Here is a 72,089-nt window from a genome sequence, read left to right as displayed (position 1 = left end):
GTTCGTCTGCAACCCCAGAAATAAGGGTCCCTAGAAATGGTGAGAAAGAGAAATAGCAGAGGACAAAACCAGCCGGGAACTTGGTCCAGCAATTGTATGCCCAAACCCACATCTATATAGCCAATTTTATAAGGGGAGGGGCTTAGCTTAGTGTTAGAGCATCTGCTATGTGTGCAATAGGTCTCAGGTTCAATCCCTGACATCTCCAGGTAGGGATGTCCCAGTCTGAAATCCTGGAAGGATGCCTATGAAGTTTTATTTCTCTCTTTCTATTTTTATTTATCCCATTATTACATTTATATCCTGTTTTTTCCTTCAGGAGCTCAAGGCAGTGTACATGGTTCTTCCTTCCCTCACTCCTCATTTTTTCCTCACAACAACCTTGTGAGGTTGGTTAGGCTGAGAGTTAGTGACTGGCCCAAAGTCACCAGTAAGCTTCATGGCTGAGTGGTCTCTCAGGTCTTCTGATTATTCTTTCTCTATGTCTAAAAGCCTACTTTGGCTTATTAAGAGGATTTTCCCCAGTGTTCCATTCACTACAGTTTTGAAAGTGGTTGTTAAAATCAGTGCAGTTTTGAAAGGTTCAGTCCATCATCTTGAATCAAAATGGCATCGAATTGTATCCAAACATAAATGAAAACCTGCTCCGTGATCTCAGGAACCATCATGTAAAGTTTGGTTACGAGAGGCATCCAAATGCATAGCGAACAAGACAGACAAGCAATATATATAGTAGCAGTTTATTTATATGCTGTCTTTGAGGGCATAACCCACCCTAGGCTGCTTAGAAACACAATAAAAACACTGTAAATACAACAAACTAAAATGATTAAAACTAACAAAGGCAGCAACATTAGCAACTGCTAAAAAGGCAAGTTACAGAGACTAATAAAACAATTAAACAGAGTTATATTTTGTAACATAGCTAAAGCCTTATTCAAGAAAAGGCAATTCACACAAGATACATGTTTTCTTCTTTAAAAAAAATCCCTTTCAAAAATCCACACCATAGAGGCCAAGTGCATCTCTGAGGGGAGCTTCGTTAGCTTAATTAACACTTGTAAAGATGAAACCATTGTCTCAGTTCAGGCCTAAACTAACAGAATCAAACTTCCCATGGTGTTCTAATTGAGCAATTGCATGTTGGAGTTCATTTATTAAAGAATGGAAAGTTCAAATGTCCTAGCAAAAGTAATAGTGGTAGTACTAGTAAGTATCAACAGTAGGGATGGGGGGGGAAATTTGGTTCAGTTTGCATTTTAAGCTGAATTTATCAAATTTGCACTTTCCAAAACAATATGAGAACCAAAACACAGCTATCCTTCAAAATTTGCACTTACTCAAAGTGTGCAATGCAGTATGCCAACCAAAGTTTACAAACATGCATATATTAGGGGGAAGTGTGTATAAAACTGAATGCATTAGTGAAAATCACATACAAAAATGAATTATATTAGTAGAAATTGCTTGCAAACCTGCATACAAAAATGTGTTTCTTAGGAGAAATTCACACCAAAATGCTGAAGGACTTTCATGAGGATTTAAAAATAAATCGCAAATTGTTGCTGAAATGCAGAGAACTGAATTGAGACTGGAAAAATGACAAATTGACAGAACTGAAATTGACAGATCCTTCCATTCCTAATCAGCAATGTTAATAATACTAGAGGTAATGGGATACTAACTAGAATAAGTCATTCTGTGAGTACTTGCTGCAGTTTTGTGTGTGTGAGAGAGAGCATTGCAGTAGTAAAATCTATGCCCCAAGAGAATCCTCCTCTCTCTCTGTAAATCAGGGAAGGAGACCTATGGCTCCCCAGAATTGGACTCCAATTCCTATTAGTCCCAGCCAGCATGGCTAATGGTAAAGAATGATGAGGACTGTAGTCAAGCAAACATCTGGAGGGCCAGAGCTTCCCCATCCCCGCTGCAAGTGAAATATCCCAAAGAAAAGCTAGTTTGAGAACCACAAATGCCTTGAACCCTGACTTCTTGAAGTCTGGTCCAGGGCTCCTATAAACAACAGCTCCAAGCTATTAGGTGCTGATCAAAAGCGCTGCTCTGAATATATTGCAGACAATGCATCATGCTGTTGTGTGATCACTGGAGCAAATCATCAAAAATAAAATGCAGAAGTACTCAAAGCAGCTTAATAAAGCTCAAATTGGTTCTGTCTTGTGGAAATGCTCTTCAGAAAAACACATACAGGTGTATTTTGTTCAGATGGGAACAGATAACTCAGTGCTTATGACAGGTATATCTTGTTGCCATATGGCTGTCAAACTGTGAACCATTAGATTAAGCCAACCAGCTACAATTACTAGGAATGAGGAGGAAATGCTTCCCTCTGACTACATACATGAGGGTCCTGGGGAGGGGGGAGGTTAAAGCCACTAATTATCTTGAAATCATTTTTTCATGTCTTTACCTGCCAAAGACATATCCACTTTCAAACTCTTCAGAAATGACCAGCACCCCAAATGTATTTCCCGTGATTAGAAAATGAGCCATTATTTGCTAAAAGTCTTCTGTCTATCAGAGGAAAAACATTTCAAGGCACCTTGTTCTTTGGGACTACGTTAGCTCCCGTGGATTGCTTGCAGAATGGATACTGGCTTCTGTGGTGTCTGCTGATCCCTTGTGTACTCAATTCAGGCTCTATACAGGTGCTGCTGACAAGTTTATTGAACGGGGCTGTACAGAGCTCCTAACACAGGAATGCAGCAGGTTTCTCCTAGAGTGTTCACTTTTGATTGGCTGAAAAAAGAAGAAATGCATCACCAAAGAAGAAGACAAAACACAGCAGTCTCATATGTTAATTTATATGCATTGAGTAGGGCAGTACAAGCCCCCCCCTGGAAATTCAGGGCCTGATCCAGTGTTTTAGAGTGACCCTGATCTGATACAAAATGCCATCCCAACCTGGATCTGGGTCTGGAACAGAATCAAGGGTGTTGCACAGTCTTTAATTTGGATTTAAAACACTAAGTAGACAAGTGGTCTGGAAGGGGAGGAAAGGAGACACACATATGTGCATGTGTGCATATCCTTCTCACCCCCTTTCCTCACCTCCCAACCCCCCCTTTTGACCACCTCAGATTGCTCTGGGTGGTCCCGATGTGACCTAGGGTGATCCAGGGCTGCTTCAACCCACTGTGGCTAAATCCTGGGTCGACCCAAATTGACTCAATTTGGTTTGTGAGCTGGGATTCAGCCAGAGCCAGGGCACAGCTCATATGTAAGTTTAGAAATAATGACTTTGATTTAAATAGAAAGGCAGTGCATCTCACCACAGTGAGGAAGACTGTCACTCGGTGAGCAGTCTGCCTGCTCAGTGTGTTGATAAGCCCCTCCTGTTCTCCCTGCTTAGGGTTCTTTAAACCTTTACTGCAGGGGTTTCTCAACTTTGGAATACCTTGTTGGATGAGAGATGCCTGGCCCCAGCATTTAAAGCTTCTTAGCACAAGGTGAAACCCTTCACATTTCACCTACATTTGATACATTTTTTCTGTATTCTGTTCTTTAGCTTTTGAAGTGTGGGGAGGGATATTTGCCTCTCGTTTTGTTTATTTATTGATCTTAAATTGTATTAATTTATTTGCTAGTCATTTCCCTTAAAACATCTTAAAGTGATTTCACAAGAAAAACAATAGCACAATTTCATATATAAAACAACTGATTTTTTTTAAAAAAAATAATTTCATATGAAGAAACATTTTTTTAAAAAAATGTAAAAAACTACATCAAATCAAAAAAAGATACAGACTGGGATAAAAAGTTCTACTTAAAAGGCTTGTTTATTCATTAATTATTACATTTACATCCCGTTTTTTCCTCCAAGGAGCTCAAAGTGTTATACATGGTTCTCCTATCCCTCCATTTTATCCTCACAACAACCCTGTGAGGTAGATTAGGCTGAGAGACTGATTGACCCAAGGTCACCCAGTGAGCTTCATGGTTGAGTCAGGATTTGAACCCTGATCTTCCAGGTCCTTCTTGTTGTAGAAAAAAGAAGGTCTTCAATAGATGCCAGAAAGACAATAGAGATGGCATCTGTCTGATATGTAATGGGAGGAAGGGACAGCTCCTTGAAAGTATGGACTAAAACCCAGAGCAGATTCCACTACCACAGTGACATGGAGCCACCAGCCACCACTGGCTGCCTATAAAGCAAAAATACACCCACACATGTGCCCATAGGTATGGGAGTGGAGGCAGGGTTGGATTTTTTTATATGTATTTAAACTGGCCAACCAAATGTTAGTATTTGCTGTCTTACATATACAGTAACACCTCAGTTAATGAATCCTCCAGGAGTGAAGGTGAACCTGACCAGCTTTGCTTTGCTTTGGATAAACTTCCAAGCCTGTGCCTTTGCTTTAAGATGAAACTGACCAGCCTGTGCCTTTGCTTTAAGATGAAACTGACCAGACTGTGCCTTTGCTTTAAGATGAAACTGACCAGCCTGTGCCTTTGCTTTGCTGTCAATGAACTGATAAGCCTGTGCCTTTGCTTTGCTAGAGTGAAACTGATAAGCCTGTGTGTTTGCTTTGCATTAAAGAGATCTCTTGCTTTCTCCCAGGAATGGGGAGTGAAGGATCCAATAGGATTCAGAGGAGAGGGAGAGGGAGAGGGTGTGGGTGCCAGTTAGGCACCCTTTAAAGCCCCTGTTGAAGCTGCCACACCATCTATGAGCAGGTGTAGGAACCTATCCCTATTCGATCTATGTTATTCCTACCTCTGGTATCAAAGTTTCTGTTAAAGAAGTAACGTCCAGGAACGTATCTACTTTGTTAACTGAGGTATTACTGTATTTAATATTATCAAACACAGCTGGTATAGCACAGTGGGGAGGAGAGCCTGGCTGGGAGTCCAGAGTCCGTGAGTTCAAATCCCCGCTCATGTCTCTGGGTGTAAAGGGCCAGCTAAAGATCCCCCCCCACAGTGAGTGGCTCAAGGATTACATGCCCTGCCACCTGTGCAGCCGTGGGCAAGCTGCATAGTCCCAAGGAGCCCAGTTGCCCCCCAGCTGGCAGTTGCGGACAAGGAAGGGGCTGGCTTGTACAGCTGTGGCAAGCTGAGCAGGCCCTAGCCAGCTGTGGAGGACTAGCCTCCGAGGGAGGCAATGGTAAAGCCCCTCTGAATACCGCTTACCATGAAAACCCTATTCATAGGGTCGCCATAAGGATCAACTTGAAGGCAGTCCATTTCCATTTACCTGAGGGTGAAGGGATGATGGTAGAGATAAAAAAGGATTTAGAAAGAAAGAAATTCTTCTTAGCTCCAGGCTTTTGAGGTGTTTATAGCAAGAATGGCAGAAATTGGCCTCAGCTCCTAAAAAAAAAAATTAAAAACAAATCTAGATCTTCCAGGGAAGGGTGTGTATCCTGTTTTCATTACACTTAGCATGGGGAAATATTTTGGATCTCTAGTCTGTTTTACTCACAAAGTTGACTTAAAGCAGATGGATCTGTCAAAAATCACTCACACAGGTGAGCCAAATTGAGCTGATTGGCTGCTAAGTGTTAACAGCTGTTTGGTAAGGCAACTAAGGAAATTGTTGCAGAGATCATGGCCTGCTAAAAGATGAGATCTGAATGAAAACATCAGGGGGAAAAGCAGAACTTATCTGTGATGTGATTCCATGGGCCTTGAGAACAGGGGCAGCCATCGTGGTGCATTCCAGATCCCCATCAACCCTAGTCAGCATGGCCAATGGTCTGGAATGTTGGGAGTTGTAATCCAAAACATTTGTAGGGCACCATGTTGGTTACCCCTGCTGTAGAACATATGGCTTCTGGGCAGGTTGAGATAACAGACAATTCTTCACCAGTTTCAGCTTATCTTCACACCCACTGCAGACAGCCCACCGACTGCAAGTTGGTTGCTGAAAGAGGTCTTTTCAGCATTTACCCTTTAGCAAACAGTGCTGGAGGGGAAATGGTTGGAATCAGGCAGGTGTGTCCCAGGATCTCTTACTGTCAGTAGGGTGTGCATCTCAAGAACAGACAAGCCCTGCTAGATCAGACCAAAGGCCTATCTAGTTCAGTAATCTGCTTCTACAGTATGTCTCTGGGCAGCCCACAAACAGGACATGAGCACAATAACCCTCTCCCACATTCCTCAGCAACAAGTATTCAAAAACATGCTGCTTCTGATATTGAGATAACATATAGCCACCATGACTGGTAGCCATTGATAGCCTTATCTCTCATGAGTAAAACTGAACAAACAAGTGAACGAAACAGGGTCCCTTGGGTCCAGCTTTCAGCCATTACAAATGTTTCTGCCATAAATAAAAAATGGCTTCATTTTTGTTATCTCTTTCGAGTTGTACCCCTTCATAATTCATTTCAGAGTGAGGTGGGGGTTAACTTTCTCTAGCTGTAGCAGCTGATGTTGTTGGGCACCGTCCCAGAATGCCACAGATCATCCTGTTGTTCTGGGGCATTCCAGAAAGGGGGGAAGGTGGCTGCCAATGAGAGCCAATCAGTTCAACTTTTAGTGAATTCTGGGTAAATAAAATGGCAGCTGCCAGGAGTTAGCCACTGAAGTCAACTCTGCTGCTACTGCTGCTATTACTAGTGACAAAAAAGTAAATGAAAGGACTTAAGGCACTGCCTTGCCCCATATATCCCTGCCTGTCAACTGGGCTCCTCAGATGGGTCACTACAGAGAGTATCGTATGCCCCAGAGTTATGCATATCCTATACTAGAAACCAGGCATTTAGTGTTGCAGCTGTAGCCCTCTCGAATCAGTTACCAGCTGAAATTAGACAAGTGCCTAGCATTTTAATATTTGGGCAGCTCCTGAAGGTATTTTTGTTTAAGAAGGCTTACCCTGTAGTGTGACCCAAGTCATTTTTCTAGAATATTAATTATCCAATTGCAGAAATGGTTTTATTGCTTTTCGTTTATTGAGTCTGAAGACATGATTCACTAGAAAAGACAATCATGTTGGGAAAAACAAAAGGCGGTAGAAAAATGCCAAACAAGAGATGGATTGATTCCATAAAAGAAGCCACAGACCTGAACTTATAAGATCTGAACAGGGTGATTCACAACAGATGCTATTGGAGGTTGCTGATTTATAGGGTCACCATAACTAGTAATTGACTTGAGGGCACATAACAACAAATCTTTTATGTCTTTTTTATCTTATTGTACACCACTTTTGGTAGCTTTTGATTGTGAAAAGGTTTAGAAATCTGAAAATAAGTATTTTTTTTTAAAAAAGGTAAAATAATAACAAATGTGATTTTAAGTCATCAATAACGTAAACAAATGTGATTTTAATAACAAAGCAACCCCCTTCTCCACCCCTAATTGTCAAGACACTCAAATAGGTTGGTGATACAAAAGAATAGCCTAATGGCCTCCTGCAGTGGTGAGATGCCCAAAAGGAACAAATGGAACAAGTTGGTGAATTTTATAACAGGGGGTGCCATGAGATTGGCTGTTTCAGATCACCTGATTCCCAGGGCTAGGAAGATTGTGCACTAGGGCATTGTATCCCGGCTTTAAACTGCTTGCAGCTCCCTCCTACTGGCTGAGCAGAGGGATTCCAATTTGAGGCTCCTGCTGCCAGATAGCTGAAGAGGATGCTGGCACTGAAGAGGATGTTTTGCTTGCACATTGTTCTAGCATTGGCAGCTGTAGCAGAGTCTCCCTAAAGCTATCAGAAAACCATGTCAGGCTCCAGAATTTTTTGTAGGGGCTCAGGTAACCTCCTGGGGGGTTTTTTTTGTTTTGTTTTCTGCATCCAGCCTTGAACTTTATTAAGTGGTGCCTGGCAGGACACAATTAATGGTTGGTGAGCTGTGTTTAGCTTGATGAGTCACAAATTGTCAGGCTTTCTGTTAAGGAAAACTTGTCAAATCCTTTCTGGGGAGGACCAGAAGATGGGACTCAAAGAGGTACTAATAGTAATTGTACTACTACTAGTAGTAGTAGTAATCACCACCACCACAATACTACTATGTTGCATTTGAGTGTTGAAAGTGCTTAGGAAAGTGCTTAATAAAATAGGAAGCTGCGTTATACCTAGTGAGGCCATTGGTCACTCTAAGGGAAGAGCCAGAGTTTAATGTTAGAGCACCTGCCTTGTATGCATGAGGTTCCAGATTCAATCCCTGTGGCATATTCAGTTAGGGCTAGGAGATGATCCTGTCTGATGTCCTGAAAAGTTGCTGTCAAGTGTTCTTCAAACTTGGGTCCCCAGATGTTGAAGGACTACAACTCCCATCATCCCTGGCTATTGACCATGCTGTCTGGGAATGATGGGAGTTGTAGTCCAACAACTGAGGACCCAAGGTTGAAGAACAGTGGAATACTGAGTAGATGGACCAATGGTCTGATCCAGTACAAGGCAGCTTTCTATGTTTATTTATTATTATTTTTACATTTATACCCCCCTTTCTTTGTTCATGAATCCCAAGGCAGCTTACATATGGTTTCCAGGTGGTCTCCTTGGTCTGTGTTGGTCCACCTAGCTCAGTATTGTCTGCCCTGACTGGCAGCAGCTCTCTAGGGTTTCCGGCAGGAGTCTACCCCAGCCCTACCTGGAGATGCCAGGGATTGAACATGGAACTTTCTGCATGCAAAGCAGGTTCTCTACCACAGACCTATGGGTCTTTCCCTGAACACAGGAAGCTCCACTTGCTAAGCTATTTATTTATTTATTTATTTATTTATTTATTTATATCCCGCCCTTCTCCCAGCAGGAGCCTAGGGCAGCACTGGTCCATCTAGCATGGCATTGTCTCAACTGACCAGCAGCAGATCCCCAGGGTTTCACACAAGGATCTCTCCCTGTCCTATCTGAAGATTTTGGGGACTGAGCCAAGGGCATTCTGCATGCAAAGCAGATGCAGCTATGGTCCTTCCCATATTATATAGCCAGGAGAATGGCTATATACTATAGTCAGCATGGATTCCTGACATTCCGCAATGTTAAAATGAAAATACCCCCATGCCATTCTGATGCTTCCCATAAACTCATTTTCTTATAAACCTTATAGTTCTGAACTCAGAAACACTTGCTTAACAACCCTCTAAATTTTCATAAAATTTGACAAACAGTCAGAGAGAATTGAGAGTTCAAAATGTAAAAAGAGAGAGAGAGAAACACAGACCCCTTTTGGACTTTTTTCTGTCAGAGTTCTCACAATCTGTTGAAATTAATTAAAAATCAGCCATGTTCACAGAGTACCTATTACTGACCTTGCCCCATACTCTGACTTTCATCTTCTGCAGTTTAAACATTTAAAAAAGGCCTGGCTGATTTTTAATTAATTTAAGAAATTTAGCATTGAACTGAATGATACTAAATTCTTCCAAGCTACACAGGAACTGGATTGGACTGTAAAAGACCAACCCAAATGGTGTTTGCATTTTTACAAATTTGTATGGTAGCACAATATCTCAGAGAGGAGGTCAGGTCTCCTGCTCCCCTGGTGCATGCACCATAGCTGCCCAATTTCCCTGCTTTTTAACATTTGATAGAAGTATTTGTTGGCTATAGGTACGTTCTTAAACCACAAGGTTTTTTGCCTGTTAGTGAATATTATTTCACATACATTATTTCAATAATCCTTTGCAGTCTTGTTTTCAGCATTGAAATGACAAGGGAAGGAAGTACCTAATCATTTCACTGCATGCCCCTTCTCCATTCTACATTTTCATCCAGCCATATCCTTCTACTCCACAGTTTGCCAGGTTCCTATCCAACCCAGACCCTGGAGAGTCCTCTTTGGAGGAAGGGGCTTGGGCCCTGCAGAGAACCTCGCTCCGAATAGAGGAGCCCACAGTTATTCAAAGGCACCCTGAAAAGCCTCATCTCAGGGATACCTTGCCTGGGCCACCAAAGAATGCCTCTAATCCCATTCTGAGTTCTGCCTAGATTCTTGATTATTCCCCATCATTCCCTGCTCAGGAGCAAAAGCAGCAGTGGACCTGACAGGAAGCCCAGTGTCTCCAGTGCTGTGCCTGTTTAGCTGCCAAATGGCTCTATCTCAAAGGGTCTATGTGGAAAGAACCTATAGGTTTCAGAACCTTGGACAGCTCCTTGAATGTCCAGACCAAGGCTGTGAGCACACTAGTCATCTACAGCAAAGCAGTTCCATTGGCTACACCTGGAAGGGCAACGGGTTGATCTGCTAATCAATTGCAAAATCTTCTTAAAGCTGAATTTAAAAAACAACACTTGAGCTGATCCTACCAGGCTTAACAGTAAAAAGTGGTGCGGTTTGACTAATGTTGTGTGCCCATTTTCAGAAAAGAGAGGTGGAGACGCACTGGAACAAACAGACCAGAGAGTGTGTCTCTACCCAAAAACGCAGAGTGGATTCACTGCCCCGCTGACATTGGAGGCACCAGTCTCCATTGCTTAGGAGGAAGGGGAAGATCCAGCTGCAAACAATAATCCAGCAGAGGGACTGGCAGTGACACCATAATTCTCTCAGTCTTCTCTGGACCAACAGCTCCCTTTTGAGTTCATTAATCTTGAGGTCCAACTTCAGCCTTTGGTTCCAGGTACATGTTTACCCTGGCAAACCTTCTTGAAACTTGGCAAGAAGAAGAAGGGGGGGACAAAATGGGGTGGATCCAGGCTTCTGTTTTATGTATAGTTGGGCTCAATGCAACCAAAGGAACTTAATGTGAAGAGATACTACTTTAAGTCTGTTGATTTCAGTGGGTCTGTGCTAGGGATGGGTGAACCTGTCATTTTCAGTTTCTTTAATTGTCTAATTTTTCCAGTCTTAAGTTCACGTGATTTTTTTAAAAAAAGACCTCATGAAAATTCAGCAGCATTTAAATGTAAATTTCTCCTAATTTCCACGTCTCTGTATGCAATTTTACCTAACATACACATTTTTGCAAACCAATTTTGCCTGATAGAATGCATTTCTGTATGGTCTTATTTAGGGCTGTGCTCCTATTCAGAGGTTCTTGAGTGTCAGACAAGTCGGGTTCAGACAGCCACGGATTGCTATGGCTTGGGTTGGATGACCCAGAGCAATCTGTGGCTGTCAGGGGGCAGGGCATCAGGCAAGAAAGAGAGCCAGGCAGGGCAGGAAAATCCCACAAAAAGGCCAAGATCTACTTCAGCTCACAGGCTGTGTCTTCTGGGAGAAGGCAGGTTCAGCTTCCTGCCTGCCTGATGCGTCCCCCCCCCCAGATCAAAGCCACTGGGCAGATAGGGGGTTGTGCACAGCCCTCGTATTTTCACAAATCCATGCATTTTAATACACACCTTAGTATCATACATGCAGTTCTGTACACATTACTTGGTTGGAGAACTGCATTGTAAAATTTGGAAAAGTGCGAATTTGACCATGTGCGAATTTTGAAGGATGACCTCATTTTAGTTATATTGTTTCAGAAAGTGAGAATTAGGGAGGTTTGCCTTTAAATGTGAACTGAATCAAATTGCCCCCAGCCCCCCATCTCCAGTGGTACCCATGCCACACTAAGCATGAGGAAGTCTGCTTCCATTGCAATGATTTGGAACAGAGAAGCACCAGGCAGAGAAAGGGGTTTAGTACCCCTTCCTCCTGACATTGCTCCTCAACAGCATTTCTTCCGTGAGCCATTTTTCCCTTGAAGAAATACTCATCAGGCTGGTTGTTATGTGTCCATGTGTGTAATGTATAAAAGCTCCTTTTGCAGAAAGAGTGAAATATAAGTGGCTATGTATTTTCAACTGCGTTCCCCTACTCCTGATCAGATGGTGTTCTTCCTTTTCTCTGGCTTTTCTTAATTCCGTTCCTTAACCTTTAAAAAATAAAACTGACCTTTTTAGTTTAAGTTCTGGTAAACTGAGATTTTTTTAACAGACAAAATAAACAACATTTGCATTTAATTTAATTTAATTTGCAGTGTTTGAAAATGGTAACTTTTAAAAAAAAACACACACACAATATCCATTACAGAATCTGAAATACTGATTCTACTACATTTCAAAGGTAGGATTTTTCTCCCAGGACATTTTGTATAACTTACGGATATCAATTGGAGGCTGTTTTGAAGCAGGTCAAAGCAGAGGAATGGGTTATGAAGCAGCTATAAAACATGAGGTGTATAGTGGAAAATCAGCTGTGTGAACTGCAGGTGGGAAGCCAAAAAGCAACGATGTCATCCTCAGCACATTATCAGTCAATTTTGCTCCCCATAATATATGGACTTCAATCCATTGTACCAAGAGAACTCCCTTTACTTCAATCTAAGCACTTCCATCTGAAACAATTACATTTTTCCTTGGTCCAACATGCTAAAGATCAACTGGCGTCATTCCTTGGGAGATCCAATGGGGGGAAAAGTCAGTTTGCAATACCTAGGGTAGCTGACATGATGCCCTCCAGATGTTGTAGAGTACAAACCCATCAACCCAAGCCAGATTGCTCAGTGGTCAGGGATGATGGGAGTTGTAGTTCGACAATATCTGGAAGGTAACACATTGGCTTCCCCTGGTTTATCCAGTAGCATACCCTCTCCAGATTTATCAGCAGTAGTATAATGGCAAATTCAGAAGTGTAGGGTCCCTTCATAATAGTCATTGCCATGCCCCCTCATAATTCCCCCCTTGTAAGATTATAGAATAATCTGGCCCGTGTTGAATACTGCTTTCTGCTCCTCTGCCACTGTCACTAATTGACTGTCCTTTCTCACTGTCAGAGATATTGGTTGAATTACTGAATGCAGTGTCAAAATCTTAGAAAAAGAGCCCATTCAGACTTGTTTTTATTATCATCATGCTGTAAGGTAAGGAACTTCCTTTGCTGAGTTTCCCTTCTTGGCTTCCATACTAACAGAACAATCCAACTCATGGGAAGCCAGTGGAAGGGGTACTGGCAGAGGAGGAACTGGCAGAAAAGTCCATAGCATCCAATTGCCATTCAGGAGCCTCTGGGCCACCTGAACACAGGCTCAGCCTAGTGCTTGTTGCAGGAACCGGAAATTAGAAGCTGGTTGTCACAAATACCCCTACTACAGAGTAAGCACTCCCCATAGCCTTCCATTGTCATTATCTTCTTAGACCGATCTTTTTCTTAGTGTAACTTTGGCCTTGATCAGGACATCCAGGAGCACTCCAAGTGGGACTTGGATGTTGCATAAGTCCCCTCCTCAGCCCCTCCTCTGACACACACCTGGAACACCCCTTTTTGGGGCCTTCCACCAGCACCTCTTCCCCAATGGATCCCCAGCTGAGTTGGCAAGGTCCCAGCTCTGCCATTTCTGAGCTGGGGTGAGGGGCTTGTGTTGGCAGAGCCGGGACCTTGCCGGTGGAGCCAGGAGTCCACAATATCCAAGTCCCCTCAGCCGGTGTAAATACAAGTTGCACCCTAAGACTCAGAGCAATTGCATTTGGGCAGAGCTTATGAACTTTAGGAGGAAACTTAAGCACTGAAATTCCTGATCCTGACTTTTGGTGTTGGCTGTATAACACACACACACATTCATACATTCTTAGGCATATTCATTTGCATTTCACCTTATCATGCGTGACACACATATTTAAAAGCTGAAACACCATTTCTCTCTCCCTCTCACACACACTTATTCCCCAATTCCTTTGAATGCATTTTTTCTCTCATTTCCTCTTCCTCCCCTCCTCCTGGCTCTGGGCTGGGAAAAAAACACACATCATCCCCCTCGCCTCCCTTTTTTGCTTCTGGGTTGAGAATGAGGTCCTTGTTAACAAACAAACAAACTGGAGGACATGCAGCAGAGATACAGGCAGAGAGACAGAGCTTGGAAAAGTTCCTTTTTTGAACTACAACTCCCATCAGCCCAATCCAGTGGCCATGCTGGCTGGGACTGATGGGAGTTGTAGTTCAAAAAAGGAACTTTTCCAGGCTCTGCAGAGAGAGAGCACCCTCCTTCAGCCCAACTTTTCCCCTCCCCTTCCTTCCTTTTCCACTTCCCCGCATCTCCCGTCATCCTGGCTTTGTCCACACTTCCCCTCTGCAAACTCTGCCACTCGCTTGCTCTCCATAGTCATCTCTGCACTCTTCAGTCTTTCCTGTGTGTGCCTTCTCCCACAACAAGACACCTATAGGAGACAATCAGCATGAAAGGGGGATGTGTGTATTAGCTGCTAAGAAGAGTCTTCTCTGTGGCCGACTCACCTTTCACTCTGATTGGCTGCAATCAGCAGGAAAGGACAAGGACACATGCTGGAAGACAATTTCCAGAGTAGTTTCAATCCCTTTCCCCAATGAACTCTGGGAACGTTAGCTCTGTGAGGAATAAGGGTCTCCTGTCTGCACCCTTAGCAAACTACAGTTCCCAGGATTCTTTGGGAGAAGCCATGACCATGTAGAGTGGTATAATACTGCTTGAAATGTAAGGTTCAGATCTGGCGCATATGATTGATAACAAAAGAAACAAAAGATCGATACTGTGTGTGCATGCATCTGTTTCCAATACTATCTGTTTACATATTAGTGTGCAGTACAAATTTGTAAACATGTACATTTGAAACTTTCGAAGGAAATGATCCCAGCTTTTCTCCTTTATTGAAACAGCATGTCTGAAGTGGTTGAACCACACATGTAAATAGCTTTAATACTAGACAGGTTTCAAACAGTGTGCGTGTACCTATTTGCCTGTTTCATATTGTCATCCAATCCAGGTTTGTTTATATCATTCCGATACAAATTATCATCTAATTGCAGACCAAACTCAAGGAGATTAAATATATATATATGAAGGAACACATATCAAAGCAACAACCCCACCACCATTTTCAAGCTGTGCCTTCGGTTTCTTTTAAATTTTTACCGTAAACATGACTAAATTCTGGCGAAACCAGCTGGGAAACTGAACTTGGATACAAATGCATTCTCTAATTTTGGCTCCTGGAGGATCAAAACGTAATGCATTTCAAAGGGGTTGTAAAATCACTGTACTTCAAATACTGTCAAATCCATTCACCCAGTTTGGTAAATGTAAGCAGACATAGCTGGAGTGGGAGAGAGCAGACTTTTGCAATGACGTCTCTTGTGCAAAGCTGGAATATTTATAATGGGGTAAGATTTAATGCCATTGCAAGTGTCAGGGTTCTGGAAGGATGTTGAAGATAGCTCAGCTGAAGCTCTGGGCGGGGATGAGCAGAGAATGTACCCACCCAAATTATCGTTCTTCATGTACAGCCTGTGCAATGATAAGTATTCTTAAATGGTGCTGTGATCCCACCATAAAAGTGCAGACATTGCTAGTGGTCACAGGATTCAGTATCATGCAAACATAAGTTTCTAGTCCTTAGGGCTCTGACTCCCCATCAGCATTATACATTTTAAACAGTATGATACCACTTTAAAAAGTCGTGGCTTCTCCCCCCCCGAGAATCCTGGGAACTGTAGTTTATTAAGGGTGCTGAAAGTTATTAGGATACCTTATTCCCTTTGCAGAGCAACAGTTACCAGAATAGTTTAGTAATCAATTCCTCTTCCCAGCAAACTTTGTGAACTGCAGCTCTGTGATGGGAATAAGGGTTTCCTTACAACTCTCAGCACCTTCAGTTGGTGTTGAGGAGGGAGTTGCTGTTTACTCCTCTGCTTTTACTTTTTAAAAAAAAAAAGGTTTTATACAATCACATTGCTTTTTAATGTCCGATTTTTTAAAATTTATGAATGGCTTCCTATGAAGCATCTCAAAGTGATTTCACAATCAAATAAAGACACACCCATGCATATATAAACAGCTTGGAACCTGTTTACTTGCAGGACCACCTTACTCCGTATGTGCTCACTTGAGCCCTTTGATCTGCAGCACTGTTGCAGGTGTCATGTAATATCCGTTCTGCACTTGTAAGAAATAGTTCTTTTCATGTAGCAGCAACTGCTCTTTGGAACTCCCTGCCTATTGACATCAGGCAGGAGCCTTTGCTGTATTCCTTTCAGTGCCTGCTTAAAACCTTTTTGTTTAGGCAAGTCTATCCAGATGCATAGATGCTGATCTGTGTAACTTTTTTGTTTTAGTCTCTTGTGGTTTAAATTGTTTTAAAAATGTTTTTACTTCCTTGCTTTTAACTGTTTTATCAATATTAATGTATTGTGTAAATTGCTTAGAGGGTTTTTTTTACAATCAAGTGGTGCATAAATTTTATAAATGTATACATACATATAAATGGTAAAAACAATTGCATATAGAAAAATAATTAAAACAATAGAATACATAATTTAAATCCAATGCAGATACTGACTGGGATAAAAAAATCTCCACTTAAAAGGCTTGCTGAAAAGTCAGTAAAGGCGGCACCTGTCTGATATGTAACAGAAGGAAATGTGAAAGGGTTGATGCCACCATACGAAAGGCCCATTGAAATGAATGAACATGACGGACAGAGCAATCCAATTCAAGGGAAGCTGGCGGAAAGGGTGCTGGTGGAGGAGGAGCTGGCGGGAAAGTCTGTGGCAGCCACTTGGGAGCCTCTGGGCCGGTGGAATGCAAGCTCAGCCAGGAGCTGCGTGTGGGGACCAGACAGTAAAAGCTAGCTCTTGAGAATACCCCTACTGGGGAGTAAGCACTCCCCATAGACTTCCACTGTAATTATTTTCTTAGATTGACCTTTTTCTCAGTGTAAATGTGGCCTGGATTGGGACCCACAGGAGCTCTCCAAATGGGAGTTGGATGTTGCATAAGTCCTGCCTCTTGGCCTCTTATCTGACACCTCCCCAGAACACCCGTTTCTGGGCCTTATGCTGGCTTTTGCCAGCCCAGCTTACGCCAGGCTGGGCTTCCCCAGTGGACCCGCAGTTCAGCTGGCAGGGTCCCGGCTCTACCACAGCTGAGGTGGGGGGGAGGGGCCGGCAGAGTCCGGTGGAATCCAGCTGAGCTGGGGCCCTGCCACGTCAGCTGGGGGTCTACCATATCCAACTCTCCTCAGCCGGGTGTAAATACACGTTGGATTGCACCGTACATTAGGTCTACTGTAAGTAAAATTTTGCTGAATAGAGACGATGTAGATGTACTGCCCTCAAGTCGATTCTGACTTATGGCGATCCTATGAATGGGGTTTTCATGAGGCCAAGAGGCAGTGACTGGCCCAAGGTCACCCAGTGAGCTTCATGGCTATGTGGGAATTCAAACCCTGGTCTCCCAGGTCGTTGTCTTACACTTCAACCACTACACCACACTGGCTGAATATCACCCGATTCCTGCATTGTGCAGAATGGACGTCCTGATGAGATGGTATCTGCAGGATGACCTATCCTGCAGAGCAGAGTCATCAGTTGGGTATACAAGGGATGAGACAATCTTTTAGGTATCCTGGTTCCAAGCTCTATAGGGATTTGTGGAACAGTACCAACATCTTGAATGTAGTGTGGTAGCTAATAGGCATGTACTTGACAGTTTGTATTTGTAAGGCTCTTTTTATTTGTTTTATTTATTTCTTATTAAATTTATGCTCTCCCCTTCCTTCCAAAGGGAACCCAGGGCTGCAAACAAGTGAAAAAACACCAAAAAAAGTATTTTTTTAAAAAAAAATCTTAGAAACAAAAAGTATTTAAAAACACATCCTAAAAATAATCTTTAAAAGCATCTTAATTACAATACAGATACTGGACATACTGGGATAAGGTCTCTACTTAAAAGGCTTGTTAAAAGAGGAAGGCCTTCAGTAGGCACCAAAAAGATAACAGAGATGGTGCATGTCTAATATTTGGAAAAAATGGACTGCCTTCAAGTCAATTCCGACTTATGGCTACCCTATGAATAGGGTTTTCATGGTAAGTGGTATTCAGAGGGCTTTACCATTCCTCTGAGGCTAGTCCTCCCCAGCTGGCTAGGGCCTGCTGGGGGGGGGGCAACTGGGCTTCTTGAAACTATGCAGCTTGCCCGCGGCTGCACAGGTGGCAGGGCACGTAACCCCTGAGCCACTCACTGTGGGGGGGATCTTTAGCTGGCCCTTTACACCCAGAGACATGAGCGGGGATTTGAACTCTCAGACTCTGGACTCCCAGCCAGGCTCTCCTCCCCACTGTGCTATACCAGCTGAATATCTAATATTTAAGGGGAGAGAATTCCAAAGGATCGGTGCCACAACACTAAAGGTCCACTTCCTATGTTGTGCAGAACAGACCTCCTGATGAGATAGTATCTGCAAGACTCCCTCACTTGCAGAGAGCAGTGATAGCCTGGGTATATGAATAACACCTAAAGAGGGCTTGAGTCATAGTGACAAGGGTGTGTCCAAGGCTACCCCCTCCCATGATTTTTTTTAAAACTAAGCGCAGAGCTTGGAAAAGTTACTTTTTTGAACTACAACTCCCATCAGCCCAATCCAGTGGCCATGCTGGTTGGGGCTGATGGGAGTTGTAGTTCAAAAAAGCAACTTTTCCAAGCTCTGAACTAAGGTTATGACAAGGTGGGATGAAAATATACACTTTTTAAAAAAGAGGCATGTGTCCAAATCCCATGGGAGTCCCATGCAAGGGGGGGTGGCCTTGGGCACAACCTTATAACTATAACTCAAGCCCTCTTTAGATGTTACCTCCAACAAGAGGGCAAACACAAAGTGCTGCACCTTTAGCCACTCCCCAATGATGTGTAGTTCCTCCCACCTACCCACCCATATCCCCTGCCATCACAGTATTGGGCCATAACTTCTGAAGCAGGAGCCTTCTCTATGCATGGAGGGGTCTCTGCATGACTGATTGATTGATTTAACAATTTTTTTATTACTGCCTGAATGTAAAGACCTCTAAGCAATTAGATTGATTTACAGCCCTCGGCAATCAGGGTAAATGCTGGTCCTTTAGGGTGAGTGAAGCACTGCCTCACCAAGCTCAGCCTGCCCTCAGCCTCCTTACTTACATCCAGTTCAAGGTGTTGCCTTTGTAGAACTCAGTAGGGAGGTGGATGGGGACAAAACCAGGCCTGTGGAGTCGGTACGCCAAACCTTCGACTCCGACTCCGACTCCTCTATTTTTCTACTGTCTAACTCCGACTCCACCCAAAATTGCTTCCAACTCCACAGCCCTGGAAAGGGCTGTAAATGTCTTTTTAAATTGGAAGCTCTCATAGGAGCATTTTTATCGCTGCCTGAATATGCGCTGATCTTGGCATCACAGCATTTGTCTTCATCTGGGTCCTGTGTCATACACTGACACACAAAATGTTTTCCGTCTTGAGTTATGGTGAAATGCTCAACTACAGCTGACTTCATGGGAAGCTTTTTTGACATTTTGAATTTATATTTTAAAAAATTTGTCAATCAAAATTTATTTTGAAGCTGGAGTTGGAGTCGGTACATTTCTATTGACTCCAACTCCAACTCCACCCAAAATTGCTTCCGACTCCACGACTCTGACTCTGACTCCACAGCCCTGGACAAAACCAGAATTACTTGGTTTCACCTGCCATTGGCTCTGGCTCCACCTACTGTTGGCCTCTCTTTCACTCTACCAGTCCCAATGGGCACCAGCCTCCGCTGGCAATCAGGGCTCTAAATCAGAGTGGCATCATATGATGTCAGGTGTGGGACAGTTGGGTGTAGTTTTGGGGAATTAGTACCCCTGCCAGGCCTAATTAGGTCTGCATTGGAGGTTCCCCACGTCTGTACTAGTTTCACAGCCTAGCCCACAAAAGCAGAGCCTCCAACTGACTGACTATGTGTGTTCACAGAACGCATTGTCCTTTCATGGAATTCACTGTCACTTGTAGTGATAGCCACTTGATGACATTTGTAAAAACGGTAAAACATATGCAGGGAGGATGGATCTATTAATGGCTATTAGTCAGGGCAGGTGGATCCTGCAACAAAATGTTGCAGCATGGAGAACTTTGGTGTTTCTTTCAGTCAGTTGTGTCCTCCTTCATGATATTCATTCCATCTTCCCCCTCAGGGATCATAGCTCAGTGGTAGACTACAGACTTGGCATGCAGAAAGCCCCAGGTTAAGTACCTGGCATCACCAGGTAGCGTACTCTCCGGAGCCCCTGGAAAGCCAAGGCCAGTGAATGTAGGCAACATTGAGCTAGATGGACCAAAGGTTTAGGTGTAGTATAAGACATCTTTCTATGCTTCCTCCCACTCTGTTTTCCATAAATCCCCCAAAGGTTAGCATTCCATAACCACTGAGCATGTGGGGTCCTCACTGGGCTGGTTTTGGTCCCTCCGCCCTTGGGGCTTTTAATCTAAAGACTAAGTTGTACTTCTGAAAATCTTGACGTTTCCAAGCCAGTTGATACCACCCTCTTGTGTTGCGGTTTGGCTAAGCCAGAATTGTCACTCATGTCTGAATGTTGGAGATAAAGGGAATGATGGCTATATGGATCCTCCCCAGTCTTCAGAAGGTTGGAAGTACAACAGCAGGAACCATTCAGTCAGTAACTTAAGGGGTTGATACTGTTATTGATCTGGCTGACAGCAGACTTTGATTGGCTAGAGGTTCTACTCAATTGGGAGCTAGCTGTCAGAGAGGAAGACAGTTGAGATTTGACAACTGGTGGAGTTAGAGGGAAGCGTAGTTCAGAAGCGATTTTCCTCCTGAGCAGGCCTGACCTAAGGAAGACAAACTGTTTTATTTCTCCTCCTATCATATCATGTTCTTGTTCTGTTTCCCTCAGTAAAATATGATCAATTTTTTTTCTCTCTGGACTCCATCTGCTTTATTCCAGGCACTCTGCTAACACAGTAGTATGCCGCTGAATCTAATTGTCTGTGCAGCAACCACTGCAGAGGGCTATAGTCTTCAAGAACAGGTGTGGACCTCCCAGAAGCATATGGTTCACCGCTGTGGGAAACAGGAAGCTTGACTAGATGGACTTTTGGTCTGATCCAGCCAGATTCCTCTTATGTCCTTAGGAACTGCAGAGTTTCCCGATTCCCTTCCGGCTGATGTCATAGGATAAGCTTTAGGTTCTTCCTTCCGTGGCAGAATGTGCTGTGCCAACCCACAAAGGTAGGGATGGAATGACTGGTCAATTTTTGTTCTGTCAGTTTCTCATTTTTCTAAGCTTAACATCAGTTCTGCAGCAATTTGTGATTTTTTTTTTTAAAAAAAATCCCCATGCACGTTCTTCAGCATTTTAGTGCGAATATCTCCTAACTGACACATTTTTATATGCAGTTTTGATTAACGAACACATTTTGTCAAGCAATTTCTCCTACCATAATGCATTTTTGTATGTTATTTTCACTAATATATTCATTTTATGCACCCTTTCCCCTATTATATGCATTTTCATAAATATTATTGGTTGGCGAACTGCACTGCAACATTTGGATAAGTGAGAATTCTGGAGGTTGGCTGTGTTTCGGTTCTCATACTATTTTGGAAAGTGCGAATTTAATAGATTCAGCTTTAAATGTGAGCTGCATCGAATTTCTTCCCCATCCCTACACAGAAGTACTCCTTCTAAATGTTCTGCATGTCAGGTAGACAGAAGGGGCTGAGCAGGGCCCCAAGAAGTGATCTTAAGATGGGGTATGAGTGTGTCAAGGTGATCCAATATTAAATGAAAAATTACCAATTGCTTCCACTAATTCTCAGAGCATGCTGGTATTTGGCTCTTCGTTAACCCATTGCTCCATATATACAGAAAATGCATCACAACATTTAACTGACAATATTGAATGACCTTTGATTATCATTTTGTGCATCTTCCCAGGGAGCACCCACCGTAAGTGCCCCATCAGTTCCCCACACACTTCTTATCCAACAGGGCTGGCAAGGGGGCAAACTGGTGAGGAAAGCCAATTTAGCAGCTGGAAGGATTTGGGTGGGCATACATGGCAGGGATTTGGAAGCTGAAGGGGGGCAGCTGATGGAGGAAGAACCTATTTTAAAAACATTTTAAAAGTGCATTGTACATTTTTTCCTACCATATTCTTGCTATAAACATTTAAGAACAGAAAACTTGAAAAGGTGCAGGAACAATTTCTAATCTTCCTAATTTTGGAGCCCAGCCCTGTGCATCTTTACTGGGAGCTTACATCCAAGTAAGTGTGTGTTGAATAATAATAATAATAATAATAATAATAATTTGTTGTTGTTGTTGTTGTTGTTGTTAAATATTGTACTAGCAAGGGTGCATGGCACTTTACTGGCTGCAAGGCTACAGGTCTAATTGGGATAGGATAGGTAAGTTTCCCACAGGATGCAGGGATGGCCACCAACTTGGATGGCTTTAAAAGAAAACTAGACCAAGTCATGGAGGATAAGGCTATCAATGGCTACTCATCCTGATGGCTATGTTCTCCCTCCACAGTCAGAGACAGCATGCCTCTGAATGTCAGTTATTGGAAACCACAGGAGGGGAAAGTGCTCTTGCACTCAGGTCTTCCTTGTGGGCTTTGCATAGGTAAGACTTTCCTCTTCTCCCAGGCATTTTAGCATGTGTTTTTAAACTGCTTTTTTAAAAATGTGTTTTTAAATTTGTATATTTGTTTTTAATGTTTTTAATTGTAAACCGCCCAGAGAGCTTCAGTTATGGGACGGTATACAAATGCAATAAATAAATAGATAAATAAATCTGGTTGGCCACTGTGAGAACAGGATGCTGGACTAGACAGATCTTTCATCTGGCTGAGCAGGGCTCTTCTTATGTTCTTAATTATTAGATGGTTCGAGTGGAATGGACATTTTGGCGAAGGCAATTATAGGGGTGGTCTCTGGCCATCTGCTTAAAAGCAAATTTGGTCCTCCAACTTATTCAATCTGGAGTGTTAGTTTGGGATGTAGGAAAGTCTGGTTCAAATCCCTCCTCAACTACGAAGTGTTCAGAGTACCCTAATTCACACAGAGCACTGCTCTGTGCTTTTTATGCGAACAGTGAAGTATAGTGCACATGGCTGGGTTGACTTCTGTTTTTTATTCTTTTAAGGAGGGAGGATCCCCTTACTTTGTTTCTGTCTGCTCCGGGTTTGTTGATATTTTCATTACAAAATTAAATTCCTGCAGAGGCAAGATCCAGCTCCCAGCAGCCTTGCACCACTGGCTAGAGAAAGAAAGGAAGGTAGTGAGAAGCAGCTGAAAGACCCAAGTCTGGGGAAATGGTGGTAAGGCAAAGATAAGGAATCTCAGGCCCCAAAACCAAATGCAGTCCTCCAGGCCTCTCTAACTGGCCTGCAGGACTCTTCCTGACCACATCTTTTCCCAGGCCACTCTTCTTAGAGGCCCTGCTCCATGCCCTCTTTGATTGTTTTCACATGGCTGGAATGTGTCCTTGAACTACTGAATAATGTCTCTTCCATGTCTGGATGGAGAAGTGTATTTGGGGGCGAGGGGTTATATGTAGATAGGCAGAGCTTGGAAAAGTTACTTTTTTGAACTACAGCAATGGTGCTGGCTGGGGCTGATGGGAGTTGTAGTTCAAAAAAGTAACTTTTCCAAGCTCTGTAGATAGGGCCCTCTGGCTTTTGAATGGCTGAAATGTAGATTGATGTATAAAGGTTAGAGTCAAGCCTGTTGTCAGTGGAGGCTGGTGGTTCCGATGTCAGTGGGGCAGTGAATCTGCTCTGGGTTTTAGTTTGAACTTTCAAGGAGCTGTCCACGGTGCTCATTTTTCAGCCTGAATGCAGCATTCCCTCATGGACAACCTTTTGAGGTCCACATGTCTTTAATAGTTGTATACTGGAGGGAATTTCAGCTGGAATAGATTAAAGGCACAGAGGCTCCATCTTCTTAGCTATAATACAAACAAAATCAGTGTCATGCTTAACCATCGCTGATTTGCTCAATGGAAAAACAACAACTGGAAAACCAGGGAGAAAGGAATGGAATGCCCTCCTTGAGCCTCTTATAGCAGATAGAAGGACAACATAGCTGGAACCCTAAACAGGAGTGCTCCAATTAGGAGGCGAGGATACACCTTCTTGACAGTGGAGGCTGGTGGGTCTGATGTCAGTGGGGCAGTGAATCCACTCCAGGTTTTAGTCCAAACTGTCAGGGAGCTGTTCAAGGTGCTTTCAGTTCAGACTAAAACTCAGAGCAGATTCAGTGCCCCACTAGTGTTGGAGCCACAAGTCTCAACTGCCTGTTGTCCAACCTCCTTTTCCTGTTGGCCCCGCTACCTACCATTGGCATGTGGATCTCAGAAGATTGTCCATGAGGGAATGCTGCTTCCAGGCTGAAAAATGTTCCCTGCCACTGCTGTGACTCAAGTGATCAAAGCTTGAGCTTGGGGCTCAAGTTGTGACATTACGTACAAGATTGGCCCTTTCATGCCTCTTTTTGTTTACTGAACAATAACTACGGGAAGACCCTGATCAGGAGGACAGAGTGGAAGGAAAGGGGATTAACTCTTTGCCTCTGCCACAGTGCTGATCTGGGGACACACACATGCATGCACCCTCAGACCGCAGCTTCTGTTTGCTCCAGGAGGATGAATAGGTGCATCATTCTAGCTCAGCCTTTCCCAACCTTTGGGTCCCCAGATGTTGCTGGAGCAGGGAGTTGGACTCGATGGCCTTTTAGGCCCCTTCCAACTCTACTATTCTATGATTCTATTATTCTATGAACATCTGGAGACCCAAAGGTTGGGAAAAGCTGATCTAGGTCATTACTGACTGACAGGGGCTGTCTACACTTCCAGACCAGGGTCTATCCCAGCCCTACATGAAGATCCTAAGACTTTCTGGCTGCAAAGCATGTGCTCTTCCCCCAAGCACTGACCTTCCATTCACACCAATGGCAAGTCCCCTTCCCCAGTAAATAGCTGCCATGCTCTTGCCATGATGGAGGTCAACCTGTGTTTGGGCTGTACCACTTCTTGCCTCAGGAGTGCAAAGGAATGGAGGAGAAATTGGATTCAGCTCACGTTTGAAGGCAAACCTACCTAATTTGTACTTCCTGATACAATATGTGAACTGAAATGCAGACATGCAGCTCCCCAGGCAAGAAATGGGTACAAAGATGCATATACCAGGGCACAGTGTGCATATATGTAAATACACATATTGGTGAAGACAACATACAAAAATGCATTATATTAGGGGGAAATGCTTTGCAGAAATGTGTATATTAGGCAACATAGCATACAAAAATGCTTGGAGAAATCCACAGTGAAATGCTGATCAATTTTCATGAGGACTTTTTGGAAAAAAAGTGGAAATGTGTACAATTTAACTTTAGACTGGAAGAATGGACAATGCAGAGAAACCAATACAGACTGATTTGCCCATCCTGGGGGGTGGGGGCTCACATGACTGAATGCTCCTCCATTCAGGATAGCTCCCTCCATGTAGAAAAGTAAATAACCAAAAAAGGGGTCTGGCCTTGAATTTCCCCTAGCATGCTAATTTTCTATGTGCAAGGCACTTTTTGGAACGTATAGATGGAGAAATGCATTCATGTGACTTCCCCTGCCTGAAATCTGAAGTGGTACAACCCAAACACAGACTGACCATCTAGAAACAGGCCTAGGACACTTTACATTGAAGATGCTAATGAACAGTTCATAGCAATGGAGGGCAGAGAGTGGGACAATGCGCGTAAGTGCTTTACTCAGTGAAGAATGATCAGAGGCAGGGGTAAAGAGACCCTGAAGCATCAGTCCTTTAAAAGACCTGTGAAATCAATTTGAGTATGCAAAGATATTCTCAAAGTAACCTTTGAAGGAATGAGGAAGGCACAGAGTCTCATGAAAATAACCTTCAGATCACTTTACATATCTGTAATCTCATGATGCTAAAATTCTGCTGCAAAGTGCAAATATTAAAAAGGTCCAACTTAAATTTTTACCCAGGCCCTTAAAACGACTGAGTAAAAGAACTGCTCTCTCTCTCTCTCTCTTTCTCTCTCTCTCTCTCTCTCTCTCACACACACACACACATACACAAGTTTCCTATTTCAATGCCTTCCATATTCTATGTAGATATTACAAGGACAGATGGGCCCTTGACATCTCATCAGTATGGCAGCTTGGGCAGAGCTAGGTCAAAATGTCTCAAAATGCTTATTTTGGGGGGGAAGGTGAGCAGAGGAATTCTCTGAGAGATTTATTTCCCAAGCTACCCCCCACAAAAGAGAAAGCCATTTTGTCAAATATTCTCCACCTCTCCCTGTCCCAGCAGCTATCTCCCCTCGTCCTGGAATGTCACTGCATTGCTATATCAGGGGCCCGGCGGAGGATCCAAAATGGTGGCTGGGCTCAACACAGACGCTCTGTCTCATTCTTGGTGAGTCTCCCTCCCCAAGAAACCTTTGGAGAATTTTGCCCTTCCAGAAAATATTCAGCAAAATGCTCCCCAAAACACACACATACATACACACACACTTTCACTGCTAGCGAATAACGTGGAGAATTTCAAGACACCAATGTTTTGCTCAGTTCACCACATTATGAAGTGCCCCATAGTCCACAGTCAACAATCCACCAGCTGGAAGTTGTGTGAGGGTCGGCCAGGCCATGGCTTTCAAGCTGTTCAGAGTCCCATTAGAGGCAGTGGTTAATAGCAGAAGGCCAGGGAGAGTGGTTGCACCTGCTCTCTCGGAGAGGGGATGGCATGCCATCATTTCCTTTGAAATGTCCCGCTGCGTTCATCAACCTGGATGGCATTGAAAAGTTATAACCGTAAAAACCATATGGGGGATGTAAGGCACAATTAAGGGCTTCCCTGGTAATGGGACTTGATGGGAAAATGTTTCCAGATGCATGCAAGCCATATAGCATATGAGCAGCAGAACTGGGCCCTGGGGGGCTTGGTCCGTTTAAGTCTTCCGCTTTGCCACTTTTGACGTTGGTTATGCTCAAGGAAGACAGTGTGGGCATCTCCACCATAAAGTGAGGCAAAAGGGGAGGGCTGGCGGCATTTCCCAGCTTGGGGTGGCTTGGAAACATCAGCGCAGGCTGTCTTAAAAAGCTGGTAGGGCAAATCTTGTAGCAGATGGGGAGACCAAGGGGGTGGAGGTAAGATTCTGGGCACGACATTCCGAGGTTGTTTGTTGACAGGTGGAGTGTTGGAGGTGAGCAAGGAGGGGACAGGAGGGAGCTGAGAGGAGACAGGGTCCCCCCAGTTGGTGTCACAGGGGAAGAGCCAGGACTTCCACCTATAATAAGGCAAGCAAAATCATGTCATTAAGGGATAGCACAGAAAAGACACCCCCTTTCTCTCTCTCTCTCTCTTTGGGCAGTTCCAGATAGTTGCTATTTTCCAGTGGGATTCAATCACATGCTGGAAAATTCAGTCTGCACAGTTATTGGGAGCTCTTGCACAACAAACCCAATCCCCCCCCCCAAGATCAGACTTTTTGCAATAAGGAAAGTGATAGGAGAATGTACTGGGAAGTGTAGAACACCTCCTTTGATGCAACATTACCCAGCCTCTGGAGAAACAAATTGGAATAGCGATGGCTGCTGGCTCCATGTCAGTGGGGCAGTGGAATGCACTCTGAACAGCTAGTTGAAAATTTGGAATAAAACCTGGAGTGGATCCCACTGCCCCACTGACATGGAGCCACCAGCTGCCCCTGAATCGGAATGATTCAGTGAACAATCGGAATGAATGCTCATTAAATAGCTACTGTTGTCCAATCTCCCTGCAAACAGATCAGAATGAATGCTCAATAAACAGATCTTCTGGAAGCCCTCTCTCATAAAGTACAGGGAATCCAACGTTGGGAACTTCTGCAGCAACTGACAGGAACTTCCAGCTCTCTCCTCAGCTGCTCCATATTATAAGCTGACAGGGCAATAGGTTGGAGTTTCCCAACCAGCCTTAGGAAACTTCAGAGCTGGGGCTGAATGTGGCCCTCCAGGACTATGTATTTGGCTGTTAGAAAGTAGCCTCCAGAATAGAGGCTCATCTGTTGCTCCTCCCACTTTTGCTTCTGGCCCTGCCCACCGCTGGCTCTGGAAGGTCGTCCATGAGAGACTGTAGCCATCAGGCTGAAAAAATGTCCTCCCCCTGCCCTAGACTCAACGGAGCCTGATCCATTTGGTCAAATGGGGCATTGCCCCACCAGGCTGCCTTCTTACTTGCAATCGCTCCAAGGGGTAGCAGTTTCCTCCTCCTTAGTTTCAATGTTGCCCTTGTAGAACTCAGCAGGGAGGAGGATGGAGACAAAACTAGAATTAGTTGTCTCTGCCTGTCATTGGCTCTGACTCCAGCTACTGTGGCCCTCCCCGTCGTCTGTCCTACAAGTACCAAATGACACCAGCCCCCACACTCCCTACACTGTAAAAAGGTCCAAGGTACTCTAGTGACACCACCCAGGTCAGCCATTGGCTCTCCGCAACATGAAGAGCTACAGAGACTTCCTGTTCAGGCTAGGACTTTTCCTTTCTCTTTGACCTCCTGGCTCTTGGGTGGATGGAGCACTCTGTTTCTGATCCATGTCAATTTTGCATGTGTTCATTCATAAGCCTGTTCTCTCCTGTTTCTGCATTAGGGCTTGACACTGTGTTTCATCACATGCAAAATAACCCACATTTCATTTTTATAGGCTTTCTAAGAAGGATGTTTACTCACAGGCAGTGTTTGATGTTTTTTCAAAACCATTTTACCTGCTTTTACCTGCTTTATTTTTATTGTTGTATACTGTAGTCTATTGCTGTGGTACTATTGTGATGCTTAGCAGCCTATAAATATTCCTCATAAATGAATAAATAATCTCATTTTTTTATAAAATCTCAAACATGCATATATAATCTTATATGGTTTTGATCTTGTTTTAATCTTATCAAAAAGGCACATTTAAATATTGCATCACATTGCTAACTACATTTTATTCTACAATACAAATTTTGAAATGCATCTTGGAATATATATAAAGTCTGCCTCTAAAATATTGATATTTATAAATATTTCCTTTCAAGATATCAATATCTCATAATATTGATATTTCCTTTCAAAATACAGGTATTAATATTAATAATTTTTGCAAGGGAAAAATGCAGAGCACAGAGGAAGGAGTTTCCCACTGCCAAACCACTTGGTTTATACTTTGGAGAGAAAGAAGGATGGGCTGAAGTGTCCCATCCATCCTCCTTTGGCCTGCTCACTTGCCTGCATGCCATTCCTGATTGCCTAAGAATGGGAGAGAAATCTGATTCAATTCACATTTAAAGCACATCTATCAAATTTGCACTTCCCAAAACAATAGAACTAAAACACAGCTATTGTTCAAAATCTGCACTTATCTGAATTTTGTGATGTAGTTCTCCAACCAAGCAAGGTTTACAAAAATGCATAGATTGGGGTAAATGTGCATAAAAATAAATGTATTAGTGAAAATAACATACAGGAATGAAGTATATTAATGGAAACAGCTTGGAAAAAGGTGTACATTAATCAAAACTGCGTACAAAATTACATTTAATGCTAGGAGTGTGTTTTACCATTTATGATCCTGTAGATTTCAAGTGCTTTAATGCCACCAGTATTGTTTGTTTGTTACATTTTTACCCTGCCCTTCCCCCAAGGAGTACAGAGTGGCTTAACAATATTCTCTGCTCCTACCCCTTATCCTCTAAACACAACAACCCAGTGAGGTAGGTTAGACTGAGATTGTGTGACTGGTCCAAGGCCACCCAGTGAAGTTACAGGAAGCCAGATTTTGATTGAATATCACGAAAGCAGGACAACAGAGGAACCAATTACCTAGGGAGATGGCAAGCTCTCCAACAGTGGAGGTGTTCAAGAGGCAGCTGGACAGCCATCTGGCGTCTGCTTTAACTTGGATTCCTGCATTGAACTGAGGGTTGTATTTGATGGCCTTAAAGGCCCTTTCCAACTCTACTATTCTATAATTCTATGACTGCAGTGAACATCTTTCAATTAAACATGAATAAAAATGTAAATGATTTATCGTGTACATCCCCATCGCAATCTTTTCTGACTAACCTGTGTTTAAGGCTGGTGCACTAATCACTTCCATGGTTAAAAAACAATAATAGATACCTTTTTACTCAGGACAGAGGAACTGCATGGTGTAAAATAAAAGTAGCATTGCAAAAATTCATCTCCAAAGGTATTGGAAAACTATTATCCTAAGGGAAATGACGATATGTGCAACGGGTTTGAGAAATGTTTATATGTTTTATATTTTTATAGGTTCTTAATGATGTGTACTTGTTTTTATCTGGAAGCTGCCTTGAGTTCCAGTTTGGAAAAAGGGCGGGGTATAAATACAGATAATAATAATAATAATAATAATAATAATAATAATAATAATAATAATAATAAATGCAATTTGACAGATCCATAGAAATTCCACTAAGAACTCTTTGCTGCAACTGGTTCATGGTGTCAATTTTTGAGGGAGAGGGAGAGTGCTGTGATAAGTTCTTTGACCTGCCTTATTTGACTCTTTTACCATGTTAAAAAAAAAAAATTCCATTATGCCATTCCCACACTCTTTGGAGCGGGTTTAATGTGGAATGAATGTTCCTTGCAATCAAGAGTGTGTAATTATCTCCCCAGAATGTAAATCTTGGTATTTATCCAGGCTGAAAGCTTTGGGCAATTTAATTGATAGATTAATGAGCTAAAGCTAATAAAAATTTGCCTTTGATTAATCAGTCAGGCTCAGAAGAAACCAAAGACCGAGGATTGTCAAAGGGCAAACTGCCCGCAGGCCCCAAAGATGCAACAGCTCTCTCTTTGCTGGGTTGATGAAAAAGAAATGTTGAAATAGCATGCCCCTCCTGCTTGGCATCCCCAAACCAGCAAATATTTTAGCTTTCAGAATGAAATTATTATGGCTTTCCATCTCGTAAGGATCACATATAACTAAAAGTGGTGTTGATCCACTGAGCTTATGTAGCAGCATAGAAACTAAAGTCTCATTGGACAGAGCAAGAAATGGCCAGCTCTATCATGAATGAGGCAATCTCCTCAGGTGGCAGCTGCTGGGGAGCAGAAGTGGCAGCACCCCCACACTAGTCCTGAGCCCCTGGTCATTCCTCTTTGCTGATGATCAGAGGTCTCTTGGCCACACATGTCATGCACCATACAGGAACATATACTGAGTCAGATCATTGTTCCATCAGTTCACCATGGATGGAACCTGAGATCTTCATGAAAGGCAGATGCTCTATGGTCCTTCCCAAAATTAGCCTGCTATCCTCAGGTATAGTGGAGGATGCAATCCTGTTGCCAGCACTGAAATAAGATTCATCTGCCAGTCCACTCAGCTTCTGTACACAGAATAGGTGGTGGGGCACCATCTCATCCTTTGCCTCAGGTGTCTTGGGCTGGTTCTGTAGTGAGACTTACTTCCATGTAAACAGCCCTGAGATTAGGCTAAATAAGGTTGAGCTGTGAACCAGAAAAATCCTTGGTTCAACTCTTGCCTATACCACAAAGTCATTAGGTCAGGGTTGAAGGGCATGTAGCCCTTTAGAAGAAGCTGGACTACAACTCTCATCATCCCTGCTCATTGGCCATGCTAGCTGGGGCTGATGGGAGCAGGAGTCTAATAATATCTGGAGGTCCATCGTCATCTCACCCCAGTATTAGGTGGGTCTTAAGCAAGTCACTCTCAGTCAGCCCCTCATGGGGATAATCAGACCCATGCCCAGGCAGCTGTTGGCATCCCAGTGTCCTCATAAGACCCATCATACTGGTACCTGACTACCCTCACCAGTCCCAGGGAGGATAAGGGCTGGTGGCTATCACTGCATTTTCCCCAACAGCCTGGACTTTGCATCTGTCTAGGGCTTTGTGGGAGAAAAAAATTACTTCCATGGTTTTATGGTGGCTACCAAACCAAGGCAATGTCCATGGCTCTGTGGGGGAAACAAAATGGCAACTGCAGACTACAAGCCAGAGGAGCTCTGCTTCTCCTCCAAGCAATTAAAAATGAAAAGTCCACTGCTCTGCCATGCTGCAAGGTAAGATGCATAAACACCCGCCTCTGTGAACCTTTTGTAGGGGGGTTGTTTAATAATGCCATAGAGTTGTAACTCTAGCCCAGAAGACTAAAAAACCCCACCAAATTTGCATGGATCGTAAACAGGAGGTGGATCATCAAACCTAGTGTCTTTACTCCAAGTGTCGAGGCCAAAGCTTCTAAAGCATTGATTGAGTTGTAGTTGTGGAAGGACGTAGCACTGTTGCTAGAGTTCAACGTAATGATCTCAAAACCAGATGAGGATTCAGTACTCACCCTGACTTTCTGCACCAAATGACTTAAAATCCAGTGTAAGTGAGGGTCTCCATGGATATGATTCCAGAAGTCCATCCAATACTCCTCTGCAAAGCAAAATCCTGGACATTAGACTAGTGCTTGCATGGGAATATGTACTGAAGGCTGGTTCAGATACTGACAAATGTGATGATATAAAGCATGCAAGGCAGAGGGGCCAAACTGACCTGCTCACAACTGCACATAAGAAATAAGATGTGAACAGAGGTGTAGTTGTCCAGGATCAGGGGGTCATAGACCCCTTACTCTTTTTGGGAGCAGGGTCCCAGCAGAGTCCCTGTGTATAAGCCAACTGGCATGAAAGGGGACCATATTTGCCACTGAGAAGAGTCTTCTCCCTTGCCCTTGTTTCCTCGTCCTTTCATGCTGATTGGAGCCAATCAGAATGGAAGGAGGTGAGACAGTCACTGAGAAGACTCTTCTTAGGAGCTAACACACACCTCCCCTTTCATGCTGATTGACTCCTAGAGTAAGGGAAGAATGAGCTTCATGGCAAAGTACCTTGGTCTCCCAACTCCTAGTGCCACACTTGCTTTCATTTCAGAATTTTTAATATAAAAATATTTCTGGCAACTTTTAGTCCCCAGAAAGAGAGATTGAGAAGGGGTGTGTGCCTATGCACACAGCACTTTTATTCTGGTTCTATAATTCTGTAATTGCAGAAGAAACAGAATCCTGGGGGCATGGCTATGAGAGGGTATGGTGTGCCTATCATCAAGGGACCCTGCACTTCTGAATTAGCCATTACACTACTGCATGTGAACAATTATGGAAGCAATCTAATTTCCACCCTCCTTTTTTGGTGCACAGAATTTAGGCAAAGCATCCACCTAGGCCACACTTTATTTCTTGCATGTGGTCCTAGGAGGACAGGGCCCACACCACAACACATGTAGGACAGCCTTTCCCAAAGTATGGGTCCCTAGATGTCACTGTGCTACAATTCCCATCATTCCTGACCGTTGGCCATGCTGGCTGGGGCTGATGGGAGTTGTAGTACAACAATTCCTGGGGACCCAAAGGTTGGGAAAGGCTGATCAGGGTTGTTGCCAAGACTGTCAATGTCTGAAACTATCCACTACTATACACCAAATGTGGATTTACGTTTGACTGGCCTCAGTTCTGGCAATCCACATGCAAGTTTCCGCACTAAGATTGACCTCTCCTCATGCTAGGGGTGGTTGAGAAATTCAATTCAGTTAGCGTTTCAAGTTGAGTCTATCAAATTTACTCTTTCCAAAATACACCCATTCTTCAAAATTCGCACTTATTCGAATTTGCCAGTGCAGTTCACCAACCAACCAAATTATGTTTACAAAAATGCATTTGTTAGGGGAAAGTGTACATAAAAATGAATATATAGTTAAAACTAACATACAGAAATGCATTATATGATGAGAAATGGCTTGTCAAAATGTGTACATTAGTCAAAGCTGCCTACAAAAAATGTGTTTATTAGGAGAAATTTGCAGTAAAATGCTGGAGAATTTTCATGAGGATTTAAAAAAAAAATCAAAAATTGCCGCAGAAGTGTGGAGATTAGAAAAAAATGAGAAACAGAGAAAACTGAAATGGATAGATCTTTCCATCCCTATCTCATGCGCACCAGTGGTGGAGAAGCCTCATCATCCAGCAAATTTGATGAAAAGAAACAAGAGAACTTTTTGGTGCTGAACAAATAAACAAGGCATTGAGAGATTGCCCACACATAGCAAAATGTGGATTTATAAACTGAAAATTGTTGATGCTTGGCAGACCACTTAGGGATTTTTCTGCTGGTTGTAGCAATTGTAATGTGCTGTGCTAGATGCTGCATGATTTTTAAATTGTATTTTATTGCTTGTTTTCTTTCTTATATTGTATTCTGTTGTATTACAATCTTCATGCCATAGAATTAAAATGGTAACGCAATAAAATACAGTATAAAATAAAATAAGCAATAAAAATACCCTTAAAATCACTATGAATATTCAATGCAGGCATGCCACAGACCACCTGAATGAAGCTCGTGGACCACAGTTTGAGAACCCCTGAACTAGTTTGTCCCCCAGTAAGTAGGGAGGGTTGTTTTGGAAGGGGAGTGTGCTTTAGACGCTCTGATGAACATCCAAGATTTCCTGGGTGGTCTGGAGATTCTGGCAAAAAATGAATCCTTTGTAATTTATTTATTTATTTATTTATTAGATTTATTAGTCACCCATCTGGCTGGTTGTCCAGCCACTCTGGGCGATGTACATAATAAAAACATATAGTTACATTAGAACATTAAAATCAACAGTAAGTAAATACTGGGCATATATTGCTGCCTTTGTTATACATGTATTGCCACCCTGGGCTCCTAGTGGGAAGAAGGGCAGGATACAAACCTAATAAATTAATTAATAATAAATACATATGAAAGTAGTTTCTGACACAAATCGGACTGCAACTAATTAATCTTGCTGGTTAACATAAGAAGAGCCTTGTTGCTGGATCAGACCACAGGCCCACCCTGCTCTCAAAGTTGCCAACCAGATGCCTTCAGAATGCCTGCAAGCAGAACTTGAGCACAACAGCTCTCTCCCCACTTGTGATTCCCAGCAACTGTTATTTCAGGGGCATACATTTAAAAATTAGAAATAAATATAAAATACTGTTTTTTAAACAGAGCTTCAATCAGACTGCCTGACTGTTAAACCACTCTGGCCACTGGAGCTCTGTCAAGAGAATAGGAGTCTTCTCTCAGCACCACAAACTACACTTCCCAGGATTCTTTGGGGGAAGTGATGACTGTTTCAAGTGAAATAAAGGTCTGGTGTGGGTTTGGCCCCCAGATTAGGCATGCCAAGCAGCTGTGAGTCTGGCTTTTAAAACACTGACAGTTGGCTCTTACTGAGCATGCCCAGCCTTATCATTGAGTTCAATGCTAAATTTCTTAAATTAATTAAAAATGAGCCAGGCATTTTTTTAACTTTTAAGCTGCAGAAGATGAAGGTCAGAGTATGGGGCAAGGTGAGTAATAGGATTACAGGTACTCTGTGAACATGTCTGATTTTTAATGAATTTCAACAAATTTTCCTTGAAAGGAAAAAAGTCCAAAAGGGCTCTGGTTTTGCTCTCTCTCTTCTTACACTTTGGACTCTTGATTCTCTCTTACTGTTTTGTGTATCACCATCAAAATTTGGAGGGTTGTTATGTAAGCTAGATCCTCCGTGGCGCAGAGTGGTATGCAGCGGCAACACAGCCAAAGCTCTGCTCATGGCCAGAGTTCGATTCCAACGGAAGGAGGAAGTTGAATCTCCGGTAAAAGGGGTCGAGGTCCACTCAGCCTTCCATCCATCCATGGTCGGTAAAATGAGTACCCGGCATATGCTGAGGGGTAAAGAAAGGCCGGGGAAGGAACTGGCAATCCCACCCCATATATACGGTCTTCCTAGTAAACATCGCAAGACGTCACCCTAAGAGTCGGAAACGACTCACACTATAAGTGCGGGGACACCTTTACCTTTTTATGTAAGCTTTTCTGAGTTCAGGACTATACGTTTTGTAAGGTTTTGTTTTGAAATGATCTTATGGAAAGCATCAGAATGGCAATGGAGGGGTATTTTCAATTTAACATTGCAGAACACGAAAAATCCATGCTGACTATAGTATACAGCCACTCTTGTGGCTGTATAATTAAATTTATGTATAATGAGTCTGGAAAACTACAATACAACATAATAGAAAACTACAATACAATATAAAATCATAAAACCCTCTCAAAGCAAAAAGAGGTAACAATCCACTATATATCTGAGTATTACAGTAAAACTCATACTATCAACTGGCTAAGATAGCCTTCACCAACCTGGTATTCTCCAGATGTTTTGGACTACAGTATATACCAGCACTGGCTGGGTCTGATAGGAGTCATAGTCCTAAAGATCTGAAGTCCACCAGGATGGTGAAGGCTGAGCTATGATGTCTTTAATTGACTGACATCCCAACAAATAAATAACCATAATTTACCTGTTTCTTCCAGGGTCTCTAAATCCTTTAGCAAATGGATTCCGGTCTATCTTCAGTTTTGTTATCTATGGACATTATTCAGCAAAACAACCAAGAAAGAGTTATTTGAGTGCTGTAAACCAGTCAACCATGGAATTTCAAGAAATGTGTTAGACAGAATGTCACTCATATGAGCACAATAAATATTAGAATGAGTTGCTAAGAAATTATCACACTAACACTATATATTTGCAGTGGTGGCCAATCTGCTATCGGACCAAGGTCAAGGTGTTGGTACTAACATAAAAGGCCCTATATGCATCAGGACCAGGTTACACAAGAGATTGCCTTATTCCTTGTATATCCAGGAGTTAACTGTGGTCTGCAGGAGAGCTGCTCCTGCAAGTTCCAAAGATATCAGAAGCCTGGTCTACAGTAACTCAGAGCAGAGCTTTCATTGTGGCTGCCCCTGTTCTATGAAACAGCATTCTTGTTGAGACATGACAAACACCCATTATCTGCACTTCCCAGAAACAACTGAAGACATTTTTGTTCCAGTGAGCTTTCCCAGCTGGATGAAAAGGCTTCTGCCATGGATGTCTACTTTGTATTGTTTTCGTTTTGCTTTGTTTTAAATATATCTGTTGTTTTTGGTGTGTTTAACTTTTTTTGCTGTTTTTATGCTACATCACCTTGAGATGTGTAGTAGTTGATGATGATGATGATACATATAAGCATGAACTTTTCATAGTCTCTAGAGTCCACTTCATCACAAAGTATTCCCTCAATTAGGAGGTTTAGATATACATGAGTGTAGAGGAAGGGATGTTATAGAATCATAGAATAGTAGAGTTGGAAGGGGCCTGTAAGGCCATCAACCCCAGCTGTCCAGCTGCCTCTTGAATGCCTCCAGTGTCGGACAGCCCGCTACCTCTCTAGGTAATTGGTTAAATATATGGCTAAATGCTAAGATGAAAGGATTTCTTTTGTTTTTTTCTTCTACTGTTTTTTGGGATTGGTCTGCCCTATCTTCCTCTCTTCTTGAATTCCAGTTTCACTATGAAAATTTCAAGAATCAACTGGGACATGTTCCATGCACCTTTCAAGCACTTATGTCCTTTTTATTTTTTATTTATTGAACTGAATTTGTATTCACTAATAGGCAAAAAAAACCCTTGCAGTTTAAGAACGTACCTATAGCCAACAAATATTCTATCAAACTTTAAAAAGGAAGGAAACTGGGCAGCTATAGTGAATGCACCAGGAGAGCAGGAGACCTGACCTCCTCTCACAGATAGTGTACTGCCCTGCAAATTCGTCGAAATGCAAACACCATTTGGGTTGGTCTTTCACAGTCCAATCAGCTTCCTGTGTAGCTTGGAAGAATTTGGTCACATGTGCCTCTGAGCATATGGTGAGCGGTGGCAATACCTGCCATCTCCAAAGATGGAGAATTACGTTTTTGTATGTTTGTTAGTGTTCTTCTTACTTTGCTTCTTTCCTGTGTTACTATTCTTTCTACAGAGAATCTAATCTAGAAAATTTTATTTCCCTCATTATTCATCCCAGCAAACTGTGTCAAATTTATTGTTATTAATTTCAAAGCCTTTGTATTTGTCAATGTCATTTGATGGTGAAGACAGCCTTTTGTGTTTCTATTTCTATTTTGGATGCATTTACATTTGAATCTGAAACTGCAGTTTGATATAAAATCAGACTGATTACAATATGTTGCTACTTCAGCAATGACTCTAGCTGTTAGAAAAAACAAACGTAGCTTGCCCAAGATGCATGTTTTCAGCCTGCTATGTTTAAACTACTTCATTTTAGGCAAACTGGGCATGGTCAATTAAAAACATAAAGCACAACTAGAATTTTGCTAAAATATATTTCACCTCCCACTGTTTTATCTTGTGCAAACTGAGACACTCCTGATATGCACTAGAGACTATTCTGCAGAATAATCAGTGCCATTATTCCACAATGATTTTTGGAGGTTTTTAGTGTAAATTTTGCAAAGTATCACTGTACTTCACATATTCACAGAAACAGAAACAAAAGAAAATGATTTCCTATAAGAAACTTCATTAAAATTGCAAAGTAAATCAGACATATTTAAAGTGAGTATCTGAACGATATCAACTGTCTTAATATTGTTGCTTCCTCCCTGCTAAAACAAGATCAGCACATGTCTTGTTTCTATTATTTGGGCTGATTGCAGGTGTTGCCACCACTCACAATTCACTATAGCACCACTGGTGCATTCACTATAGCTCCCCAATTTCCCTGCTTTTGAAGGTTTGATAGAAATATCTGTGGGCTATAGGTACATTCTTAAACTGCAAGGTTTTTTGCCTATTAGTGAATTTCTCTGCTTTTTAATATGGGATGTAAGAAATGGGATCCTGTGCAAGTTTGCTGAGAATGGATTGATCATTTGCATGGTTACTGAGTTCAGTGGGATTTACTCCCCTACAGTCATGCTTAGGATAGGTAAAACTGACCAGGGGGGAGAGAGGGAGGGCTGGAGTGGGCAGGGGAAGAGGAAGAAGGAAGAGGGGAGGAGAGGAGGAAGGGGGAGGAGAGGGGAAAAAGGCAAGTCTGATCATTTGCATACTTATTGAGTTCAATGGGATTTACTCCTCTGCAATCATGCTTAAGATAGGTAAAACTGACCATGGGGAGGAGGAGGGGGAGGGGAGGAGGAGTGGATTGGAAGCAGAGAAGGAGGGGGAGGAAGGGGGAAAGGAAGGGGAAGGGAAGGGACAAGAGGGAGGGGCGATTGGATGGGTGGCTGGGCACTGGGCAGAGGGGAAGCCCCTTTCCTTTCCAAAAGAAAACCATTGTGAACAGTATCATTCCTTCTCAGGGTTTCCCCCACCTTTTTATTCTACAACAGGCACACGCAGCCTCCCACCCAAATTTAAACCAAAGCTTCACTGGCCACATCCACAGCAGACCTTTATTTCACTTTAGACAGTCATGACTTCTCTCAAAGTATCCTAGGAAGTATAGTTAGTGGAGGGTGCTGAGAGTTGCTAGGAGACACTGAAAGAACTGGGCATGTTTAGCCTGGAGAACAGAAGACTGAGGGGAGATATGATAGCACTCTTCAAGTATATGAAAGGTTGTCACACACAGGAGGGCCAGGATCTCTTCTTGATCATCCCAGAGTGCAGGACACGGAATAATGGGCTCAAGCTGCAGGAAGCCAGATTTCGACTGGACATCAGGAAAAACTTCCTAACTGTTAGAGCCATACAACAATGGAACCAGTTACCTAGAGAGGTAGTGGGCTCCTCGACACTGTAGGCATTCAAGAGGCAGCTGGACAGCCATCTGTTGGGAATGCTTTGATTTGGATTCCTGCATTGAGCAGGGGGTTGGACTTGATGCCCTTATAGGCCCCTTCCAATTCTACTATTCTATGATTCTATGACCTGTTCCATTTTTTAAACCTTTTAACTGCAGAAGATGAAGGTCAGAGTATGGGGCAAGGTCAGCAATAGGATTATAGGTATGCTGTGAACATGACTGATTTTTAATGAATTTCAACAAATTATGAGAACTCTGACAGAAAAAAGTCCAAAAGGGATCTGGGCTTTTTCTCTCTCTCTCTAGACTTTGAACTCTCGATTCTCTCTGACTGTTTTTTGTATCACCATGAAAATTTAGAGGGTTGTTAAGCAAGTGTTTCTGAATTCAGGACTATAAGTTTTTGTAAGGTTTTGTTTTGAAATGATCTTATGGGAAGCATCAGAATGGCATGGGGGTATTTTCAATTTAACATTGCGGAATGCGAAAATCCATGCTGGCTATAGTATACAGCCACTCTCGTGGCTGTATAATACCACTAAATGGTTAAAAAAAACCCTGCCACTAAGCTGTTTACATAAAATAAAGTATACATTAAAATGGTCAATAAAAAGTCAGAATGAAAAACAAGGTAACCTTTTTAAAAAGGGCAAAATATAAATAAAACCAGCAGTTAAAACTTTCCATCATAAAATACAATTACATATTAAAATAAACATCAGTTTTGCAAGTCTGGGTAGGCTTTTGCATCTCCCCCCCCCCCCGTTACTGGTGTACATATGTGTATTGTTCTTTTCTAAAAAGGAAACTTCCTCAAAATACCAGTCTTGGTTGGATCATATGCATGAGTGCATTCTTCTTGTGCTTTTTTACTGATACACCTATGCCCTTTTACACTTTCATTGGTCAAAATGCCACACAATATATATAACATATGATAAAAACTCACAGATAGGCTAAAAACTGCCAGAGGACAAAAGAGTGACTTTGTTGCGACACGGTCCAGCTTCATTTCTTTCATAAACGCACTGAACTCCAAAACCACCAGCTACCATGGCTCGCGGTGAAAGGACTCAATCAAGAAACAAACAAGAATCTACCGAAAGAAAGACTCTATTTGGGCTTCTGCATACCTCCTGTTTGTATTCTTTTCACTGGCTGTTGTTTGTTGTATTACAAAAAATATGAATAAAAATAATTTTAACATGTCATTCATAGCTAGCTAGATAGAGTTCACGATCAAGTTACCCCACAAGCATGATATAACAAGGATTGTTATCAGTGAGTTTCATTATTTGTTACAGCCAGTGTAGTGTAGTGGTTAGAGCAGTGGTCCTCAAACTTTTTTGGTTCAGGGCACACTGTAAAACATTAAAAAAAATTTCTGGCGCACTTCGTGTACAAAATTAAAAATATATTAATATATTTTATACTATGAATAAAAATAACTTAAACTATAGAAAACTATTGCTTACCCTATACAAACGGGTTTCTTCTCGTTTTTAAAATATACTTGCATAATATTTGAGGCACACCTAGCCACCTCTTAGGGCGCACCAGTGTGCCTGGGCGCACCGTTCGAGAATCACTGGGTTAGAGTGTTGGACTGGGAGCTGGGGAACCAGGGTTCAAGTCCCCACTCAGCCATGAAGCTCACTGGGTGACCTTGGGTCAGTCATTGCCTCTCAACCTAATCTACCTCACAGGGTTACTGTGAGGATAAAATGAGGAGGGGAGAACGATGTACACCGCCTTGGAGGAAAAGGTGGGATATAAATGTAATTTTAAAAATGAATGAAAATGAAGGTTCATGAGGACTTAAAAAATCTTCAAAGTACGCAGATATGGGGCAAACCAAACTTAAGACAGGAAAAATGAGAAACTAAAAGAAACTGAAATTGGCAACATTCATTTACATCCGCATCAAGTTTGATATTTTGGCAGCATTTAATCCACCCAGGGTTGGCCCAAGACATGTGAAGTAAACACAAGTTTCCCTCCGCCAATCCATATAGAGAAGCTGACCAGATTGGCAACTGAGTGTTACACTGGCGATGGGACAAAATCCTTCACCGTACCCGAGGGCAATACGATAGCTTAGATGGTGCAGGGCAGGCCATGTGCTGCACACAGCTATACCCTCCAACACTTAATCACCTCTGCCCAACTACACGCATCTGCTGCCTGAGATGGCCACCACTATGTGTAAGGCCTGAGTCAATTGCTGCATGCACCCTGTACATTTAAAGCACACCCTCCTGAAAAAAGAATACTGGGAACTGCAGTTTACCCCTCACAGAACTACAATTCCCAGCACCCTTAACAAATTACAGTTCCCAGCATTTGGAGGGGGGTATGCTTTAAATGTATGGTGTGTGTGTAGCCAATTGTAACACAGAGTGAGGGAGAAGGCAGACGTGGTTGGAAGGAACTGAGAACTATGACAAACTGTGCATGCACAGGGCTCCATCCAAAATTATGTTTTTTTAAAAAGGAGGATTCTTAATACAGCAGTTCCACTTCAGATAAAAATAAAAAGAAGACTGAGTAATTCCCCCAACAGCAACTTCTGAGGAGAAACTAATGGGAGAATTTCAGAAGCATCTCTTAGGTAACTTACCTGCTGGTTTTGATAGGCTGTGACAGTGGTGAATTCAGTCTCTTTAAATGAGAAGGTCTGAACCCCTGCTGCTGGTAGAGACTGGATCTGGGACAGATCAAATCGGGAATCCTGGACAATGACATGGACTCTTGGTTTGTATTTGTGCATGGACTGCAGAATAATCTGTAAAGGAAGACCAAAAAAAGGTTTGTTTTGTTTTGTTTTGTTTTAAAAACATCAGACCTAGGGACTGAATGTGGGGCCTCAATGCCCTTCTGTCTGGTCCTCAGGACTCTCCCCATGCGACACACATCACCAACCTTGAGCATTTTGCCTGACTGGAAAGTATATTTGAACTGTGATAATGCCTCTTGCTTGCTTGCTCGCTCGGATGGATGGATGGATGGATGGATGGATGGATGGATGGATGGATGGATGGATGGATGGATGGATGGATGGATGGATGGATGGATGGATGGATGGATGGATGGATGGATGGATGGATGGATGGATGGAAAGTGGAGTATAAGTGTGTGTGTAACCTCCAACTTCTGCATGGCTGAAATGTAGCCAATTGTACAAAGGTAAGAATCACATTCATTGCTCCACCCACTTTTGCACCTGGCCATGCTTGCCTCAGGCAAGCAGCCCCCAGAGGGTTGCCCACAGGGGAATGTGGGCCTTGGAATGAAAAGTCCTCCTACCCCTGGCATACAGGGTCACTGCTGCCCCAGTTCCTGGGAGAGGTGGCACTGGCAACTGGCATGAGATGGAAATCCATCATGGGATCTTTTCAATGTAGCTATGTCCTTATGTTACCAGAGCAAGACAGTAGGGATAGATATTGCAGAAAGCAACATCAGAAAGGGTCTCCAGGGGTGCTTTTTCTGGGATGGCACCTTGGACATACATGTGGCTGTTGCAGCACTGTAGTGACTCATGGTAGAAGAAATACACTCTGCACATGCGTAGAGAACCCTCTCTCTCTTGCCATTTCCTAGATTCCATGCTGCAAAGCATCCAGGGCTGGAAAATAATACTGAGAGCTAGTTGGACCAATTGTCCGGCGTGGTATAAGGCAACTCCTTATTTGACTGTGTATTTCATTATTGTTCTGAGCTCCGCTGGAAACTTTGATAGACTGATGGGTGCCAGATGCAAAAGCTTCCAACAAATTCATACTTAAGAAAGTCTTAGTGCATCCCTAAGAGTTATTTCTTGCTCCAACAAAAAGACTCCATCCCTCCCTTCTCCTCCCATTAGAGACATGCACCTTCAAATCCACACCTACATGCCCTTTGTCGTCCATCTCATTGTTGGTCAGTTTCACACGATCAAAGCTGATGATCTGCCTCATCCAGGTCTCTCCAGAGCAAGGGGAATCTGGGTGGATGTAAAGCCTGGGAGTGATGCAGGAATGGTCTGTATTTCCAGCCACCATCCATTGGGAGCTGTGGTAGACATACCTTCAGATTAAATGAGGGGATAAAGATTGGGGATCAGCTTGATGATCTGATTCATAACCCAGAGAAGTTCCCTAGCTGGGTCATCTTCCTCATAACCATGTGGTCAGGTCTGCGAACTTTATCCAAAGTTTGGGATCGTATACACAGATTTAAGTGTTGGAGGTGTGGAAAAATGCAACTCAAATTTGGGGTTGAAGTCTACATGCCTGAGGGGAGGCACAGACAGCTGGCTAGGCTGTCTATCTGACCTGCACTCATCTACCTGTCTTCCTTCCTTTGTAAACTGATACTCTCAGGGAAACTGATCGCTCCCTCCAGCACTCCCTCCTCCTTCTCCTTCTCCGAACAGCCAAGGGAGATGAGACATCTTGCCTTTCTCTCTCTCCTGCAGCATGGGGGCACTGACCAAGTCTGGCCATTGAACCTCCAACTAGAACTAGACTGCCTTCCCTATCAATTATGTATTTCTATAAATAAAGTAGCTTTTTTTAAAAAAAAAAACCAACCACATCTGAAGTCTCAGTGATTTAAAGCAGGGAAACAGCCTGCTTCTTTCAGGTAAATCTCTCTCTCTCTCTCTCTCTCTCTCTCTCTCTCTCTCTCTCACACACACACACACACACACACACACACACGCACAGTGGATGCTGTATCGCAGCTAATCTCTGCAATATTCAGCATTAAGAAGATGATTTTACAGAAGGTTCATCTTCATGACAGTCCGGTACAGCTTCTGGCTCCTCAAAGATTAAATAAAACCTTTTTATTAAACTGGAAAGCAACCTTAATAATGCAGATATGTATCACATTTAGTAGCAGTGGCCAAAGGTTATTGGCAGGGCCAGTGCCAATACCTGATATCTGTGGGCAGATTCCAGAGCCCCGACACCCCCTTTAAGTTTAGCTTTGCCTATGAGAAAGGAAAAGGGTAACTAGACCCGGTCATCTGTCACTGCTCAGAGCGCTGTGAGTCTCCAGCTCCAGATAAGCCCTCTAGGGCTCACTGACAGAGGAGGGGACCAGCCACAGGGCACTTTGCTCAGGGCCCCTTCAAACCTGGAGTTGGATTTGGCTATTGGCAACAACCCCTCATAGTTTGGGGGGTCAATGATGTCTTCCTTACACAAATTTCATTCTACCCTGTTGAGCTGGTAATGAATCTATTGCAGTTTTTTATTATAATAATAAAGTTACCTACGTTTATTCTCTTTAAAATGTTGTAAGTTGCTTGAAGACCTTTTTGGTGTAACAAGTAGTGATTGACATTTTAAATAAATAAGTAAAACAACTTAGTCGAATCCTAACAATAATTGTCAGTAATGGGGTCGTATGACACAGTCAGATACCACCCTGTTCTTTTCATTTCAGGGCCCTGCTAAGTTCGTAGATGTTTGGGGGCATTGCCTGTAGTATGTCTCTGACTCTTTCTATGGAGGGTTCCCCCAAAAGGACTAGGAAGCTGACCAGATGTGGAGGGGCTGCAGAAGTCAGGCTTTTAAAGCCTCTGATTTCTGCAGGGCAGAACTCTATGGGACCACAGAGAGCTTAACTTCGGCTGGCTCATGCTCATTAGAAACATCCGCCTTCAAGAATATTTATATGCTTGAGTGTTGATCTTGCAAGGGTGTGCTCGACTAAACTGAATTATATCTACTTCCAAATGTAGTTGGATGAAATTCTGTTTGCTATTGTAAAGGGGGCTGGCTGTTTTAATTATTTTGCTATTATTATATTTCACTTCCTTACTTACTTATTAGATTTCTACCCCAACCTTCCTCCCAGTAGGAGGATTAAGAAATGAGTTGTTCTTTTGTCCAGTTTACCATGTTTAAAAATAAGGTTGATGTACTTTAATTTATTTTTAATATTTTTTTTTACTGAAGCCTAGGAGATATTTTGTTCAGCCTGCTATGTTTGCTATCATTTTTCTTCTATTTGCAGTTCATTTTATATTCAGTGTTTATACAAAATGATGATACTAAAGAGGATGTTTTGTTCTGTTACCAATTGTATTTTATAGATTGTGTTGTGTAGTTTTTGTTGTTCTGTTTGATGTTTATGGCTGCAAACCCATACACACTTGCCTGGGAGGAAGTCCCATTGAACCCAATGGAGCTTGCTTCTGAGTAGACATGTATTGGATTGCAGCCTAACTTGTTTAACTGACATTGTACACTCGGTGTATATACTCGGTGGGGGCAAGTTCGTTGTTTGGGGTGAGCGCTTCCCCCCTTGCTCCTCCTTTTCTGTCACCCCTGCTCCCAACAAGAAGCTTGCCCCCCTAGTATATTTTACCCCCTAGAAATATACTTTGCATCTTCTGTGCCCCTCCCATTTTTTTTCTGATGCTGCTACTGTACCAAAGGATTGTTGGAAGTGGGGCAAGAGCAACTCCCGTTTTGTTCTTTTGTTTATGTTCCCGGAGGGAGATAGAGTTAGGGTCCTCCAGATGGCTAAGCTTGACTACCTTTACCTGTGGTGCTCTGACTGACTTCCCTCCGTCACACACTGATATACTGAGGGAAGCTTCTCTTTCCCTCCTCCTTCCTCCCTTTTGTCCCAGAGAGAGGAGACACCTTTGTCTCTCCTCTCTCCCTCCTGAGCCACGAGGACAACTCTCGCCTCCAACTTAGTTAGCTAGAACTAGGTATGCCTTTCCTTATCTACTATGTATTTCTATAGATAAAGTAGCTTTTCTTATTTTACTAAATCTTAAGTCTCAGGGATCTCAATGCAGGGTAAAAGCCTGCCACTTAGGTAAACGCACCCCCCGGCACACATGCATTTCAGACCTTGACAATCTCTGCTAATGTCTATGCACATTTACATAACAAGGATAAGGACGGAAAGAAGACTTGCTTTTACCTGTATCGCTTGGAATCGACCGGCACCACGTCTATGGCGACGTAGTATTGTTTCATTGGATCCAGGCCTTTCACTTTCACTCGGACCGACGGAAACATTCTCCTGTTCAAGAAGTACAGGAAGAGCAGCAGATTTCATCTGCGGTTTGGTTTCTCGGTTCCATTTTTGTCCCTCTCTATCTCTGGGGCTCGAGGCACCTCCCACAGTCGTCGATTAACAATAGGCGCCACCGCATCAGCCCCTGAATCTATTCATTGCAACGTTGGCAGGAGTTTCAGTAAAATCTGTATTGTTTTTAATCGCTTTTTGTCTCTTTTGTACATTTTGTTGCACCCCACCTGCTATTTTGTCTGGGGGGGGGGATCTGGGGGGTGGGGACAGGGTCCCTGCCTCTAACTTTTTCTATCGGTTTATTTTTTACAAAAATAAATAATTAAATTTATTACAAGAAAAAACTCCCCCCCCCCAATTTTTAGGCTGGCTGAGGGCCTGGGTCTATACCCAAATAAATACATTCCAACGGCAAGCCTGCTCCCTTACATGGTAAGACTTTGAACAAGTGGGACTTAAGAACAAGTAGTAGCTGTTGTAACTACTATTAGGAGTAATGCTGCACAAAGGGCTATTAGAAGCAATAAGTATGTGGGTTTCTGTTAGAATAAATGCAAAAAAACCCCACACCAAACCTGTGGTAACAGGTGGAGGCCTAATGAAACGTGCTTACAATTTTTTAGTTTCCCAAAGTTTTTAAAAGTTGTGGCACTCCCTCCCCACCTAGGTGCGTCTGGCCTTTGACACCTGAGATGTATATTTTAGGACCTACCCAATTTTTGTGTTTATCAGTTGTTTTAATTTTTTTTAAGAATTGTTCTAACCGCCCTGTGACCAATGAATGGGTGAAGCACAGGTTAATTAACAACAACAATAACAACAACAACAAGAAGAACAACAACAACGGTCAGCGCTAAACCTTCGACACGTTGCTTGGGAAACGTGTTGCTTTTTTATCTTTCCTCTGTGGCCAATCAACAGCAAATCCCCCCCATTGGCAATAGGACTATATTTTCGGATCTACTGAGCTTCTGGATCCGTCTAAAACAAAGGAAGAATCGTCTCAGAAAAGCCATTGCGGGTGAGGGGTAAGGAAGGGTGCAACAGAATGTCGAGGGCTGGCTTGCCATTTTAGCCCTGTCTCTGTATCAGCGAGGGGTGAGCTTGTAACTCAGGGAGGGGGAGTAAGAGAAAGAATTGGGATCTAGAGGTTGTTATTTTATCCAATCAGTGGTGCAGTTAGGTAATTTGGGGGGGCCCTCCTGCTTATTCTGTGGCGTGGGCCCTGGCCTCTGCCCCAAAATCCTACCCCAACAGCACAGCTATACTGTGCTGAATAAACTTTGTTTTCAAAGGGGGTTAGAAAAGTGGTTAGTGTATTGCCGGTTTGGGCGATCCATATTAAGTTTTCTGTATGTCACAAAATCTCCTTAGTGGTGTCCTCGGTGCTGGGAGGCGAAGGGAGAGGGGAGGAAGGTCACCGACTAATCCATCAGTTCATCAGTTTTTCCCCTCAGGCTCCCAAGTGACCATCGTCTCAAGATCAGTTATCCAGGGGCTTTCCCTCCCCCTGTACAATTTGTTCCAGAAATCGTGGGCGGGTGGGAGGAAAATTTGGGCTCCTGAAGAGGGTGGAGAGGAGAGCGAGATATGCATCCGTTTGAGTGTACAAGGCAAGTTTTAAGAAGCAGCTAATTAACAACCAGAACAATACACAGCCCGCTAAATTATATCTCCAGAGCTGAGCTGGTTTTGCCTGGTTTTCTTTTCTTTAGAATCACAGAATCATAGTAGAGTTGGAAGGGTCCTATGAGGCCATCGAATCCAACTCAATGCAGGAATCCAACTTAAAGCATCCCTTCTTTATTCAGCTGCCTCTTGAATGCCTCCAGGGTCGGAGAGCCCACCACCTCCCTAGGTAGCTGGTTCCATTGTCGTACCACTCTGACAGTCAGGAAGCGGCTTTCTTTTCTTTTTGTATGGCTAGGTACTAAGATTTGGCTTTCCAATAAGGAAAACAAATGGCTTTAAATCCAAGCGTTAGACATGCGTGTGTCTGAGTGAGTGATGGAGTTTCTTCCCACTTTAAAAGGATCATTGGTTCGGGACTGAATAAGGACCACAGCCCACACACCCAGCCCGAGAGCTGAAATAGTATATACTGGAACAACGGTTCTGAATCGGGATCTGTATAAGGCACCGTCAGACGTTCTGTGTTCGTTTCTCCTCACCATGGATGGAAATTCGTCCCCAAACATCGAGGACTGAGTTTAAAAAATGTCACCTCTGGCAAGAGAAAGTCACCGGATCTCCTAGTTCTCTTTCCGTAAAAAAAAAGGGGTGGGTGGGAAGGGACAGTGAGGCTTCCTCCTTGCAGAGGATCAAGCTACATAAATAGGAGTTGCAGGATCCACCCCAAATGAAGCCCTCTCCAGATCTGTTCATTGGTTTCTAGGGGAAAGCCGAGCTACAGACCCGTAGCGCGGGGCGTATGGGAGTCGCCCCCTTCACATTTTTCTCTCTCCCCCAATTTTTTTTTTTACAAAAAATAATTAAATTTATTTCAGATTTTTTTTCTCTTCCACCCGATTTCTATTGGTTCCCCACCGCACCCCGTGAACTGGCTACAGGCCTGCTGAGCTGGAGCTGAAATATTTCTTGCTGAAACCAGCGTGCTTAGGAAAGCTCTTTCTCTGGTTCGTGTGCCTAGTAAATAGGATACGAATTAATCCTATAAGGATCTGCCTGAACGAAACAGCGAATGTACCAGAGATGAGGGGCCGCTTGTTCGTTTTTCTTTTTAAAAAGAGAAACAGTGCAATCCTATACACGCGCACTCTGAAATAAGTCTTGCTCAATGGGGCTTACTACCAGGTAAGCGGATGTAGGGCTGCACTTTAGTATTATTTGCTGGAACCCACAACTCCCTGAGAGCACGCCTAGCTCAGACCTCGGCCCATGCTTTCCTGGGTAGTCTAATTCGGAACTGCCACGAACGTAGAATGTAACGTGTGGACGCAGCCAGGACAAAACGCGGCTTTATTGGAAAGGGTGGGGCAGTCGTGGTCATTTTTAGCGCAACAGCTGACAGGCAGGCCGGACTGACAACTTATTGGGAAGCAACTTTGCTGCTTTCTTTACCGTGATCTCCATTGAAAAGATGAAACAGACGCAGGCACAAGGCGCGCCACCCCAGAGCCCCCCTACCTTCCGGCTTTAGTAATAATCATTTCCGTGCCGATTTCGTGAAATCTTTTCCACAGCTCCGAACCTTGTAAGTCCACTTGGATCGTTCCGGTCGCTTCTCTGGTTTCCTCGGAGAGAGATCCAGTCATGTCTTCCTTGGGTTTCTTTTCTGAAAGGATATAAATACGCGGAGGTACGAAAAAGAGCGACAAGGAGTTCGCACAAATTGGGGACGTGCGTCGGTTCCTTTCCTTCCGAAGGGCCTCTATAGGAACTCAGGACAAGGGCGGTTCGGAGCCATTCGCTTTAGCGTGTCGCGTCAACTAGAAACCCTGGCGCGATTTTCCAGGCAGAGATCTGCACATACTTTTAAAAGCACGTTGAAAGGACATGGCTTCCTCCAAAGAATCCTGAGAACGATAGTTTATCCCTCACCGAGCTACAATTCCCAGCACCCTTAACAAATTACAGTTCCCAGGGTTCTTTGGGGGCAGCCGTGTGCTTTAAATGTTTCCCAAATGCGCTTTAAACGAGAGCCAATAATCCTCATACAGTGCTGGGAGGAAATCGGAGGCCACTCCAATCTGTTTTCTCGGAACCCTATACTTTTTGGGGGCGGGGGGTGCTGTTTCCATTTTGCCGTTCCCGGACGTCATAACAGCCGGTTCAAACAAATGCACCTCGCCTCCCTTCCATTTTCACTGCTTGATTCCTAGAGAAATTGGGGCAAGGAGGGGGGGCTGGCCAATAAATGAGGAGTAGGGTGCAAATCAGAGATGAGGAACCTGTGGCCCTCCAGGTGCTATTGGAGCCCAGCTCCCATCAACACCAGACAGCATGAGCAGTGGTCAGGGACGATGGGAGTGTAGTCCAGCAACCTCGGCAGGCCCACAGATTCTCCCCAACCCGGGTTTGTATACAGGAATATAGGACGCTGCCTTATACTGAGTGAAACCATTTCTCCACCTAGCTCAGTACTGGCAACACTGACTGGCAGCAGCTCTCTAAGCTTCCAGACTGGGCACATTCCCAGCCCTAGATGCCGAGGACTGAACCTGGGTCCTTCTGCAGGCAAGGCAGATCCCGACTCTACCACTGAGGGGTGGCCCTTCCCCAAACAATTAGGGCAATCTCCTCTCTTCCCTCGGCACGGAGTGTCTCCATTGAAGCAATTTCTTTGCAAGGAGTGACGCGCGGAGCGCGATTTTTCATTGAAATCTGTCCCAGTGCATGTCTTCTGAACGGATCGCGTTTAGGGGTGATGCCCGGAACAGTGCAGAGATCACCCCAGTCTCACATAGTTTTGTTTGTCTCCTGAAGCTGTTCTCTCTGTGCAAAGCAGGGCTCTGACCCCTCCGCCTTTAGGGAGAGGGTCTTCTCAGTGGTGGCCCCCAAATTATGGAATGATCTCCCTGACAAGGTGCACCTGGCGCCAACACTGTTATGTTTTCGGGGCCAGGTCAAGACTTTCCTCTTCTCCTAGGCATTTTAGCATGTGTTTTTAAATTGCTTTTTTAAAAAATGTGTTTTTAAATTTGTATATTTGTTTTTAATTGTTGTAAACCGCCCAGAGAGCTTCGGCTATGGGGCGGTATACAAATGCAATAAATAAATAAATGAATTCATAGTTAGGGATCGCCGTTCAGGACTGGGATTTGGAAAGCCCCCCCCCCCCCCGTTTCTCCTCGTGCCTTCATGTGTACAGCCCCTGGTTATGGTTAGCACCATCAGGACATAAGAAGAGTCCTGCTAGATCAGGCCGGTGACCCATCTAGTCCAGCATCCTGTTCTCACAGGGGCCAACCAGATGTCCCAATGGGAAGCCCATAAGCAGCAACAGCGCTCTCCCCTCCTGCTTATTTAACCTCGGCTTTGTCTTTGGAGCCAGCGGTATTGAAAAGGAAACAGGCCAGATTGGTGACGCAGGATTCTCCTTCAGGCCGGCGAAGAAGGCAAGAAATAACCGCGAGGTCCTGTGCCAGGTCTGTACTGTGGCCTCCCTTCAGCCCCGTCAGACATAGAGGGAGTGAATACGCGCTCCGTTTCCAGAAGAACAACCGTAACCATGTAAACTCCGAAGTCAGTCCTACTGAATCCAGTGGAGCTTGCTCTGTGGGAAGTGCGGGGTCTGGAGTGCGACTCTAAGCGCACTGCCTGCCTTCCAAAGCGGTACTAACTTCCGAGGAAAGAATGAATCGCGTCGGGTGGCGCTCTGGCCAGCGCCTTTTTTTCTCAGGCCGCTCCAAAAATGCAGTCAGGAGGACTTACCCTGGAGTCAACACGCCGGAGAAAACTCGCGCTGTGCCTCCCTAACTCCAGAGAGAGCTACGATCCGGCGACTGCCTGGCTAGGACTTCATAGGGCAGGGAGAGATGGAGAACGGCGGACTTACCTGGCGCCTGGCTTTTCCGGAAGGGTCCCCGCTCGGCCGCTTTCTTGGCCGAGCCCTCCACTTCTTCCCGATCCAGAAGTTTGCGCTTGCCCGAATTGCCCACCAAAACGTCCACGGAGAAAGCGTGCGCCCTGGAGCTCAGAGCCATGATCCCCGCTCCCAACGGGGATCCTCTTCTTCTTTTTAAAATAAATAATTAAATAAATACCAAGAGGGAAGTCTCCCCGCTCTTTTGCTTCCCCCACTCCCCCCCCCACGACCCTCCCTCTCCAAATCCGGAGAGAAACTTCAGCCCAGCTCAGAAGTGCTGATGGGAGCCAGGTCAGCCTTCTCCGATCGCTTGGCGCAGCATCCTAGAGAATGAGAAAAGTTCCCAGCAGCATCCAGGCTTCCTAATGGCTCTCCAAGGGAGCGACTAGCAACAGAAGAAGAAGAAATCCCCCCCTTTTAAAGGGCGAACGGGGAGGAAGAGAACAGAACCACCCTCTTTGGCAACTCCCAGGGAGAGACCGGGAAGAGAGGAAGAGGACTGAACCAGCCGAACCGGGATCGAGCCAACAGACGCCAGTGTGGGACTGTTGGAAGTGCTTAAAAGAAGAGAGAGCATGAAAGAGAGGGGGAGGGAGAGGGGAGAGGGGGAGGGAGAGGGGAGAGGGGGAGGGGAGAGGGGGAGGGGAGAGGGGAGAGGGGGAGGGAGAGGGGAGAGGGGGAGGGAGAGGGGGAGGGGGAGGGGGAGGGAGAGGGGGAGGGGGAGGGGGAGGGGAGAGGGGGAGGGAGAGGGGAGAGGGGGAGGGAGAGGGAGAGGGAGAGGGGAGAGGGGAAGGGGGGAGGGGAGGGGAGAGGGGGAATGGCAAAGGCAAAGAGGGCTGGGGAAAACTCGCCCCTCCTCGCCCGGATAAATACCGGAGGCTCTGCTCTTTTCTTCGCTGGCCAACTTGGAAGGAAATTCGACGTAATGGCAGGCTGGGGGCCATTTTACCAGGCAACAGCAGGAGGGTCCAGCAAAAGGAGACGTCCTTCGGGGCGACCCTTTGGCTCTCCTCGTTAAGACCGGGAGAGTTGTCTCTGGCCTGTCCTCGAATCATTGGGTGGAGCAGGATGAGGAATTCATGCGGACTAGAAGAGACGTTTCAAGGAGTTTGCCCCTGAACTTGTCCATCGAAAAAGCACATGACTGCGCCATCATCACCATCATCGTCATCATCATCATCATCAATAGTAATAGTAATAGTAATAATATCATATTCATCTCCTCCTGCTGCTGCTCCTGCTGCTTCTATACTATTAGTAATATAATTATGTATATAATTTTATTACAACATATTGCGATAATCATCATCATCATCATCATCATCCTGTGCAAACGTCTGAGCAAGCATGCCTAGGATCGGGCTGCATGTTGAACTTTGTAGGCAAAGGGTGCGATCCTCCAGGGAAGCCTTCTACGCAAGGAAATATCATAGCAATCCCCCGAGATCCACTGACTAGTAACAGGCTTTGGTAGCATATTGTAAGAGACACGTTGATTCCCAGTTAGTATTATAGGCAGCCTTACCCTGTAAAATGGCATCTCTCGGAGATGTTTTGAAATGACTCAAAGAAGTGGCTAGGTTTGAAGGGCCTGCAGGGCGCTTTCGGGCAATGCCAGCGCTGATCCTAAAGTGCAGACGGCGCTTGGCAAGAGCAGTGACTCTAACCTAGAGGGGGTGGTCCCTGCCGTGAGGCGCTCGCATTGCAAGGGCTAGTCAGGCACGTTGAAATGGCTCTGGATTCCAATAGGAGACAGCTAAGCACGTCCTACTGCAGTCACAAATAAGTATGAAAAGTGCCTTTTACTTTGCCTGGATCGGGCCCTAAATTTCGACCGGGAAGAGACAGCAAGAGGTGGAGAAAGCGAGAAGCAAAACAGCAAGGAAGGAATAAGGGCTAACTATCCTTGTTCCTTGATATTCCAAGACATTGCCTTCTACGGAGTCCGAAGACTAGAACTGACGCATGCCGTTTAAATCCAAATACTTGGATTTAAACTCCCCTCTACTTAGAATAAATGGGAGAGAAGGGTCTCGATTCTTCAGTTTCTGGTTGCAGGCTTAAAATGGTTTTGGGGTTCCCATTCGACGTTCAGAGTTCAGGATGTGACAATTCCCCATATTGCTTTTAAAGTCAGGGACAACCGCACCGTTGCAGAACCACCCAGACAATCGCTCCCTGGAGCCGATCGGGGAGGAGGGGACTTCAACAATGCAAAGATATCCCACTGGCCTTGCTAAGTTTAGCAGCTCTCCCAAAGACTGTTGTCTTTGCTCAGATATCACACCGACAATAGCCTGATTGTAAAAGTGTTTACTTGGAGGCAATCCCCTCCGGATCCATGGGACTGAGTCTCTAATAAATATGGGTTGTGGCCAACTAAGTTCTATGCAGAGTAGACCTATTGAAATGAATGGACCTATGTTAATCATGCCCATGAATTTAGATAGGTGAGTATTATTCACATTGGATACAACCCTATGCTTATGCACCCCAAAAGTATATGTTTTCTAAAAAATATTTAGTAAATATCACTCTTCATGATATATATCTCAGAATGGTTTACAATACTAATTTTAAAAGAATAAAATGCAAGAAAACAAACACAACCCCCCCCTGAAAACACCTAGTACTCTACATGCACAGGAACTAATGGTGTTTGTTAGAAGTATTTAAGAGGTAGAATGTTGCCTGGTGCCTAAGATAGAGTAGGCACCATGTATGTCTGTTTGTGCGTGTGTATGTGTTAAGCCTTTCCCAACCTTTGCGTCCCCAGATATTGGTGTACTACAACTCCCATCAGCCCCAGCCAGCATGGCCAATGGTCAGGCCAATGGTAGTCCAGCAACATCCAGGAAACCAAAAGTTGAGAATGGCTTAGCATATACCCATTTTCCTTGGGAAGCAATCTCCATTGAACACAGTGGGACTTACTTCTGAGTAAGTATACCTAGGTCAGCACTACCTGACATGACCAAAATATAGTATGGGCAGAAATATATTGCCAATGTCCCGTTTATAACATTACAATCCATTACTGCATTGATAAGAATGTATGGTACACAAAAATAATTTTACTGGCATAAGTCTTGTTGCACACTGGTATTATTTTAGAAATAAAATCAGGCCACTGCATCTCCATGTGTTTGGATTTCTTACTTCGAAAACCAGAAACAAATCTATTTCATGCTTGCATAAGCTATCTGGGTTGCAATCCTATTCTCACTTACATGCAAGTAAACTCCACTGACTGAAATCAGAATAGACTTAAACACAAGATTGCATGGTTTTGTTTTGCTTTGCTTTTTTAAAAAAATAAAAACCTACTTCTACTTCTATGTTTTCACCTACTTCCACATGGCAAGTGGTTGTATATTTATTTAGCTGTCTTTAATCATGATGTACATAGTTCATTCATTCTTCAGGATAGTGATGTAATATAATTTGCTCTTGATATAATGATCATATCTTGATGCATAGTATAATCTGAGGATGCTCATTGCCTATAGTTATAGAAATTACTATTTTACATCATCCATAACATCTTTCATACAAACAAGCCTAAATTCTCTTTTTCAAAAAAAATATATTTTTAAGGATGCTGGTCTATTGCAAATATAACTTTCTTTATAATATCCACATCCACTATACAATCCTGTCACACACACCCCCAAAAAATCTGGAGACTACCATGAGCTAGCAGATTTGATGCAATCGTTAAAGGTGGCAAATTGTCAGCTATAGTATTTATTTATTTTACCATATGGTCTGAGTGGGTTGTAAGGGTGCAACATTTAGACTTTCTGCTTTGGCCCCCAAATGTCTTGGTGAAGCCTTCACTAGATCTTCTGGTTTCATTTCCTGCCCTTGCATATGACTTTTAGATTAAGAAGGCCTGTTGGTCTCTAGGATGTGCTAATTGTGAATATTGCTAATTCCTAGCAGCAACGGGGAAATCAAATTTTAATTTAAGAAGATATCCAATCCTTGGCATGCTTACTCACAGCCAAGTCCTGCTATGTGCCATAGAGCTTACGCCCTAGGAAGTGTGCTTGCTTCCACTAGCCTAGTTGTGATCCTCAAGCTAGTGTGGAAGAAGACATTCTCCCATCCCTCCTCCCATAAAAAATGATGCATGGGGTGGAGTAAGTGGATAGAAAAATGTTTTTCTCCCTCTCTCACAACAGGAGAACACATGGACATCCAGTGAAGCTGAATGTTGGAAGATCCAGATCAGACAAAGAAAGTACTTCTTCATACAACACATTGTTAAACTTTGGAATTTGCTCTCACAAGATGCCCTGATGGCTGCCGACTTGGATGGCTTCAAAAGAGGATGAGACAAATTCATGGATAAGGCTATCAATGGCTACTACCTGTGAGAGAGTGTGTTGTTCTGCTTGTGGGCTTCTGCTCGTAGGCTTCCTATAGACATCTGGTTGGCCACTGTGAAAACATGGTACTGATTCAGATGGGTTTTTTGCCAGATCCAGCTGGACTTTTATGATGTTCTTAAGTTCCTAATACTCCCCAGCTAATGAAGAGACTACACAGTCCATTAGTAATAATGGTGCACAGAGGGCCAATAACACTCATCATGTAGAGCCCATTCAGTCATAAAGTGTGCAGATGCATAGCTGTAACAATAACTCACCTTCCACAGCTATGGGGTTCCTCTAGGGTTAAAAGTGCATTACAGTATCATTGCATGCACATAATGCAAGACTGTGGTGTCAGTCCTATCAATCCAATGGGACTTGCTTCTGAGCAGACTTGTATGGGATTGCACTGTTAGGCTACAATTCTATATTCCAATTCTATATTCTCTTACCTAGGAGTAAGATCATTGAACTCAAAGGGGCTCACTTTTGAGTAGCCATGTAGGAATCCACACAGGTCACTCGTAAATAGTGTTTCTATTGTCAGTGTCTCTCAGTGGTCCTGAAAACTTGTCAAAAGACTGGCTACAGATGACCCCCCCAAATTGTCACAAGGTCTCAGATATGCATCTTAGCCAGTCGTTTTACACTGGAATTCTCAGCCACAGGAAATAAAGAAACAAAGAAAAATATGGAATCTTAAACAAAATAAACACCAAAAGTTCAGCCCTGTGCATCTGCAATCAGAAGCAAACTGCATTGGGACTTACTCCAAAGTGTGCCTAATGGTGATGTGCAAGGCTAGACATATTCAGAGCAGACTCACTGAAATCAATGCATATTTATACACCCAAAACAGGCTTCTAAGCCATTTATAAGCACAAAAACCAGTGACACATCCATAATTAAAATGTACAATGGGACTACTCTGAGTGTGATTTAGGTAGAGCTTTTGTTTTTAAAAAAGTTGGGTTTTGGCTTTGATGGGGTACAGGTTTGTTAGTTGTTGCTTTTAAAAAAAGTCATTTATGGCAGATTGACAAGCAGCTGGCTCACATATGCATGTAGCACATCTCCCAGTTACTCAGCACTTCCTGAGTAAGAGCTGAATGTGTGACTCCATTACAAAGCTGTGCATTCCAAACGATAGGAAAGCTCTGTCGTTAGCCTTTGATCCGTCAGGGCTGATCCACCCAGATGAAACCGCCAGATATCACCTCTTGATGGAGCAGCAAGATGGACGTGTGAACCAGCTTTTAGACAGAGAGCGAGAGCCAGATATTAGTTCAAAACCTTGCAGGTCACTCCTTCCAGTCTTCCGGGGACCGGACAGTTCCAAATGTAAACTCCTGAAGATCTTTGAGGAAGGGCAGTGACAGAGCATCTGCGGTGCATGCAGAAGTTCAATCCCCGGCACCTCAAGGTAGGAATGGGAATGTCCTCTCTGAGATCCTGGAGACCCCCGGCCAGTCAGTGTCGGTAATATGCAGTTGTATGACCTGATTCAGTGTAAGATAGCTTCCTATGCTATCTTTTAAGGATAGGATTGCAAAGCTAGGAAAGAAAGAAGAAAACACTTTTTGGCTCATGCTGCACCTCTCGTTTTTATTCCCAACAGGAAACTCTCAAACGTAGCTAGTGATCAATCGCCGACAAAGCCTTAACAGCGGGAAAGCCTCGATGACCAAGTGCCTTCTAGTATGGAAAAGCCAAACACTGTCCCGTAATTGACAAGCTCTCCCGTAATTGACGATACTATCTGTTAATACGAGGCGGAGAAAGCAGCCATCTTTCTTGGCTTGGTACTGAGTGATTTGGGTCTCCGCCTGTTTGCATTGGAGGAGTAAAATATCTACAGGGCAAAGTGCGGTGAGCACAGCCCACGAAATATTCTCAGGTTTGGCAGAAAGAGGGAGCAGGACCACTCCCACCTCCCCAAAGGCACCACACTTACTGAGACAGTTAGGGAAATTTGTATATGCAGAGATCCTCAGCGGTCTGAGATGCATGTGTGCTAGTGTGTGCATTTACCTAAGTAGCAGGCTTTTACCCTGCATTTATATCACTGAGACTTAAGACTTGGTAAAATAAGAAAAGCTGCTTTATTTATAGAAATACATAGTAGATAGAAAAGGCATCCCTGCTTGTAATTAACTAAGTTGGAGGCGCAGTGCCCAGACCTGGGTATTGCCCTCATGGCTCAGGAGAGAGAGCAAAGACAAAGATGTCTCCCCTCTCCTCGGACAGTCGAAAAAGAAAAGAAAAAGGAGGGGAGGAGCAGATAAGCTTCCCTGAGCATATCAGTCTACAACGGAAGGAAGTTAGGCAGAGAACAGCACAGGTAAAGGTAGGCAAGCCTAGCCAGCGGGAGGACCCTCACTCTATCTCCCTTCTGGAATACAAACAAAAGAACCCAAACAGAAGCTGTTCTTGCCCCACTTCCAACAGAGACAATTTTTTCTTCACACGTTTTGTAAAGAATCCCTCCCTTATCTCGACTCAGCAGGTGCCTAGCTAGGGAGCAGATGTATTATGCTATGCATATTATGGGAGCAGGTTCAGACTTCACGGAGCAGTGGGGGGGGGGTTAGGGACCGTTTCAACTGCGGAGGGGGTGGAAGTGGTGAGGCCCCCTCCATCCTATCAAGGCAGCAAGTGGTCTAGTTATGCCGATTTTCCAATCCCTTCCATTCTTCCCCAAAGACAACCCCCCTCCTTTTGCCATTTAAAAAAAGCTGCTTCTAAAATGATTAGGATTTGTATCTACTCGATCCATTCAGCAATGGGTGTTTAGCGAGAAGCTTCCTACATTATTATAATGTAGCCTTCGGATTGTTCAAAGACCCCTCCGCCGTCCGTTATCCTAGCAAATCCTTACAACAACCCTGAGAGGTAGATGAAAATGGTTATTCCCGTGCTCTGCATGAAGAGGAGAAGAGTTTGGCGGTTCGTGAAGAAAACTGGTAAAGGCAAGATTTGAACCGGAGCTTTCACCATCTCTCAGCGCAATGCATGTTTATTGCCTTATCTCTTAATGAATATAACCTCCCTCCCGCGCGTAGAATGCTCACTTTTAGTGCAAATTAAATTGCGCACGGAAAAGCCGTGCCATTTATCCGTCCAGTTCAAAGCTTTGTATCCCTCCAGTCCGCTCCTTTGCATATTTGCGTAGAAAGAATTTCCACTCTCTTCAGCGCGGCTTACCCGCGGGTAGGGGTACGGAGGATTTTAAGTCTCCCTTGAACACAACGAAAAGAAGCCAAGATCAAATTCAGGAAATATTTGATAGATGGATCCTCCCTACCCACCTCATTTCGAGGTGATTTTTTTGGGGGGAGTGGGGTTGGGGGGCAAAGGGAAGAAGCTTGTTCACTCCCCCAAATTGCATGCAAGTAGATGCAATTTACTCTGGCTTTTGACAACTGAGAAATATATCTTTTAGTCCCCCATGCTCTTCTGGTTGTAAATTGTTTTAACCCTGTATCTTTATATTGTTGTAACCCATCTTGGGACCTTGTGGTGAAGGGCGGGTTAAGAAATCAAAACGATAAATAATAGAGACAGTACACCAGCAGCATTATTCAGCTGCCATTTGCTATTGAATACTGCAAGCTGTCCTTCCGTCCATCCTATATTTGTTGCAGAGTAGCGAAATTGGGAATTGACCGTCTGAGTGTGCCTTTGTGTGTTTGCATCTTTGCTAAAGATTACACCTTCCCTGGAATTAGTCAGACAGAAACTTTAAGCTTCAAAATAAGAAATAACTACTTTATTCTGGAAGTACATACTTGATAGGAAAGAGTTCTACATCTAGCTAACTAGCTAAGTTGGAGATGCAAACACCAAGCCTAGTGTTTGCCCTCATGCTTGGAGGACAGGGAGAGACAAAGAGAAGGAAGGAGGGAAGGAGATGTGGTCAACATCCTGTGCATATCAGTCTGGCAGGAAGGGACAGACAGCAGGAGATCAAAGGATAGGTATTAGCCTAGCAACCAGGAGGTCTCCTCTCTAGCTACCCTTTTTAACCCCATGCAGCCTCAACCCACACTTTGGAGTTGAACCACATATTCCAACAATATTTACATAGTTAAGAATATAAGAGGCGGCTTGTTGCTGGATCAGGACAAACGTTCATCTGGTCCAGCAACCTGTGCTCACAGTGGCCAACCAGATGCCCAGGTGATGCCCACAAGCAGGACCTGACCACCACACCACTCTCTCCACTTGCAATCCTCAGCAATTGGCATTCAGAGCAGTGGCTCCCAAATTTTGATTCCCGTGGACCACTAGAAAATTGCTGAGGGTCTTGGCAGAGCACTACTTGTAGCAATTCTAATGCCTTGTGCTAGTTATATTTTTACAGACAGGCCAGACTGCCTGAATGAATCTGGTCTGTGGACCACAGTTTGCCTCCACAGTGGAGGTAGGACATAGCCATTGCAGTAACCTTATCCTTCATGGATTTTTCTCATCCTCTTTCAAAACCAGCCAAGTTGGTGGCCATCACTGCCTCTTGTGGGAGAAAATTTCATAGGTTAACTCTGCTCTGTATGAAGAAGTACTTCCCTTTGTCTGACCTGAATCTTCCAACATTCAGCTTCATTGGATGTCCCCAAGTTCTAGCATTGTTAAGGACTCCTTATACTGATATGCTGCCTTTTAGCCCTGATGGGAACAGCTGCTATAGCACAGTGGGGAGGAGAACCTGGTTGGGAGTCCAGAGTCTGTGAGTTCAAATCACTGCTTGTGCCTCCTGGGTGTCAAGGCCAGCTAAAGATCATCCCCACAGCGAGTGGCTCAGGGATTACGTGCTCTGCCACCTGTGCAGCCGTGGGCAAGCTGCATAGTCCCAAGGAGCCCAGTTGCCCCCCAGCTGGCAGTTGCAGCCAGCTGGGGAGGACTACACTCAGAGGGAGGCAATGGTAAACCCCCTCTGAATACCGCTTACTATGAAAAACCCTATTCATAGGGTAGCCATAATTCGGGATCAATTTGAAGGCAGTCCATTTCCATTTTTTGACAGGTCCCAAAGAGTTTACCATTAAAAAATGTTGGAAGTGGGGCAAGAGCAACTCCTGTTTTGTTCTTTTGTTTATGTTTCAGAAGGGAGATAGAGTTAGGGTCCTCCAGATGGATAGGCTTGTTTACCTTTACCTGTGACTTCCTTCCTTCCGTTGTTAGACTGACAGTCTTTAGCGAAGCTTACCTGCCCCTCCTGCCCTTTCCTTTCTTCTCTTTTCCACTGTCCGGGAGAGAAGAGACACCTTTGTCTCTGCTCTCTCTCTCCTAGCCATGAGGGCAATTCCCACACCTGGGTATTGCGCCTCCAACTTAGTTAGTTAGTTAGAACTAGGTATGCCTTTCTATCTACCATGTATTTCTAAAAATAAAGTAGCTTTTCTTATTTTACTAAGTTTCAAGTCTGAGTGATCCTGATGCAGGGTAAAAGCCTGCTTTCTTAGGTAAACGCACACACACCTCGCATTTCAGACCGCTGTTACTCTCTGCTTAACTAATTTAGCACCACCACAACAAAAAATCTATTGTGGTCCGAATGCTCCACACACAGGCCGTTTCGCAGGTCAGACAGAAAGAGGAAAACCCTGGCTTTTCCTTGAGTGTGTTTACTCAGCAGGGAGCGATAGGCCCACCATAGGCTCCCGAATCCGGGCGAAGCATAACAGCCAGGTGATGCGCCTGTTTCTGCTTGTTGTCCAGCACCCGCAAAGCTGGTCCACCCTGAATCTACCCTTTGTGCCATCCGACCATTACTCTTCTGAAGGCGAAGCATTCTGCTCCAGCCCTGATAGGTTCCCACTCAACTTCGACCCAGTGCCTTCGATTTAACCTGGGCTGTACACACACACCATGCATCGAAAGCAAATGCAATGTACTGTTAACGACGACAGCTTCCAGGATTCTTAGAGGGGGAGAACGTGCTTTCAATGTGCTTGGTACGCGGCACTCGACAAAATGACGGAGAGAGAGAGAGAGAAAAGTGTGGGCTTCTCCCAAAGATTACTGGAAGCATGTACGCTTCCCTTGCACGCTCCAGAACGTTCCTCGATCTTTTTTATTTGGGAACAAAAAGGGCTGTGACAAAATCAGGCGATCGCGTCCCAGGATGAAGTCAAACCGGAGCGCCGTGGCGGGTTTAGCAGGCGAGGCTAATTTGGAACGTTGCGAGGAAAGGAACTTTCGATTTTAGAATGTTCCGGCGCTTTTCAAGAAATTTAAAGAAGGCGCTGATTACGCCTCAAAGATTTCGCGATCCACTAAGCAAAGAGGTTGTTTCCTACCTCGACACCGCTAGTTTACTATGTCTTTTCTTCTCTTTCGTTTTGATCACGAGTATTATAGCCAGGAGCCAAGGGTTTCAGTTCAATTCTTAAGTAGGACGTTTAGGATCGCAGTGCTCGAACTACACGGAGGGGCGAAGCAGAGCTCAAGAAACGAATGCCGGGCGGAGAGAAAGTCTCAAAAAAAAATCCCAAGGGGTCGATACTTTTTGGCGCTCTTACCTGATTGAATAAATCTTGATTGACTCGTGGACTTAAAACTCCTGCAGTTAATGAGTCTGTTAAATTTGCATGAATTTGAACGTGTGTAAAGCTCCTGCTCTGGATCCAAATGCATGTTGTTGTTTTTTTAAAAAGAGAGAGAGATGATATCTCTGTGTAAAGGGCATACATTTAGAAGAGGAATCCCTTCCGGCCTGTGAGGGAAGAGAAACTATTAGTGCAGTCTACAGTTTTTAGAAGTGTTTTGCATTAGGCTCTGTTTTGCATAGTTCTATGGTTCATACTTACCTGGGAGTAAGTCTTACTGAACTTAATAGGACTTACTTCTGAGTAGACATGCATATGTTTATACACACACATACAATCTAACCAACTAATTAACTAAACAACACAGCCTTTTAAAAACAGATTATAGATAATGCTAATCTTTAGCAGGGGAATACCATAATGAGGCCAATCAAAATGTCACAAAAGAGTGTGCAAGTTTTTGGACTTCTCCAGAACTCTTCATCAGGCTAGACGGTAAACAAGGTAGGGATAGGGTTGCCAGGTTCAGGGCCTGAGACTGATCCTGTATCTTTAGGAGAAGAGAAAGTCAGCCAAGTGCAGGTGTTCTTGCAACCCTGTAAAGGGAAAAACCACAAGGTGGAATTCTCCCTTCCCCCTGCACAACTTTTCAAGATACAAAAGACCTCTTGGAGGCAACCAAGAGGTCTTCTGTATCTTGAAAAGTTGTGCAGGGGGAAGGGAGAATTCCACCTTGTGGTCTTTCTCATTACAGTATTGCAAGAACACCTGCACTTGGCTGATTTTGTCTTCTCCTAAAGATACAGAATCGGTCTCAGGCCCTGAGCCTGGCAACCCTAGGTAGGGATGAGGGCAGGCAGCTGATGCCCATTTGGGCCGGTAGGGGAGCAGGCAGGTAGACCAAAATGTAGGGGGAGCCAGAGTCCATGGCAAGCAGAATGGTCCCTTGACTGTAAGAAAAGAAGCAGTGGCAGGTGGTGGCTCCATGTCAGTGAGGCAGTGGAATCTGCTCTGGGTTTTAGTCTGAACTTCAAGGCTCTGTCCAAGGTGCTTCAGCAGAAGTTGGTTGGTGGTGAAATCACTGAGTCTGCAACTGGTAACAACAGCCTCAAGATGGGATGTGGGAGGAGGTAATAGACATTAAAATAAGATTGTGTGCAGGTTTCAGGTCACACCAAAGGCTGCTGGGAAGAAGGAGCATAAGCCACATCCTACGTTTGAAGCACTCTCATACCACTTTAACAGTCATAGCTTTCCCTCAAAGAACTGTAGTTTGTTTAGGGTTTCCTAACTCTCAGGATGCTTAACAAACTACACTTCCCAGGATTTTGGGGGGGGGAAGTGCTGGAAGTGGGGCAAGAGCAACTCCTGTTTTGTTCTTTTGTTTATGTTCCCGAAGGGAGATAGAGTTAGGGTCCTCCAGATGGGTAAGCTTGACTACCTTTACCTGTGATGCTCTGACTTCCTTCCATCGCAGACTGATATGCTGAGGGAAGCTTATCTGCCCCTCTTCCTTCCGCCCTTTCCTTCTCTTCTTCCACTGTCCGAGAGAGAGGAGACACCTTTGTCTTTGCTCTCTCTCCTGAGCCATCTGGGCGTTGCGCCTCCGACTAGGTTAGAACTAAGTTAGGTTTGCCTTTCCTATTTACTATGTATTTCTATAAACGAATTAGGTTTTCTTATTTTACTAAATCTTAAGTCTCAGTGATCTCAATGCAGGGTAAAAGCCTGCCACTTAGGTAAATGCACACACTGGCACACACGCATCTCAGACCATTGACGATCTCTGCTCATTTATACAAATTTACATAACAGAAAGAAGCCACGGCTGTCAAAGTGGTATAGGATTGATTTAAATGTATGGTGTGGATGTGACCATACAACAGTTCATCATCCTAGTCTATTACCCAGGTTCCTTGGTAGGAAACATGAAAAAAAGAAACTAGGCCATTTTTATATTAACAAAGCTACAGATTAAATTTAGGTGGCATTACAGGGTTTATTAAAAAAAATTAATGGAAGCTAAATTGAGTAGCTTTTCCTAGCAGATGGATGGAATGTACCCGAAGAAAGCAAGTCCAGTCTTCAGGTGGAATAAGACCTTCTTCCACCAGTTTAGTATCCCACTACTGTGTGGCTAAATTTGGTATCCCCAAGTCACTTATATTCCACTTGTAGATAATGCTAATCTTTGTTAGGTCAACACTTTTATGAAGCCAGTCAAAATGTCAGAAAATAGTGCCCAAACTTTTGAGTGATTCTTAGTGATGCAGACTTTCTCAGTTATGTATCTGGGAGCTTTAGATTTTTTCCAAGTGTCAGACAATATTGACAGAATTGATCAGCCACTATTGTTTGTTCCTCATTCTTGCTTTTTCCTTCTTAATAAGTTAATTGCAAAAACTAAGCAAAATGAGAAAACATGTAGAAGCACTGACTTGGGAACTGCTGTTCAATATCCTTATAGGCATCAGCAGCAGTTCTTGTCAATAGATGGCAGCTGGGCAGAGGACCCGATTCATATACAGCATACTGGGCCCAGAAAATCTTGTTGGTACCCTAGAGCTAAGGATGGGGAGAAATTCCATTTGGTATGCATTTAAAGCTAGCCTACCTAATTTGCACTTTTTGAAACAGTGTTGTTGTTGTTGTTGTTATGTGCCTCCGAGTCGACTACGACTTATGGAGACCCTATGAATCAGTAACCTCCAAGAGCATCTGTCATGAACCACCCTGTTCAGATCTTGTAAGTTCAGGTCTGTGGCTTCCTTTATGGAATCAATCCATCTCTTGTTTGGCCTTCCTCTTTTTCTACTCCCTTCTGTTTTTCCCAGCATTATTATCTTTTCTAATGAATCCTGTCTTGTCATTAGGTGTCCAAAGTATGATAACCTCAGTTTCATCATTTTAGCTTCTAGTGACAGTTCTGTTTTAATTTGTTCTAAGACCCAATTATGTGTCTTTTTCGCAGTCCATGGAATGCACAAAGCTCTCCTCCAACACCACATTTCAAATGAGTTGATTTTTCTCTTATCTGCTTTTTTCACTGTCCAACTTTCACATCCATACATAGAGATTGGGAATGCCATTGTCTGAATGATCCTCACTTTGGTGTTCAGTGATAACAGTATACACAGTGAAACACAACCATCCTTTGAAATTCACCCTTCTCCAAATTTTGCAGGGCAGTTCTGCAGCCAAGTCATGTGTACAAAAATAAACATGTTTGGGTAAAGTGTGCATAAAAATACATATATTAGTAAAAATTATACTTACAATGTGTTGTATTAGGGAAGCTGCTTTGCAAAAATGTGTATATTAGTCAAAATTGCATACAGAAATCTATATAGTAAGAGAAATTCATTGATGAATTTTCTTGAGGATTTTTTTTTAAAAAAGTGCAGATGGACATGGAAATGTGGGGAATTGACCTGAAGGTCAGAAAACTGAGAAATGGAGGAAAACCCAAACTGGTAGATTCACCCATCCCTACCCATAGCTCAGAGAAAGCTCCGCCAAACAGAGTTTGCCTTCCCCACTCTGGATGCCAGCCTAAATTTTGCAAATTTGTGTTGTGGGCTTGTGCACAACATAACCTAAGAAATAGCATTGTTAGAGTGGACTTTGGGGCAGATGTCCAGGCCCTCACTCAGCAGAATGAACAGAGGGCCCCCAAATATAGCAGGGCTGATTCACCATAGTCTGAAGTAACTGATATAATAGACATTACAATCTAGAGTTTCCCACCCTGCTTCCCAGTACAACAAGTAAGACAAGAGTCTAAAACTAACACAGATATGGGGAACTTTTGGCCCTCCAGATATTGCTGAACCACAGTTCCCATCAGCCCCAGCAAGCATGGCCAATGGCCAGGGATGATGGGACTTGTAGTTCAGCAACATCTGGAGGGCCAAAGGTTCCCAGCCCCTGACCTAATGACACTACTTGGTAATTGATTATAAGGAGTGTTATAACCTTGTTCCTTGAGCAATAAAAGCCCTGATCATCCCTACTCTGGCTTCTGATATTTCACAAGGTGTTACCGATATGTTTTCAAACAAATCAGCTTTGATCGATAAGGACTAACAACTTGACTCCGAAAATAAGTACAGCTGATATCCTCAGGATGCTGAACACTGTTCCAAAATTCCAACCAAATTCTGGGGTGCTATCACAGACAAAAACGTCATCACTCTCCCATAAGATTTCTTGTTTATGTTCTGACCATTTTGGTTCCAGGTATATGCATTTTACGTATAAAATATAGGAAATGTGATCATAGTATTTTGGTGGTGATGGTGGTGATGGAGTATTACAATTCAAGGATGAAATGTGGTTTTTTAAAGAGTGTACACACTTGTTTTCTTCCTTTGTTCTCTTATCAACTCTAATTGGAGCCAGCTGAGAGTATTATGAAGAAACTGTTATCTGTGCTGAGATGACATGTTATTAAAAAAGTATTTCAAGTAATCTTTTATTTCCTTTACACTGAAACACATTTGAAAAAAGAAGAAAAGAATTTTGGCCAAGGATCAACCAAACTTTTTAAATTTCCTACGGTGAAGAATTAAACAAAAGCAAAACATGATTGGAGATGATATAATCAGGAATGGTTTGGAAGCTTAGGTCATATTAATGCATTATTATCCTTTTTATTAAAAATGCAATGAATATGGAAAGCCTTAATCTTCATAGACTGAGGCTGAGCCCCTTTCTGTGATCTTATTGTTATTTGCAAATGATTTGATGACACACTCTGCTGTCCTGTCATCAGGAAATAGAGCAATCATCACATCAGAGGTACATTTTGAAAATTCCTTTTGTCTATCGTTCCAAATGTTCAAGTTCTGACTTACCTAGGGGAAGGGGGGGGGATTCAGTTCTGTTTGCATTTAAAGATGAACTTACCAAATTCACACTTTCCAGAACAATATACAAACTGAAACACAACCATCCTTCAAAATTCATACTTTTCTCAATTTTGCAATGCAGTTCTCCAACCAATGTGTCTAAAAAATGGCATATTAGGGCAAAGTGTGTGCATAAATGCATATTTTAGTGAAAATAATATGCAAAATGCATTGTATTAGAGGAAATTGTTTGCAAAAATGTTTATATTTGTCAAAATGGCATATAAAATGTATTTATTAGGATAATTTTGCATTAAAATACTGAAGAATTTTCATAAAGGTTTTTTTAAAAATGCAAATTGTTGCAGAAATGTGGAGAACTGAATCTAAGTCTGGAAAAATGAGAATATTGTTTTATTTATTTATGTGATTTACATCCTGTCCCCAGGGTGGCAAACAAGAACACTAAAACCCTCTAAACATCATAAAAACAGACTTTAAAATGTATGAAAACAAAGCATCTTTAAAAACATCTTCTTAAAGAAGCTTTAACAACATCTTAAAAAGCAATTCCAACACAGTTGCAGACTGGGAAAAGGACTTAAAAGGCTTGTTGAAAGAGGAATGTCTTCAGTAGGTGCTGAAAGGTTAACAGAGATGGCACCTGTATAATATTTAAGTGGAGGGAATTCTAAAGGGTAGGTGCCACTACACTAAAAGTCCACTTTCTATGTTGTGTGGAATGGACCTGATAAGATGCTATCTGTAGGAGGCCCTCACCTTCCAAGCATAGCTATCGGCTGGGTATATAAGGGGTAAAAGAATCTTTTAGTTATCCTGGTCCAAAGCTATATAGGGCTTTCTACACCAAAACCTTATACAATAAAGGCTGTTACCATATATGGGGTGAGAAATGCCAGACGTCCGAGCTGGATTTGGAAAGGGAAGAGGTAACAGAGATCATATTGCAAACATACGTTGGATAATGGAATGGACCAAGGAATTTCAGAAGAAAATCACCCTGTGCTTTATAGATTACAGCAAAGCCTTTGATTGCATAGATCATGAAAAACTATGGAATGCTTTAAAAGAAATGGGGTGCCACAACATCTGATTGTTCTGATGAGCAACCTATACTCTAGACAAGAGGCTACTGTAAGGATAGAATATGGAGAAACCAATTGGTTCCCAATCGGAAAGGGTGTGAGACAGGGGTGTATTTTATCACCCTATTTGTATAATCTATATGCAGAACATATCATACGGAAAGCGTGATTGGACCGAGATGAAGGAGGTGTGAAAACTGGAGGGAGAAATATCAATAATTTAAGATATGCAGACGATACCATACTTCTAGCAGAAACCAGTAATGATTTGAAACGAATACTGATGAAAGTTAAAGAGGAAAGCACAAAAGCAGGACTACAGCTGAATGTCAAAAAGGGTAAAGTAATGACAACAGAAGATTTATGTAACTTTAAAGTTGACAACGAAGACGTTGAACTTGTCAAGGATTATCAATACCTTGTCACAGTCATTAACCAAAATGGTGACAGTAGTCAAGAAATTAGAGGAAGGCTAGGACTGGGGAGGGCCACTATGAGAGAACTAGAAAAGGTCCTCAGATGCAAAGATGCAGCATATATACATACATATGGACTGCCTTCAAGTTGATGCCAACTTATGGCAACCCTATGAATAGGGTTTTCACAGTAAGCGGTATTCGGGGGGGGGTTACCATTGGCGCTTACCATGACAACCCTATTCATAAGGTAGCCATAAGTCGGGATCGACTTGAAGGCAGTCCATTTCTATTTCAATTCAGCTAGAATTCAGAAAAAACAGAAGGAGGGCAGAGCGAACGTAAGGAATAATAAAGGAACCTTTTGTGTGTGTGTGTGATCTCTTCATCCCAAGTTGCCTATTGCAGAAACTGATTGCAATGCACAAACCTGCCAGAAATGAATGGAGGTTGTACAACAGCTGCATTTGACAGATTGCACCTTTAATTTTGTTTGAGGAGCCTTTGGCTTGCTAAGGCTACTTTTTTGTCACTGAAACAAAAAAAAATGGCGAAAATGACATATGACTTTTGGCTTACAGTACAGAGTTACCAATCACCTGTGTTTCGTCAGGCACCTGACACCTTTATCTTTTATATCTCCAGCTGACATAATGCCCTGGATGTATACAGTGCTGCAGTTTTAAATTCGATCCTAACTTGCTTTCAATTCCAACATGGAGCTTTCATAAACTGATCACTCCAGTTTGAAGAACTCTTAGCAGGGGAACATTTCAGATCTGCTTTTGCCATTTGGAAGGGGGAAAGCGGTTGGTTTCACTGTGGCACAATTTATTGCCACATGTAATTACTGTTGTTTATGGGAGATTTGAGCTACAATTCCTTGCCCAGGGATGAGGTTGTAAACCCCACTGACATCAGCAGGACTTACTTCCAAGTAAAGAGGCATAAGATTGGGCTGTAAGTAATAGCTTCATTGATTAGGAAAAATGTAAACTGAATTTTCAGGCTACAAATTAAAATAACAAATTTCTATATGTCTAATGCTTTTTTGACTGCATTTCACCCTTCTTGTGGTTGTCTGGATTCTGGGCTTGGTTTAAGAAACTTTTTATTAAGGTAGTAAAAAATTGGCAGTAACTGTCTCTAGTAGTCCAGTATCAGTCATGCCCAAGTTATTTTCCGTTATGTGCTCAAATGTCAAGTCCCACAGGATAGCTATAATTTCATCCTCTGACTGATCTGGCTCATAATGAACTTTAATAAGCCCCTGCTCCTTAAATTCACTAGCATTATAATTAAAGTTATGCCAAAATTACTTAGCTTTTTTGGGGGGAACTTTTGGGCAGTGTTGAAAAATACCCTCCTGCCCCCTCTTTTCCTATTCATCTACATTCCCCTCATTCCCCTTTCTCTTTCTCCTGTCCCTCTCCACCTCAGTTGTCTTAATTTGCCCTTAGTGATATGGTCACATAACCGACTCTGGCTATGTAGTATCATAAAAACATCCTATTCATTGCAAGGATCCCTGACTAGTTGGGGTCATGTATGTGACTGTTCCAGGAAGCATTAAGTTCACTGTCAGTTAATGTTGTATGCCCTTACTAATGTCTCTTCACATAACCAAATTTGGTTGGCTACATAGCTGAATGATGCTATCCAATTCATCATGTGATCCCTAATTGGTCAGAATTTCCCATATGCCAAATCTAGGAAGATGGGGGAAAGCAGCAGGTCAAGGGAGGTGTAGATGGTTTAGAAGCATTGAGCAGAATGCTGGACTTGATGGCCTTATAGGATTCTTCCAACTCTACTATTCTATGATTCTGTGATATAGGGGAAACAATGGTACTAAACAGGACAAAAAGGGGGAAATTCTTACAATGAGGAACTATTTCTTCCCCAACCCCCCTCCCCTCATATTCCACTCATAAATTGAAATGGAAGCCCTAATTATAACCTGTGCTTTGGTACAGTTAAGGAAAGTGAGCAAATAATGAGTACTGGATTAAACCAAGTATAGGATCTTATACACAATATTATGCACACTTACCTGGGAGTGAGTCCCATTGAACTTCTTCTGAGTAGACTGCATAGGATGCCTTCTAAATCTCATACATTTAGCTATTCATGTTAAATTGCCAGGATTTGTCTCCTCCATCTCTACAACTGTTTTTAGATATGAATTTATTTATTTATTTATTTATTACATTTTATTACATCTTTTCATGATAGAAACTCAAGGCGGCTTACATTTGGTTCCCAGGCAGTCTCCCATCCAGGCACTGACCAGACCAGGCTTCAGCACGGTGCTGGCCTTATGTACCTTCAGACCATAGCCTGGGACCAATTCTTTCCAGACAAAAATGTTGTAGTGGGTGGGTGAATTTTTCAATTTGTTTTTCTCAACATAGCATAGCATCTGTCCTATGTCTAGGCCTGAGAGGTGGTCATTTTCAAGGGTTCTGGTGGGCAATGCGCCCAACAGATATGTGACCATGCCAACTGTGCCCCCAATCCTGCATAAAGAGGTGGTGGTTTCTATTTGTTCTACCAATGGGATCTCAAGAAGGTATATCCTCACCTCTTATTAGGAACACTCCTGTTCAGGGTTCCACCCAGCCAACTATGTTGTCCTCCAGAATATATCAGCTATAAGAGGCTCAAGGAGGATATTTCATTTCTGGTTTTCCAGTTTCCTTTTCCATCTAGCAAATCAGGGTAGGGTGGCCAGTTTAAGCATGACACTGATTTTATTGATTGTTCTATAGATGGGAAGACAGAGCCTCTGCACCTTTCCTAGCTATCTACAC

General features: G+C 43.3%; 1 protein-coding gene across 1 annotated transcript; it reads right to left on the bottom strand.

Moving 5' to 3' along the window:
• Positions 1–25,639: 25,639 nt before the first annotated feature.
• TBX22 (T-box transcription factor 22) lies at positions 25,640–52,143 on the bottom strand. Its single transcript, XM_061598426.1, has 8 exons — positions 51,948–52,143; positions 49,577–49,724; positions 46,319–46,420; positions 43,279–43,453; positions 42,006–42,170; positions 36,092–36,156; positions 32,063–32,148; positions 25,640–27,001 (listed from the first exon to the last, which is right to left on the bottom strand). The coding sequence occupies exons 1-8, from the start codon at positions 52,093–52,095 to the stop codon at positions 26,388–26,390; spliced, it is 1,503 nt and encodes a 500-aa protein (XP_061454410.1). The 5' UTR covers positions 52,096–52,143; the 3' UTR covers positions 25,640–26,387.
• Between the last annotated feature and the right edge of the window lie 19,946 nt (positions 52,144–72,089).

The sequence above is a fragment of the Rhineura floridana genome, chromosome 16 (genome assembly GCF_030035675.1).
Source record: "Rhineura floridana isolate rRhiFlo1 chromosome 16, rRhiFlo1.hap2, whole genome shotgun sequence".
Lineage (NCBI taxonomy): Eukaryota > Metazoa > Chordata > Lepidosauria > Squamata > Rhineuridae > Rhineura > Rhineura floridana.
This window is presented reverse-complemented; position numbering and strand designations above follow the sequence as displayed.

Coding starts and splice junctions, on each gene's coding strand:
- TBX22 (XM_061598426.1), bottom strand. CDS start 52,095: ATGGCTCTGAGCTCCAGGGCGCACGCTTTCTCCGTGGACGTTTTGGTG. Junction 42,171..43,278: donor AGATGGACGACAAAGGGCAT/GTAGGTGTGGAT, acceptor CTTCCTTTACAG/ATTATTCTGCAGTCCATGCA. Junction 32,149..36,091: donor AGAGACCCTGGAAGAAACAG/GTAAATTATGGT, acceptor TTTGCTTTGCAG/AGGAGTATTGGATGGACTTC.